This window comes from Calypte anna, chromosome Z (assembly GCF_003957555.1).
Source record: "Calypte anna isolate BGI_N300 chromosome Z, bCalAnn1_v1.p, whole genome shotgun sequence".
NCBI lineage: Eukaryota > Metazoa > Chordata > Aves > Apodiformes > Trochilidae > Calypte > Calypte anna.
In genome coordinates, this window is record NC_044274.1 from 38,370,208 (window position 1) to 38,442,296 (window position 72,089).

Sequence of the window (72,089 nt, forward strand, 5' to 3'; positions counted from 1 at the left end):
CCACTTCTCTCTCATCTCCCCAAAAAGGGATCATATTTTATTTGATATATTTACAGCTAAATGTCCTTCCTGTGAGATACTATACAACTAAATTGAGGTGGTCCTAATACCTGCCTTGGAAAGCTCGCAGCTCTACAATTAAATTTCAGGATGTGAACTGCACATCAACTTAGATGACAGAGATTGCTGATGGGTATGACAAAAGGCACAAGATGTGAGTGGCTCCCATATGTCTCATGGGTGCTAATCCTGAAGTACAGTAATCACATTTTAAAAGAAAATATTAGTGGTTAGTGTAGTCCTAATTGGACGAAAATAATAATAATATGACTGATATCTCCCTATCACTGTTGGTTAGAGTCATATTCCAATCCAAGCCTGGAGTGGAACAGATTATTGCTATCTAGAATTACTTGCCTGGAGAATGAGCTCTCTTCCTCCTTTTAAAAGAATTTCAATTCCATTCTGGAATACAGCTAGTATGTTTCACTAGCCAAATTTTCAAATATCTTCTCGATAAGATAGGCAGATAGATACAGGCTTTCTCTTATCTACTTCGTAATAAAACGCTGACTTTTTTTTCATATGCAGCTGACAACACCTGACACTTCACAGGACACCTGTTCCTTTCCTTAGACTACAGTTTAGCTAGAACTTAAGTTAGACAAGTATTAAAGGTCTGAACAGAAGTCTCAGGTGAAGTTAATCTTGTTTTGCTTGGGCTTGAGCAATGGCCAAGGAATAAGAAAGACCTGGAAAAGATGATAATGATGATTCATAGACTTTACAGAGGAACTAGAAGAACAGAAGCTTAGGACAAAGTTCCTCATGGTTTAAAGCTCTTCTAAATATCCAGATAATGCTAGCAACAGAAAAGCTGTATCTTACTATGGATAAGGCAAATCTAAAGTGCTAGAGAACAACATTTGACATCTGGCTGACAACTAACAGCATACTTCACTTTCTATTTGCAGCACTGCAATATCCTCTGGTTACAAATGGCCTAGACTCAAAGTTATGGAATTACAGAGGCCATAGCTCTGACCTCCTCAGTCGCATAAGCCCAGGTCACCATCAGTTATGAACTCATGCACCTCTCCTTCCTTCATCCTTCAAGCCCTGGCATGCAGAATCTCAGAACCAGTCTTGCTAGTAGCAGCACATAAGGAAAAGTGCAAACTCAAGTACAATGTGGTGTTGTCAGCTCCCATGCATCTTTCGTTTGCTTGAAGTTCAATTAAGAGTTTGCCTTACTGTTTCTAGACTCTCTACTCTCTCTAGAATGCTATGGTTACATCACAATCAAGGCTTTCTTTTTAAAAATTAAGTATTTTGTATTCTGTTTTGAAGCTGGAGTTTGGCAATGTAATTTGTGTGTCCTTTGCAGGTTCAAAACACCAGAGGTGAATCAATAGGACCAGACATAAAGTCAGCATTTATTGTGGTCCAACATATGTTTTTAATATACTGGATTGGGCTGGGTTTGACTTTCCTACTTCTTCCTTGTTGAAAAGACCCATAAACATCCTCAGGGAAACAGATCTCTTATAAAACTTTACCAAATGCCTTCTGCTTGGAATGACGTTCTAGATACACAATCTATACACAGCTCTACAGTAAAGTGGGTTTTTTTGGGGGGTTGTTTGTAGTTTTTTTGTTTGGTTGGCTGGTTTGTTTGGGTTTTTTTTATTATCTCATTTATAATATAATTTCTATTTCACAATACAATATTGTCTTCCTGTCATTCTGCCAGTATTGTCTCACAAACAGTAAAGTCACTAAATACTGCTTTAAGGGTAAGAGCTAACAGGATACAGACGCTTTTATCTTTAAGTTAACTTCAGCCAGTATGTTAGTAGATTGAAAAAATGATGGATTTGTGTTTATAAAGAGAGTTAAAAACAGAGCACATACCAAAGAAGCATGCTGAAGACAAGCAATCTCCTCTGTCCAATTCTATGCAAACTGATGCCTGTTTTGTAACAGCTACTTACTTTTTTGATATTCTCAGCAGAAAGGTCAAGCCTAGGAAGATTAAACACATATTTTAAAGATCTACTCATTACGGTTCTTAAGTCATTAGCAAGGACAGTCAATAGCATTGATGGACTTTTCCAAGAAAACCTGTAAGATGACAAGGAAGTCTGGAAGGCCCCCTAAATTGCAAGTATGTATTTGAAATATAAGCATTAATTCCTCTAAAGATTATAATGTAATTTGCCAATTTTTCTGCTTGCATAAATCCCTATATTCCTACATTACTCAGACATAGAGCCTTTTGAAGACAGGTCCAGCTAATATGCCTGTAACAAATATTCTGTAGCACAGCATGTTAAATGTATTAACGTCTGGTAATACAGGCACAGGTCAGCAGAGGGCATAAAAGAAGTTAGAAAGCTTTTGGTTGTAATCTAATCTAAAAATAATTTAAAATAATTCTTTGTTTCAGCATGCTTGTGTTTCACTATCAACACTTGCCTTTTGCTACTGCTTGCAATTGCTGCTTCTAGGAATAAGAAAACTAATACTGTAAACATTAAATGTAAATATTGTAAAACATAAATAAACAAATATACTTTAAAATAAATCTATGCTTATCTTCTTAGAGCTGTTACCTTCCCATAGCCTTTTATATGAATTTCCGCAGAAAAGCATATGAGAAGATGACAAAACAAAGGCAGGTGTCTGCAAACTCCAGAGAGCCCACTGTGACTTATTACTGCGTTTTTGAAAGTCACATTAATGTGTTACATTAAATACATTTGAAAATTAAAGAGTCAACACATGTAAGTAGTTATTTATGGAGCAGTTAGAGTAATTTTACCTGTGCAACTGAAAGCACGATTGTAGGTCCAATATAAAGGACTTACATACTTCAATTTACTGATCCTACTTTGCAAAGAACCTTAGAAAAATCAAAAATACCTTAAATAGAATAGTTTAAGTGAACACTTAAAGAGAACACTTTTAGGTCTAATATGGCTGTAGAAGGACTAGAAACTTCTGAAGTCATGGTCACTGCCTTCAGTTAGACGTAAACTTTTGTGCAGTTTTGGGAACACTGAGATTTCAGTGCCTCAAAGATGAATAAAATACAATGTTTTAAAAATACTTTTTGTTTCATCCTTTTCTTATACATTTTTAGAATTTATTTTTGTATACTTTTTATAATATGCACAATATGTCAGTATAAGAGTACATGTATATAATTTGTAAATAAATAAATAAATAAATAAACTTCTACTAGGGGGGTGTGCTCAAAATGTTCTAATGATAGAGATGCATGGTCAGAAATGTTTGGAGACCACTGGCATAGCCCCAGTACAGTAATGGTATCAATGAATAAAAGTAGAAGATATGCTATCATCACATTTAGATTCTTTTATGAGAATAAACTGGATCCAAGGACATGTGGCAAAACACAGGAACTGCAAAAACCAGGTAAATTTGTAGGTATTTCCTCCCTCCTCTCCTTTCCGCTTCCTTTTGTTTCCATTTCCCTTCTTTCCCTCTGTTTTTCTTTATATTTGGCACTTCTCCATCTATTAATTCTCCACTTGGACTAGCTATACTTTTTCTTTGGCAAATGTTTTTCACTCCTATCTCCTTTTGTCTTTTCCCGCTCATTTTTAACTCTTTTCTTTTGCTCAGTTATGTCATAGTCTCTCCATAGTCTCAGTATCTCCCCTTTTTCTGTCTCATTCTACATTTTAACCCTCCTCTGCCCCTGCAAGCCCCTTTATCTCATTTGCAGACCCATCTTTAGGCCTCCCCATTGTTCATTTCCTCCCATTCTCCCTCAGCTTAACCTTTTTTTTTCTTTTTCTCTCCTGTGGGACATTTTATTTTCCACATCCTCTCTTTCCTGTTATTTTCTTTCCCCATAACAAGATGGAAGAGAAAAACTCATGAGTAGAGACATGCTTTTGCAGTGTTGTTTCCTCTAGCCTCCTGGCTGCCCCTTCCCCTAGCAACAAACCTGACCTTATGGAAGCAGCAGGAGCTGAGCATTTGCAGCAGCAGCAAGTCCCTTCCTGCCTCAGCTCAGCCAGCAAAGCCTCATCCAGTTCTGGCAGGAGGCTGGAAGCCCTTTCTGAGTGGATGTAGCACCGTGTGAAACACTGAGACTAGCACAGGGACAGCTAGGCAGAGTCCCAAGGTGAAAAAAGGCAGCAGGTAGGAATCTGCTGGGAGAAAGGGGTGTGTGTGCATCCGAGAACTGTAGCTAAAGAACCTCACAAGCTAAACTTAAGGGAAGACTTTGCTGTATTGGCAGGCAGCAATTACATGCCAGAGCACATTACCTTTATTCAATTATTGCTACAGCTGATACTTCAATACCATAACCAGGCTAGCCATATGTAACTTAGTGGTTAAAAGCCTCTGAAGTCTGAGATTATTTATTTAGTTGTTTCCCTGATGCTGCCATTTTCAAAAAGTCATTACCCTATGTGTTTTGAAATGAACAGTGGCATAAGGCATTATCAGTTGTACTGAAGTGTTAGCAAAAAATAATAATGTTGCTACTAAGACACTTAATTTTTAATCTTTTTCTTAGAAATATTTCTAGGCTCAAAGGAAAAAGTAATTACAGGAATTACCACATCAAAGTATGATGTTATATCAGATTACTGACGATTAAAAATTATTATTTAAATTAATTCTCAAAATACTTGCTGATATTTTTACTGCTTTAACTGTGTTAAGAAAAATCGAAGTGATTTGGAAAGAAAGTTTTCCTTTTTTGACCTGCTTCTTTCTGACAACGTTTTTTCCTAAGCATAAATAATATCAACACACACATTCCATAAATCTCTCTTGAAAGCATGTGCATATATCTTCTGTAATTCAGCTGCTTTACAAAGAAAAAATGAGTAAAATCTTACAGGGGTAAGAAGTGCAAAATGATGGCAGAACTGTTCACCAAATCCTGCAAACTCAAAATGAAGGACAGTTATTTAAGAGTGCAATTTTTAGGAGATGGATTTAGAACAAAGAATGTGTTTATTTTAGAGTTGGTAATAAAACTTTTGTTTTTGCAGCCATGGAACAACAGTATCAAGAAGTTAAAAAAGGGGATAAACTCATATAGAAAAGATAAACATACATCAAAGGACATGTTTGAATGTACACTTTATTATTTCTAGTTCAGTAATTCAGGACGCCAGTGGAGCATGAGAAGACCTTAAAATTAAGAGTAGTCAGCTCTTCCTAAATAGCATCTTGGACTATTACTGTTGCAAGAAGTATACTGGGATAGACAGACTAATTTGACACTAAAAAAAAAAAAAATTACTGCAAGGAAAAAACTTCTGTGCCTTAGTTACTAATCTGTTTGTATGTTCTGACCCATATGTAAGTGTGATACAATTAAAGGAATGAAGCATAAGTAATTCTGCATTTATCCTTAAGGTCACAGAGTTACTTAAGAAAAACTGACAAACAAGAAATTCATCCTTTTGCTCAAGTCAAAACTTTATTGTGCACCCATATCCTGTTGCTCTACATGCACTCTACATAGTGAAGAAAGCTGCAATAATACAAAATTTGGATGTGGAAACAGATGTCTGTATGTCTCCTGGAAGCCTAATGGAGTGGGTCAGGTCCCATAACCGAATTGCTTCTTTAATTAGACGTATGTCAGAGGAAAAAAACCCTATGAACCACAGAAGGGAAGCACAGAAAAACACTGCAGCCAGTTAAATAATTCACAATTCGTAAGATTCAAATACTTGATAAGAAGTTGCAGACTGACTCCAGTGAAACCATACAACAATACAACAGCTCTGTATCATACAGCTTTCTGTGCACTGACACGTATATATGGAAACCTGTCTATTTAAAAATATTAATTTAATACGTAAACAAACACACCCGTACCTTAGTGATTCCTGGTTATTCAGAAAATCCAATTGTTCACACAAGTCATACAGTACTAATTACAATTCAGAAAAAACAATAAAGTTTGAATGAAATAAGAACTAACTTACTATTAAACACATCCACTACAGAGAAAGCCACATAAAATGTAGCCTACATATCATCTTAACTTTTAGAATTATTTAATTATTTTTGTTTAAGAATCATAAATGGGAGAATGGAAGTTTATCTATTACACATCTGCTGTGACAGGCAAACTGAGAGCATGATAGGTTCTATGACTACAGCAGAACAGGAACTCATACACATATTCAAGACTGTATTCTTTATCTATCCTCCTCCTGGGGCTTCAAGGGTCTCTGTCACACTACAGGAGTGGCCACAACAGCTCAGACACATGGTGGTTTTTACTCAAGCTTGTTGCCAGCTATAAATGATACTCCAACACAAAAAGAGTTCTAGGAAGTAAACCATGCAATACTTTGCCCTTTTCAGTGGCATGCTACAAAAGAGTTGGACAAATACTACATAAAGAAGTAAATGATATATTTAGCACCATCACAAGCCACCATGGGTAGCAGAAAGGTCTGAAAACCAAAATGCCTGTCATCAGCATTCAGGATTTATTACCCAAATATTCTATGAATGCGTTTCTGATGAACTAAAACATTGCTAAACAGCACCAACCTGGGAGGTTGTTTCAAAGCAGTAACCAGCACAGGTCCACTCCTGTTCTGAGCAGCGTGCAGAACCTACCAAATGAATGTAGCAAATTTATTTTAATCAAGATTTGGGGCAAAATCACAACATACCATGTGTGCCTCCAAACTTCTAATGCACTGACAAGGCTGCTTGTGATGTTTAGTCCACACTCTCCCTTGGATGGGCTTAAAATCATTTACATTTAGTACATTTGGTACTTAAGAGTGTGTGATCTTTAAAAGAAGATGACTTGCCCCACTAAGGATCTTCGCAATGCTTCAGATGTTTGAGAAAGACTTGCACTACTATTACTTGTCTTACAGGTACCAGACATATTACTGATCAAATGTCTTAGAAACCTGCTCTGGCTTACCACTCAGTTAGATCTTTGGTATAATTCTGGTTTAGAACAATATAACAAACTCACTATTAACCTGACTCCAGAAGCAGAGTTTTCCAGGCAAAAACATTTGTGGTTTGTGGCTTTAGAAGAAAAAAATCTCCCAGTCTGAGCCTGAATCCATTCATATGGATATACTCTAAGCCTTAGGAGGAGACATGGCACAGCTACCTACTTGAAATGAGCACAGCTTCTAGAATAATAGGTAAATTGTCTGCCTCATATTCAGTTGTCTTCCATGTCTTCTCTTTAGTGCTGAAGGTTAGAAAACTATTTGCCCTCTGCAAGCAAAAACTTGAAAAGAAAACATTAAAATTACAACCATTTGCATGATGCCTCACTTAACAACCACAAAACTAGTTCTAGGCAACAAAATTGTTTTGAGGTTTTCTAATTATTTTGGAATAGATTTTTAGATATGTTAAGTTTGGCAGAATAACCAGTTTTTAAAAACATTTCTTTTCCGTTACTCTTTCTAAAGCATTTTTCTTGTAATTTTAAGAGAAATTTGCTACAGTTACAGTGTAGGTTTTATCATTATCAAAATACAATGGAATTGACTCACAGGGAAACAAGGGGTTTTTTTTCCTATGGAAGTTTTACAATTAATATTCTCTCAATGCAAATTGATTTAAAAGTTTCACATGTGAAGAGCTATAAGGGTATTTCATCATGAAATTTCAGTTGAGTGCTACTTAAGACCAGTGGGTTTTCACTCTAATTTTTAAAGACCAGAAAGTCAGATGTTATCTGAACTATAGAAGTGAAGGGAAGCAAGCCTAATGCACAGAAAGTATCTCATTAAATTATCTTTTTTCCCTCAATGAGAAGGCTAACTTTTCTTTTTTGTTTTACAAATAGTATTTAAGTGAAATAGAATTACTTGTGATTAAAAATTTTATTAAAACAATCCTCATTCAGACTCTTCTGCTGCTTGCCAAGCACATGGTATAACAGTAGTTGTGAATCTTTTGAGAATATTTAGACCTCCTTCAAGCACTTCCTCTTTTTTTCAGGATACATTAGATCTAGCTTTTTGTTTTTTCTTGTATAGCAGGGTAGCAATATGATTTCTGATGACAGTACCCGGACCATAAATTTTGATAGTGGAGTCAGTCTTAGCAACAGTACATCAAACAGTGATGGTTTTGAGACTGAGAGATAAAGGGGCTTTTCCCATAGCAGTCTTTTCATCGCCTTCCGTTACTGTTACTGAAAAATAAACCATCAAAAGTAGGGAGCACTAAATGAAGGTAATTCATGCAACAAAAGAAGTCTCCACAGGTGATGATGGCACACAAATATGTGTAGTGCAAATCATCTAAAGGATGTGCATGCCCTACTTCTGAAAACGACAGAAATGCTGAGGTTGAAAGGGGACCCTTTGAGATCAAGACCAAATCTGTGTTCAACGCAAGGTCAGCTGCAGAAGGTTGCTGAGGGCTGTGATCATCTGATTTGGTATTCCTGTAAAAACTCATGCTTGCTACAGTGCTTGACCACCCTCACGGAAGAAAAAGGTTTTTTGGTACTCAGATCAGCTTTCCTGTTTTTCAGCATGTGCTCAATGCCTCTTTTAACCTCAGTGGGCAGTAATGGATGAAGTCTAGCCTTCTCTCCTTCTCAGCTAATTCACCCACTCAGTAAAGATCCTCCCAAAACTTTTTTTCTCAAGGCTCAACTTCATCAGCTCTCTCAGCCTCTCCTAAGACAGATGCTCACATCCTTGTGGTTGTGCACTGGACTTGCACCAGTGCATCCATATCTTCCACCTAGCACTCCAGATGTCTCTGTGGACAGTGCAGAGTGGAGGGGAATGATCACCTTCTGGCAAGTCTCTGTCTAATGCAGCCCAGGCTGCTGCTTTTTGGGTGCACTGCCGGCTCATGGTCAGCTTGTTGTCTACTAGGGCCCCAATTACCGTTCTGCAAAGCTGTTTTTATGTGATCAGCTCTGCTTTTTTCTCTGGGCCAAAACCACTGTTTTCCTTACTTTTAAGATATTTATAATGCCTACTGTACAGCGAGAAAAATTTGTATCTGTAGAATGTGGATGATTCCATAGTGAGGGGTACCAAGTAGCTAGCTCCGCTGCGAAATGCCATCCAATGAAAGTCAACCAAAAGGAACTTACACTTCAGTCTGAAGTCTGAAAAGGAAAGTTTGAAAGCAGTCAATAAGAGTAGATGAGTATATAGTAGAATTCTTCGCTGTCACAAGCAGACAAACAGCAAAACATGTTTCAAAGACCCCACCTTTAAAACGTAATCTCATATTCTAAATAAATGGAGTTGGTTTGCCAAGGTTTCCAGAAATGAAAGACAGTTTACTGTTAAATATTTGTCTCAAGAAAAAAAAAAAAAGGAACAAGAGCATGGTTCACAAAATGCTCTTTTTTTTTCTTCTCTAAAATAAAGACATTGTTTAGCTAATGAATGCTGAATCAATTCTTATTTATCGTAAGACAATTGCATTTATAACATAAAACAACAGCCCATTTCACTAGCACGATGCTGTAAGGACAAGAGGATGACCATGTCAAATGTTTTCCTCCTAGCTACAGTAGCTCAATTCCTTTCTGTCAATAACAATTTTGTTGCCATAGGATTCTCAATACAGGCTAGCCTGAGGCTAAAAGCAATTCTAATTCCTTCAATAAACAACCTGTTTGAAAAATCTAGGTGTAAAATACAAACCAGAACAAGCTGCTAATAATTAGCCATGCATTAAGTGGTCCCAAAGAGACCAGAATCTTCACTCACCCAAGTAATCCAGCACAGCTACATCTACTGAAGACAAAAAGACTTGGTCAAAACTTTAGTTCTGCTTCAATGAATCACAGAAACATAAGCTGCAAAACTGCTGTGCCACCTGTCTTTTCAGTTAAGAGTGCCATAATATTCTCCAGCATAATCAAATAGTTCTTGTGGTGACACCCTGTCATTTCCCTGCAATTTCCAGTACTACCAGACAATGTGTTTTACATTTTTGCTATCACTGCAGTTTCATATTTTTCATTTACACATTTCTGAAGATGGCTCTCAAAAATTATTTCATTCATAAAAAACAAAGCAACTAGACATTTCATGGCAATGATTTCCATCAAAATCAGAGCTAGTGGCTGGAAGGTAGTACAAAAATTAAAATTAAACTGTATACGGTATGATGTAATAAAGCTGAGTCACATAACTATTTAGACACACTTAAAACTACAAAACCTAGGATTAGGATGACAATCTTAAAGGCTAGTATTATTGTACCTGAATACTAATCTCTAGTTGAGAACACACTGAAGCCTACTTGACCAAAACGAAACAAGAACCCAGATGCTTGAGAACAAATTAAAATTTCTTTCTATTCAATTAGCAAACCAGAGAGCACAAGACAAGAATTCACTGATTATTTCAGAGAAATCCAAATTTTAAATTATTTCCAGAAGAATCCTTTTAAGTAGCTCCGTGGCAGAAAACCTGTATGCTGAATTGCAGAAAGAAGTGGGATGAGGCATGGGGATGCAAGATGGTGGAACAGTAGATGGTGACAAAAAAAATGTGATGACAATAGCTTACTGCTTTAGTTCTCAAAGCAGCTTCAAAGCGTAAATGCGGAGTTATTTATTATCTTGATATCACAAGCAACAGTTGATATTTCTTTTAAAAAAAAAAAAAAAGAAAGAACAGCAGGTGTGTGGAATACCATTTACTGTTAATCACCACATCTTAACCAATGTTTTCACAATACTTGAAGCAACATTTAAGTATACAATAGTCTCAATCACAGAAACAAAGCAGAACAATTAAACTATGTAAGGCCTTCAAATTAGAAGCACAGTGTGTATTGTTGGAATATCACTTTGTTTACAAATAGGCTACATATAATCAGGTTTATTTTTCATAGTTTTATTAAAACAAAATGCATTCAAGGGAAAGGCAACTTACAAAGTTTATTTTACTATGAGTTAATAGAAAAACGTCAACGTCCTCTTCTATCCCCTCCTCCCACCCCATTCATGAGTGATTAGTAAAATTTTCATGTAATACTCAAAAAACTATAAGCTTTTACACTAAACATCAAAAAGTAAGACTGATCAGACAACTGCAAACTTGTAAGTGGTCTATTACAAAATTGGATAAAGTTCCCCATTCTTTCCAATGAAATATTGCAACTCTACACAATCAATATTTAAACTCTGTTGTCCACAAAGCCTTTTCGGCTCACAGAATCTTACTGTTTTCAATAAAGTACTTAGTGGCTTCAGTAGCAGTCATGTGAATTACATTTACATTACAACAAAGATAACTTGTGGCATTATTTTGGCAAGCTTAGGGCTGCTGAGAATATGAAGTGGGTAAATTTGTTTGACCTGAAAGGTAAGGGACAAGACAAGAACCAAGCAACTAAAGTAAAACTTATCTCAAAAGATATGAGAAACATGGAAAGAGATCTCTTTTGACCCTTTCCCCCTATAACAGGGCATGGGTCATTTCCAGTGACTGTCTATTTTTATTACATACATTAGTATTTTCTCAAATTTCATGGCTTTTGTAATTTTACAGAACTGCCTAGAACTCTGTCTTTTAATTTACAGCTGTGCAACAGAATAAGTCACAGTACATTTTGAGATGTTTAAAAAATACTTATAAACTTGTTTTTGATATGCTAAAGCATTTGGCAACACTCTTACAGCATTTGATTTTATATACTTAAAATTTCATACAGTACTTGTGATTTTAAATTTTTTTTTCTAAGAAGAAAAAAAAGAAATCTCACACAACATAACATGAACTGCCAAGCTTGACTGCATGATTAAGCAATTCCAGTTTATAATACTGGTATTAAAACCTTCATTAATTACGTTGACAAATCATTACCTGTACATTTAATGAAGGCAACCAAGATGATCTGAAAATACAACCTTCTGTTTTTTTGTTACGTATTTATCAAGGCATGCAGTTTCGCAGTGAAATGAAGAAGCATGTAAATATACAAACAAATTTACAAGTTCACCAGTTCCTGTGACACAAACTTTTTCAATCTTTCAAGGTATTGTCCATAGAGTTCCACATCGTTATGGCCTGCTCCTTCTACCCACAGTGGCTCTACAGGTCTCTGGCAACGCTCAAATAATGTTAGGCCATGTGAAAAGTCAATTACTTCATCTTCGGTCCCATGGATTATTAACACAGGAGATGTTATTTTAGAAATTTTGTCAATGCTGTAAGAAAAACATTGTATCTATGAATAGTGAGCTTTATTAAATCTTTTTGAAGCACCAGACTCCTAATTTTACAAACTCAGTTTTAACTACAAACAGCTAGTGAAGTTGTTTAATTATTAGAAAATTCGATCTGATCAACACACTGGAAGCTATTACAGTAACACATGTAAAGCTACATAGATTGAAAACACTACTGGAAACTATTAGAATCAAATAGCAGAACAATCTGTCAAAAAGTGGTACGAAAAAGTACCTGTCAGAAATGGAAGAATTATGGCACTTAATTTTTTGCCATTTATAGGGGAAAAAAGTATTTGAAGCTAGGTGTTTAAAATAAAAGTAATGCTTTGAGACAAGTGTACCAGTTTGTAATGGCCAACTAGTGGCATAGTTCTGAGATATTTACAGGCGTTTTCTTCAGCTAAGGTCTACTTAATTATCCAGCCTTTGCTATGCACAGAAACATATGCAAAAGACTTTGTTCACTGCTACTCAGATGAACAATTCACTGGAGTAGAACTGCTTGTTAGCATTAGTAAATTAGGGGTTACATGTAGGAAAACTAACAACTTCTTTAACAAAGACCCACTGAAATTAGTACAGATGTGAAAAACAAATTTTTAAAGTTCTGTAAATTTCAAATCAAACATTCTTCATAATTACACTGATTTTTTTCCAACTCTCTTTTTAAACCTTTGAAAGAAATTTCAGATAAGTTGCAATATTACTTGTTTCCCTAGTCTAAAATTTGTGTAAAATTCTGAAAAATGTATGCAGAATAAAAAACCCTACAACTTACTTTGGGAATGCATCAAAGCAATAGGTCTTCTTCGTATCAGGAAAAGCTACTCTCATTCCTGAGGTCAATGGAGAATGAAGAATTACAGCAGCACTTTCATACCTAGCAGCAAGATCCACAGATGGTACTGTTCCTATGCTCTGGCCATATATAATCACATTTTCAGGGCGGATTGCGTACCTAGAAAATTAAAAGTGTTAATAAAAGTGGTATATAAAATGAAACAAACAAAACGGCAGCTAGACAGCAAGGCAAAAAAAGCATTTCTGAAGAAGAAAATTTCCCAATTTCCCTATGAAACAGGAGCTGTTAGAAGACTAGGCAAGTATAACCTATAACATTCCTCACTTTAAGGAACAATTGTTTACTCTGTATTTTCAGTAATTTTTTTGCCTTATGTCTGAATGATACTGAAACGTGGGTTTATTTTTTAAAACATGGATTTGAGAATGCAACTGACCTTCTATACTAGTTGAAAGCCTTCACTGGTAACTCTATTGGACCTGATTAGAGCCTTATTAGGCCTATGGTTATCAGCAAGTGGAGCATAGTCTAATCTGCAAAAATTTGGTTTGTTTTACTCTTCTGATACCTTATAAAAACTGCAAGCTAGTAACACTGCTCAACAAAGTGGAACCATAACATTCATGATAAAGCGTGAGCATTCAGACAGTGGTCAGGATATTGCACAATAGCTGAGATGCTCCTTTGTTATCACAGTTGATTTGACATGCAAGCTAACCCTCAACTAAGAGCACCCAAAAAGGACCACAAAATTAAAGTCAAAGCCTTCCTCCTCAAAGACAAAACCGCACTGCATTACAAAAGAAACCCAAAACCAACCAACCCTGAAACAACAGCACGAACCTCCTAACATTGTTCTCATGTATTATTAGGAGTTTGTTCACCTTTCTGATTTAGAGCAGACTGCCCTAACACCACTGTGGAACAGCATGAGGTGAGTTTAATATTTGCCAGCTGACCACAATCATAAACCAGCTAACAATCAACTGCTTTCAGTTCAAGTCAAAGCGCAATCAATGCCTCTTCTACAATGCATTCATAGATCTTTTCTGCCAAAGCTAGGTAATAATCCCATATTCACAAAGGAGTTATCAAATGAGTACATTTTGCATACTTCCAATAAAGCCAGAGAAATCAAGGTAATGAAAAATGGGCCAGAAACTTATAAACATGGCACAAGAAGTGCATGGTAATTGCATAAGTCAAGAAACATTGAAATTAGTGAAGCCTAAAAGCCTCAAAACAAGGCTCAAAAATTAGGAAAATGATGTTTTACATCTATTAAGACATTTGAATTACCAAGCAACAGAGAAAAAAAAATTGACAAATACTTTTCAATAAGCCAGAAAATCTGTCCTGTGCTTTATGTCAGTATATAATAAACAATTTTAAAAAGCCAAGACAATCTAGAAAGAATTGAAGAAAAACAGAATCACATTTAAGTATTACTAAAATGTAAGTATCCCTAGCAGAACTCATAAGGCACCACAACAAGCTTTCTAAAATGGGACTAAAATCCACTTTTGACAGCTACCGTTGTCTATTTAACTAATCATCTATTTATTTAAATTGTGCTCTGCTTGAGTGAAATATAAAAGTTGTAAAAGAACTTTCATAGCATCTATCTATATCATGATTACCTAATTACTATCAGCAGTCTTGAGAAAGTTTCTGGGATCATAATCAATTTAAGACTTCCTGAGACATAAAGACTCGATCAACAGTCTGGAACTACAGGGAAGTCCTACACCACACAACAGTTCTTAGAGAGCAAAAAAAGTGAAATATTTTGATTAACAAACATTTTCAACATGTCAACACACAAAACTACAATCAACTAGAGCTCTGAAGACAAAACAACTGTAAATTCCTCACTATTTCTTTATCTCTCATGAATGACCAGAACAGTTAAGAACCTATCCTTTCAAAATTTGCTTTCCAATTGAAGATAATTCAAATCACATTTGCCTATTCTGAAAGCAGAGAGTGACCTTCTATCCCTTTCACAAAATCTGAATAAAACTCACATTAAAACCAGACTGTTTACATCATTAGCATGTCATAAAGTTTGCACAGCACAGTGTGATGTAACAGTTCTTAAATAACAAGTTATAAACCATCATATTCATATTTCCTCAGGTACTGAGGCCATTCCAAAGAAATTTAAAACAAAACCTTAAAAATAGATTTCGAAGCCTATATTCTCCTTTTTCTGATCATTCTTCTATTTTTGGATCCAAATCCTTCAGCCTAAAGATAGCTAAATTAGTAACAAAAAGTAATCCAAGAACAGCATTTACTATTTTTGGACTAAAGTAATCCTTTCTTCATCAAAGCCAAACAGATTGCCCTCACAACACACACCAGAAACTACTTGTTTTGCAGTCTGAACACTAAAATAGTGCACTGAATCAGAGAAGCAGTGGTTCAAAGTAGTCAGACTTCTGAATATTCTAGCTCGGAAAAAAACCCCAACAAAACAAACCAAGAAGAGTGCAACAACTGCTGTGGCTGCCTGCAGTCTTCCCTCTTCTCTTGCATAAGCTTTTGAAAAGTTTGGGGAAAAAGGAACTTAGCTGTCCCTCAGTGTTCCTCTTTCTCTAAAGTATCAGGTTCTAATATAAAACCGAAGGGTTATTTAAAATACAGTTGTTGGTAAATTCCCTAATTTGCCCTAATAAAATTAGTCTACTCCTATTTTAATAGTCCTGTAGAATCCAAGAAGTTGGATAATAGATAATTATTAGTTTGGGAGGCATACCTCCCAAATGTGGCAGTGTAAAAACAAGAGAAAAAGTGGCAGGAACACTGTTGTCTTAACAGTGCTTTGGAATTATGGGCCATCCAGAGAAAGGACAATGAGACAACTAGAGAGCCCTAAGCTATAAGCAGATGCTCTGGTGACAAGAGCTCAGAGACATCCTGTAAAAAGTGTTGATATCTTTCAAAGCTAATTATGTTGATCATAAGAGTAATGTAAACACAACTGTCTACCCAAGTAAACTTAGATAACTTCTGTTGGAACAGGTAGCTTGGTGGTTGTGGTAACAATGTTTGGTTGTGGTTTGTTTTGTTTGTGATTTTTTTTGTCTGCTTGGACTTTTTAAAACCACAATCATCTGAAAGGACCTTGGAACACAACCTTTAAAGTAGCTGTGCACAGATGTACCTTCTCAGAAAATGCACTGTTCCTCAGGGACAAGTTATTCTAGACTGAGACTGGCATAAAATGTGGACACATGTTTTCTGCAATTTAAAGTCTGCTCCTTTTTCTTTCCCACAGCAACTGAGACTTCTATTCCATTCAAGACATGATTTGTCCTTTATGTTCATGTACTTAAGGCCTACCTGCCTGGAAAGCATATAGAATTTGAAGAGGAATTTTTACATAGAACTAAATGTACCTCAACTGACAGATGCTTGCTAGCACAAAGTTCTCACAGACTTCTGTCCTGTCATCACTTTAAAGGTACAGGTTACTGTCACTACAAAGCTAAGCTATTGCCAAAGAAGAAGAGAATCAGTTTCCTATTAGCATCTTCAGCCACATGTGGCTCCTCACTGGGTTTCACCAACTTGTTAAGGAAACAGTTTTGTTAACTCCTTTTTGAGTATGGGAGTGTTATCTAATTCACTTCTCCGGAAGTATGGCAGTAACTATTTTTCTGCTCCTTTGTGATAGCTGTCTTCAGGACAAGAAATTACATACCACTGGTGGGCTAAAGGAAGGAGCAAGTCAATAAATCATTGTAACTGTACCATCAGACGACTCCCTAGAACTTGGGCCAAATCTAACACAGGCTGACTAACAAATTCAGGATCCTCTTCTGTGAGTCTACATATGCTCATCAACTACAGGTGGGGTCTTGTAAAAGAGTAAACCCTGAACAGTCCTGCCTTATCTTTTCATCTTCTGTCAGGAAACAACTGCTGAATAGCAAAGAAACAATCTTTTTTTAAAGCTTGAAACAAACATCATAAACTGCTGCAGCTGAAACTCTTCCAACGAGTCCTTTATGTTCCCATCCCTGTAATGAGATCTCTTCTGCACTCCACTAACATCTTAGAGGAAATTCACCTCTTCTTTTGATAGAATCTTAAAACAGTTTAGCTTGGAAGATGATCTAGTTCAGCTATCTGCCATAGGCAGAAATACCTTTCACTAAATCAAATTGCTTGAAGCCCCATAAGACATTACTTTGAACACATCAACTGAGTATGTATCATTCATCAAATATTATCCATATATATCATATATAACCACTTTCATTGGTTATAAAGCACATTACTACGATGTGCAATATGCAAACTACAAGATACATGTCTGGCAGCAATGAATTTTTTGTTGGTTTTTTTTTTCCTAACTTCAGTTATCTGAAGTTATATACCAGCCAAAATTAGTTATACTGCTATACTTGCAGGCTCTTAAAAGCCAAAACCTGCCATTTTTCCCTTGATATACCTAGAGGAGACAAAGCAATTTATCTTTATTTTTTAAAAATTAAATTTATTTCTGAACTATTGCTGTTAATCTAGAAGACTCACTCACTTTACAATTATAAAGTATCAGTAAAAGCAACCTTAGCAGGGTACATCTCCAACAGTTCATCTCAGGCCCACAATAACAAAGAGGTGTCATAGATGCTCTAAGAGAGGCAACTGTGAAGCTATTGCATCCCATGCATTTTAACAACTGGCAGCAGTGCTTGGGGTGCAAGGAACACGGGAGAAACATCCTCAGGGAATTTTCAGTGCACATTTCAGAACCTTTTTGTCATCATGCACGTAACACACAAAATTACAGCTGCGAACTGAGAACATGAAGGACATGAACATCCTCCACACCTTTTAACTATCAACATTCCAGGCCATGAATAAAATTTATGAGCATACAGCTCTTCCTCAGCTGAGATGCACATTCCTCCTCTTGTGTACCCAACATGTAACATTGCCAAAAGACAAAGGGAACTGTTCTGTCAGAGGCAAGACCACTGACCATGCATATAGTAATAAAAAACTGCATCTCCTGTCTCTCATGGTGGTTTTGCCTTTTCTAAACCTTACAATGACACTGGTACAATTTTTTATGGTCAATATTTCTCAAAACGATAAATTCAGCTACTTTTCCCTAGCAAGTTAAATAAAAGCTAAAATTAACTCCAAATATTCAAAGTTAAGATGCTTCATCTTCCAGTCATCTCCCTCCTCCACTTTTGAAATAAATAAATAAACTGACCTAATTTGTCAAATTACTTTCAAAAACTTTCAGCCAACATCCAAAAGGATTTTAAATTATTCTTATAATTGGCTGATCAAATTATGGGTATTCTGTCCACTCTGACACATCAGTCTGATGCAAGATTTACCCTTCAGTTTTTCAATTAGTATACAGTCCATGACAAACAATAATGGAAAGGCTCTTTGGTCATGAGGCATCTCCACCAAGTCTTCAGGTTTCTGAATGAACGCCACTTGCCCTGCATTTGCCTGGGGCTGGTTAAACCTTCCTTCCTTGCTAGGGTGTCATCAAAGGCCTTCAGAGACCAGGGCAGCAGAAAATAGGCGTATCCCAAAATGACTCCTGGCATTTCAACACTTTGTAGCTATGACAGTACGAAAAAGAATGTCCTCACTTGCATGCACTTGAATATGCAGGAGCAAGTAACTTTCCCAAACACGACAATAATGACTAATCTTCCTTTCTTCCACAGTCAGCAGCCACATGGATAGCTACTGCATCCTATTAAAATACTCAGAGCAGGTAAAGAATAGGGACACTATTCAGAATCTCTATCTTCTGTTTACCTCTTCTGATCTGCTGCCAAATTAACTTTCTGTACTCATCAACATGAAAGATAACATTCACATACCCTTAAAGTAACCACTTTTAAGAAAATGGTGCTGGGCCAATCTCACCATCACCCTCTATAATAGGTTCCAGACTACTTATTTCAGTGTAGGTGTCCTGCTGTCATGGGCAGTTGTGCTAATATACAGGTGACCATCTAGACTGTCCTTCCAAGATAACAGCTTAACACAGAAACATCTCCAACTCAACCAGCTGTGTTGACTGGAGAAGGAAGTCCACATCAACATTTCAGCTACTACTCAAAACCCCTTTAATGCTGGACTTTATGATACCATTCTCAGAACAGAGAATGCAGCGAGCTGTGGCTGGATGTGATCAACCTCCAAAATAGGTTATTTCTCCATTCTTTTCTTTTTCCAATCACAATCAGTGAGGCACTGTTTAAAAGTCTAGGATTCCTTTCTTCTCTCATCCCACCAACATGACTTTCAAAGGAGTTACAGCTATACTTAAATCTATCCTGCAAACAACCCACTGAATTAATTTGTTTTTGCAGAATGCTTAAATTATGGAATGTTAAAGATGGTGACTGTAACACCGACAGAACAGGACATACTAGAAAAGTGAATCAATGCTGCAGCAAATGCTCAAAGGATCCATTTTGGTCCAGATACTCATCAAGTATAAAAACACAGCCATGTACTGTCTCAGGGCTCAAGAGAATACCATGGATTAGTAACCTGTGAAAACTATGAGCCAGTATATTCAGTCCTGTGCTGAACTCCTCCCTGTTGCATCCCACATTCACACACAAGGACAAGACTATCTCTGCAGATTGTAAAGTTGATGAAAGTGTCACAGAGGAAACTAGTAGTACCAACCACTTCTTAAGCAATGGAAAAAATATCCATTCCTGTTCATGAAATCCACAAAGGAGGCAGAACAATCCAATCTCTTTACACTCTACAGAATGTCATATTTCTAAAGGAGGTTTTGACATAAAAAATAAATGAAGACAACAAATGGGACTGAGATGAGGTCATTTCTGGAAGGAATGAGAGAAAAGCAGATAGATGGGAGTATGCATTTGGAGTTCCCCCTAGCAATGTATTTTCAACAAAGGGTATGCTCAGGTGGGGTGTTGTAATGAACAATCTTATTTGACTAGGGAAGGTACATTTATGAATGAAGGTGAGAATTCACGTTGCAATCACATTTCCTTTTAGGTTTTCAATAAGAAGTTTGTCTGTGTGAGGACAAGACAATAATTACAAACTAGTTCACAAAAGAGAATCCATAAGCAAATATAAACAAACAGTTTTCACCATATGGTTCTCTTCCATCTTCTGATACATGTAAACAATTCGTTTCTAAATTGGTCACAAACCATATTATGGTTTTGGTCAGTATCAGTAGGTACTTCACGAAGTGGCTATCTTCCATATCACCTGTTCACAGTCACCAGTGAACCTGCTACAGCTCTTGGCTTACAGAATGGTTAACTAGTTATATATCAACTTTCCACTGTCATAAAAATAAATGCCAAAACCTAATCTAACAACTCAGTAAAGATTTTTTTTAATACATGAGGCTGAATACCTGTATCCTGTGGTTGTATGAGGTTTGATAATAAGCATTTTCCCCATTTCAACATAAATAAAAGATGCTTCTGTTAAAAGTACCAGACTGTTGTTAAATGTGAAAGAAATGAATAATATGTGCATTTAAAACACTAAAAAGAGATAATCTGCTACAAAGCATTAGGCACATATTTAATATGACATTGATTAAGTTCTATGTTCACTGCAACACCCAGCAGACTCCAGGCTTTAAAGAGTCTTTACACATGCCCTCCTCCTAAATCACATCCCTGATATCATGTTATTAAACAGTACAATGATGAAACCGTAAAATTACATTACATTCAGGTTTTCACAGCTTTTTGGTGCAAAAACACACAGTATGACAGATATTTTTGGTTAGCACATATTCTTACGACTGCATAATATTTAAAAAAAATAATGGTTTTGGAGTTTGGGTACATATAATACAGGAAGAATATAGCTCTAAATAGAAAAAAAACATGGTGAAAATTGCTCTTACACGTAAGTATTCAGTGCTGCAGCTATTTAGTGTCTGGGATTCTTATTTGTATCAGAGAATACATCCAGAGTCTTTCATCTTAGTATTTTATTTCCCTAAAACCAGAATCTTGGAACACTGAAATTGCTGAAAGACCATCCTTCCAGTTTCCATTTTTCCTTGTCCAGTTTTAATCTATTTGAGCTAACACCACTCCTGTTTTTTTGTTTCCACCAAAATGTATTAACAACAATCAGTTACAACCTCTCTCATGCATCAGATTTTGTTATGTTAAAAGCAATGTTTTTGTTTCATAGAGAAAGCAGTCATTGACAATGCTGTAGCTGCTAGTCCGAATTCTGAAACAAGGGGTCTGTATTGGGACCAGTGCTGTTAAACATCTTTGTCTGTGACATGGGCAGTGGGACTGAGTGCATCCTCAGCAAGTCTGACAACACACAGCTGTGTGCTGTGGTCAACGCGCTGGAGGGAAGGGAGGTCATCGAGAGGGACACTGACAGGCCAGTGCAAACTGCATGAAGTTCAAGCAGGCCAAGTGGAAGGTCCTGCAGACACGATAGGCACAACTGCAGGCTAGACAGAGACAGGACTGAGATCAGCCCTCAGGAGAAGGACTTGATGGTGCTGGTCAATGAGAAGTTCAACATGAGCTGGCAGCATTGTCCTGGGGTGCATCAAAAGCAGCGTGGCCAGCAGGTTGAGGGAGGTGATTCTCCCCTTTTGCTGCACACCCTTGTGAGACCCCACCTGTGTTCAGCTCTAGAGCCTCAAACACAAGAACATGGACCTACAAGATTGAGTCCAGAGGAAGATCTCTCAGATGATCAGAGGGCTGGAGCAACAATCCTACAAAGACAGGCTAAGAGAGCTGGGGTTGTTGAGCCTGGAGAAGGCTCCAGGGAGACCTTATAGTGGCCTTCCAGTACCTGGAAGAGGCCTACAGGAAAGCTGCGGAGGGACTTTTGACAAGGGCATGGAGTGACAGGACAAGGAGCAAAGGTTTAAAAATAGAAGAGGGTAGGATTTAGGCTAGACATAGGGAAGAAATTCTTCACTGTGATGGTAGTGAGACATTGGCACATGTTATTTAGGGAGGTTGTGTCTGTCTCATCTGTAGAAGTGTTCAAGGGCAGGCTGGGTGGGGCTTTGGGAAACCTGGTCCAGTGGGAGGTATCCCTTCATGTGTCAGGGGGGTTGGAAGCAGATAATAGAAGTGAAAGTCCCTTCTGGCTCCAAATATTCTCTGATTCTATGAACACCATACAGAAATCCAAACAGACTTAGTTCGGTTTGTAACACATTTTCCACTGTCCCTCCCTACAAAAAAACATAGGTGGTGGAATTATCTGAAAAAACAACCCACATTTTCTCTAACACATGTGATAGCAATGGCTCAGTTACTGGGCAATCAATTATTATAGCTTGTTGCTATCACCTGAGATTTCCAGACTGAAACACATCTGGATATCATGTCACCCCACTTCAATTTTTCTAGTATATCACTACTATATACTGATTGTGCTCAATACTGACAATGCCTTCAGCATCAGGAACGACAAATCAGCTGGGATACAAATCCATTAGGCTTAAAATACAGTATTTCCATTTAAAATACCAATGTAGGTTAAGTACAACCATTTGAAAAGCATGCTGTAGAAGAAAAATGGCAACTGATGTCTTACCTCGTCCTAAGAGCGACCCAAGCAGCATCAATGTCGGCATACAGGTTCTTTTCTGTTGGCTTCCCAGAACTTGCACCATATCCAGAATAATCATATGAGAATATGTTGCAATTAATCCGTGAACCCAGTCCTATGTAAAAGCTGCTCATCTGACCTAGGTCAACAGCATTTCCATGCGAGAAGAGCAAGGTATACTTGGCGTTAGGTGAGCAGCGCACAAACATACAGGCAATCCTGTTACCTTTACTTGTTCTAGTCATAAAGCACTCAATGGCATCTTTTTCTCTAGAAGAATACTGCCAGTCTGCTCGCTCTGAGAGATGTAAAGTCCAGTGACTACCACTCTCATCACACATCAGTGTGTAGGTGGGATCAGGCGGTAAGAATGCCAGTTTGGAGGCAATTTTCCCTGGGCATGGTGGACAACAGAACAGGCAACACAGTTCACTAAAGGAAAGATTATTCATCTTCTAGTCTGAAACAGGAAGAAAAAATGGTATCAGTTTCTAGAAACAATCATGGATAATGTAAACTTTACCACTCTAGAATATATGCAATTCTAGTGGAAACATTTAACAAAGTGTATTTTAAATATACATGTAAATTTCTATTTAATACCTTATTTGATATTATTAGCTACTTTATAATTAGCATATTATTAAAGAAGAGTAATAACTTTAAAGTCCTGCTATTAAAACTAAAATATCATTTAGAAACCACAATCACAGGTTTTGGAATTTCTTTGGAGTAAATGAAGGCTTCCATCTTAAGTCATTAAGAGAAGTGTTCATTATATTGGAAAATACATGTTATAATGAGCAAATAAAATATATTGCATAGTTTGCAGAATACCAAGACTATGGAGACCTCTGCAGCCAAAAAGCACTACAATATATTTCCCAGATACATAGAATACATATTGCAGTCATGAGCTATAGGCTCCTGCAAGCAGCTTCATCAGTATGAAAGGTAAATGAAATTTAAACTTAGGAGGCAAAACAAGATGCTTCTGCTGGCTTAACGAACACTGTACTTCAGTACTCTAAAATCCTTCCATAAATCCTTCTTTGCTCCACATATTGGTTGACATGTTTCCAAACCCTTCAAATATATTATTAGCTAGGCACACAGGAATTGATACTACATTAATGATAGGAATATTTTAATTTAATTAAAAATAATTATACTTAAGAGGGGGGGAAAAAAAACAACTTTGTGGTGGCAATACTGTTTTTTAAAGCTATGAAAACAGATGCAATCTACCAACAGCCATGCTGGAAACTATCACATGTAAGACTGGGATTTGCACTATTTTCCTTGAATTTAAGCTCCTTACACTTCAACATTTCCATCCAAAATCTATGAGCAGGTCTCAAATTCAGTTCTTGCCAGGTCACTGTGAACAGAAACACTCTTTAATTGCTTAGACTACTAGATCTAAGCTTAGAAATGGGAACAAAAGAAACTGATTTCTGATATCCACAGTTCCATGTAATTCTAGAAATATTTGGATGATCTGACAATAGTCTTACTGTTGACAATAAAACTTGGAGATATCTAGATCCCATTTCAAAGTTTGTCCTCTATCTTGAATAAAAACATAATTTTCAGGCCTGAATAAATTACTCTTTAGGAAAGCTTCGGAGACTGTAAGAACTGTCAAATATCAATGACACAACTACCCATACTATGGATGGGTGAACAGTCTCTTCCTTGTTGTAGAGTACAAATGCATACTGTATACAATGTTTGTACATAGAGTGTACTTAGACAGTAGTAAACACAGGCACAGCAAGACAGTCCAGTAAATGGCATCAGCATTCTTGGAATACTTCTCTTTGTAGGGTACAAAACCTGTTATTTTTGCCAAGACTGATACAGCTAAGTTCTTTCACAAAAGGTTTCTTCAAAATCCAGGAAAATCACAGATTTTTCGATATGGGTGACCCACACTAACTCAGAGGAGATGAAAGGAACAGTACACTGATTATCTCCAATAAAAAAAGCAGTTCGTGTCTTAAATGAAGATCCTGAACCATATTTCTGCCAGCTATTGAAACAAACTCATATTTATGTAAATAGCACAAGTAGCCACTCAAATTCGAAGTAGCTCATCTGTTCCCTATGATGTGAGGTTACAGAGACATTAAGTTTAATTTTAACCTGGAAATCAGTATAAGAGGCAGAAGAGGTCTATGGATTGGCAAAATTCTTGCAGTCTCATGCACAGGAAGAAAAATCAACACCTTTCCTTCCTCCTTCTCTTGCAGCTGTGAGCACCAAAGTAGCCAATTACACTGCTATACTGAGTTATACTGAGGTATGAATGACCTGGAATAGCAGACTGCTATCTATTCCATCATACATTAGCTACAGAATTTCTTGCTTGCTTCCCAATCCATTTGTAAGAAAGAATTAAGCCAGTACCTTACATTATTTATAACAACAAACAGCCCAGAAAGACTACAAGTATCATTTCACTCAGAAAATCTTTGCTATTTGTCAAAGTCACTTGAGAAGACGACTGTGGAATTCACACACAGCACAGTATTGCAGTAACCACAGTTAATCAGCTGAGGTGGTGCTGTGCCCCAAGATATCTTAAATGTCCCAAAAATGGGATCTTGCCACATACAGCAAGTGACCGATGCTGAAGATCATGGCTAAAGTATTATATCTCCCCTATACCAAACCAAAACATAGATTTTACATAATGTCCATTTAATCCAGCAGGAATGTTGCCTACTAAAACTAAGTAACTGCTCTCCATCTAAATCATGGCTAGCAACAACTCTTTTTTTAAAAACAAACACAACAAATACTTGCTACTTTCTTCACTCAGAAGACCCAAGAAAAAACAGCAGATCTTTAGCATCACTAATTGAACAATTCCAACACAAACACCAAATGAACCTGCTCAAGAGGATACCTTGAACTAAATGCAAACAGTGTTCCTATTATACTAGAACTGGTTTGTCATTCATTGTATTCATGAGCTTATTCTTAACCTCCAGATCTGGAATGGAACCAGGATGTGGGCAAGTCCCCAGGGTGTATAGAATAATTGTGATATCACTCGTTAAAAGTTAAACTGCATCAGCAGTTCCACCTAGTAGTTACCCACCAGATTATCATAATTTCACTTCAATTAAGCAGGCATTATCTTTTCTTAAAATGTAAGCTGCTCAGATAGTTCAATGAGGGATTAAACATAAGGTTACCCCCCCAGTAGTGGTTTTTTTTAATGTTAGGAAACATGATTTCCTAATGATTCATCCAACTAGAAATTATTACAGCAAAAATTAAAAGAAAGTAAAAAAAATCCACCCTTCACTTAGCATCACCTCATCTTGGTAAACACTTTTAAGGTCAACAGTCTTAAAAGAACAATCATTTTGTGAAGCCTAAAATGTAAATTATAGAAAATGAACAAGATATCACAAATGAAGTTGCATTAAAAATCGCTTTAATAACAACTGGGCTTGAAGTATGGCTATCTAGACTCAAAGCAGAACTGACTACAGATTACCTTAAGAATTGTGAACCTTAAGTTTGACAAGTATAGATGAATAACTTCAATGGGGCTTATTTGCCTAAAATCCATTACGAATACCTAAGCTATAGTTTAACACCTTCTAAGCACTATGATGTAAATTTCTGCACTCATTACAGTAGCATTGTCAAACACTGAGATTAACACATTCCAGCAACTGGAGAGGGAATGAGTGAACATCAAGAAAAAATTCTTTACTGTGAGAGTAGTGAGACACTGGAACAGGCTGCCCAGGGCAGCCCTCGCCCTGGGAGTGTTCAAGGCCAGGCTGGATGGGGCTTTGAGCAACCTGGTCCAGTGGGAGGTGTCCACTCTTTAAGGTTCCTTCCAACCCAAACCACACTACGATACTATCTATTTCAATAATATTTTTCACTTAGGTACTAACAAAGAAGTCAGTGCATTTTTGCAAAAACTGTTCCTGGGTAAAACTATATATTTTAAAATTATACTTCATTTTTCATATAAATTAAGTAGGAAAATTATGTTTAAGAAACTACTACTGCATGAAGAAGGGCTAAGAAATAACCCTATTCTTCTAGGATAGATTTTAAGAGTAATGTAGGATCACATCATCAAAATTATCTCTTTAAGTGTCTTATGAATAAAAAAGTAACAGAAAATGATAAACATATAACTGCCCAAAGGCAGAGATTTCAATTAATTTTTTTGCAATTAAGGCTGGTGGAAGGGGGGAGGGCAGCGTATGTCTATTTATCTTGTGATTCCTAGGATAACACAAACATAGTTCTTTCATATAAGCAATTACTCCTGTCCTCCACCCTCTGCAAATTGTTATGAGTGGCACATATTATTCACATCCTTGAGTACTTAACTACGTATTAGCCTCAAAAGCCCAACCTTTGCAAATGCTTATCTAGAAATCTTGTATTTACATTAAATACAAATAATACTTATTTTACATTTAAAATAAATTACCTATTTCATAGGGAACTATTTACAAGAATAAAAACTTGTAAAGGCAGCTTCTGGTTAGTAAATTTTAGTGGTGCTCTAACAGGCAAGGTATTAAAAATGTTAGGATTTTTTATTTCTTGTTTGGGTGTTTGGGTTTTTTTGTTTGCTTGTTTGTAGGGTGTTTTTGATTTTGTTTTTCTTCCCGTTTAGTTTCAGTTTTTTTTTGTTTGTTTTGGTTTTGTAATAATCCTTTTTCATTATATACTGCTGAAATAAGAAACTCTTAAACTCTCACCCTTTCATTAAACACAATGCAATGAAAGCTTGAGTTCAAGTCACTACTGAAGTACTCTTATTAATTTCAACATCTGCATTATAGTAAAAATGGGACAGAAGGTTATGAACATCCTCTAAATACTTAAAACAGTTAAAACAACAAAATATTTAGTGGGGGGGAAAAAAAGGAAAAAACCAACCAAACAAGCAAACAACTAAAACCAAAAACCATCCAGCATCTAATTTAACCATTATATAAAATTATTAATCTAATGAAATAATTTTGAGGCAATACATAGTAGGTCTGGAAAAGCACACGGAGGAAGTCTATTCAATAATGAAAAAGCCATAGGAAGAAATACCATGAGGTAACTCTTTAAGGTAGGTTTTGAAGAGCAAAACAACCTACACAAAAGCACAGAAGCCTGACTGGTCCAAAACTTCATTTTGGTTCGTCTGCTTTTAAAAAAAAAGCTTTATTATTTTCACAAGTTCCAGCAGTACTGTAAAGCTTAACTTGTATGTGAAGACTATGTCTTTTTCTTCTGCTGCTTCCTTTGTACACTTCAAAACCTAGTGGCACCGTTGAGAAAAGACAGACAGGAAACAAGAAGCGAGAAACCTAGCCCTTCTTTCTCACCTAAGGAAGGCACCAGCCCTCTGATGATCCCAGACAGGCAGCCGTGGCTTTAGGTCGGGTTACGTAATGTTCAGTGTGCTCCCAGCAAGACTGCACCACGGAACTGCTCAGCTAAAGCCACCTGCACGCTGACAGGCGCTCGAGTTACTATGTTCCAGACACATCAGCCTGGCGCTTCACTGCGCCACTCGGTCAATCTCTAATAAAAAGCTATACTTTTAAAAAAGGCCTACGCTCACATGGTCAGACTATCGCGGTTTCTGCGTCCATGTATTCTTCTCGATACCTTCTGGCCAAGTACTTTACACTTCTACATTAATAATAACTGAAAGCAATCGTAAGGTCAGCGTCCTTCCACCAGCAACAGCAGAAGCTGAAGAAATACACTGAGCCAGGCTGACGAAAATCAAGTGAACTCTTCAGGTGCCTTTAACTAAAAAAAAGGACTTCCCAAGAGTCAACACTGACGCGGAAGCACCATTTAGACCCGCTAAAAGACACCATTTAAACAAGCGCTTAAGAAGTCAGCGCGCCCGTTTCCCGAACAAAGGCGTTCACGGTAACACGACAGAGACGGGAGCCGCGGGACAGCCACCCCGAGCAGCCCAGGCCCCCCCCGAAGCAGACGACATCCCCTTCCGCGGCGCCGGACAGCAGGACAAAGGCCTCCCAGTCCGCCGGGAGTCGCCGGTTCGGATCGTAGGGCTGGACTGAGGAATGCCTGCCATGGCCCTTCCTCCTGCCCCACGCCAGAGCGCCAGGGGAAGAGGAGGCGGTGAGGGGGGGTTGGGGGGGGGTGCCACACTCCTGTCCCCAGGCGGAGGAGGAGGTTGGCGTATCGGTGAGGAGAGAAAGAGCCGGACCTGCCGAGGGGCCAACCGGCCCCCACATCTCGGAAGCGGATCCTCTACCGCAACCCTGCCGCCAGCGCCGAGCCGGGGCCGCACTTGCTGATCCACACCCTCCTCCCCCTTCCCGCCACTCGCCCGTCGCTGCACCCCCCGTCTGAGGGAAGCCCCTACCTGCGGCTGGCGCACGCTCGGCGGCGGCGCGCACGACCCCGTACCTTCCCAGTGGAGTGCCGGGCCGGCGGGGGAGGGGTGCCGGTTCTGCTGAGTAACGGCGCGGTGGCTGTCGGCGCGCCGGCCCCGGGCAGCGCCCGCAGCTCCGCAGCCGCTCTCGGCGGCAGAGAATGGCGCGGTTCCTGGAGAGCGGCTCTCGGCGCGGCCTACGGGAGCTACACCAGCCGCGTCCGGCCGAGAGACTGCATCGGTTTGAACGGTGGCCCCAGCGGCCAAGGGGGCGGTGGGAAGGGGCGGGGCGGGGCCGGGCGCCGGCTGCAACGCACCCAATGGGGGCGCAGCCCATGGGGCCGCTCTGGCCACTGAGGCTCCGCCTGAAGGCGGATGGGAGGGAAGCAGCCAAGAGGCAGCGAACCGTGGTGGGCGGGGCGGGTCATAGAGGCGCCAGCTCCGGGCCAATAGGAAAGGCGGCGGGGCGGGGTAGGGCCGGGACGGCACGGGCCGGACCGGGCCGGGACTCGGAGCGGTTCCGGGTCAGGTGAGGTTGCCCAGGAGATGAGTTCGGAGAAGGGGAATGTGTCGCGCACGCGGCCCCAGCGCTACCAGAACGCGCGCGCCTTCAAGAACGACAAATACGATACCAGCGCCCGGCGCAAGGTAGGCCCGGCCCGGCCCGGCCCGGCTGAGCGCTGCTCAACTGAGAGTCTGGTCTCGCTGCTGTCAGAGCCTCCCCCCGGTGGGCCAGGGTATGCCTGGGCAGGGAGGTCGGGGGCGGAGCGGAGCGGCGGAGGGGGGGTGTGGTCCCGGCAGAGAGAGCTGCGGCCTGCTGGGTGCGCATGTGCAGTTGAAGTGGGTCTTTGGTGTGCGGCCTAGTGCCGCCGGGTTTTGGGAGGGTTGCCAACGAAGTCAAACAGCGGTGGATGCCGAAAAAGCCTCTTGGTTTTAGTGATGGAGAAACCTTTGGCCCAGGTCTGTCCGAAAGGTTCTCTGCAGTGAAGCTTTTTTACGAAAAGAGAAAGAGACATGGACAGGCTGAAGAGCATCTGGAGCATCGAAGATGACCAGATGACTGATATGACTGAGCAGGACGAGGAAAGGCTGAAAGAACTGGTTGTATTCAGGCTGGAGAAGAGAAGGCTTAGGGGAAACCTTATCACTGTGTTCCAGTGCTTAAAGGGCATGTATAAAGAAGTTGGAGATTCATTTTTTACAAGGAGTTATGTGGAAAAGACGTGGGGTAATGGGTACAAGTTACTCCTGAAGTGATTCTGATAGACACAAGAGGAAAATTTTTCACAGAACTATCAGCCACTGGAATGATCTCCCAAGGGTGTATTCCCCAACATAGAACACTTGAGATTCATTTGGGCAGGGTGCTGAGCTGTCCTGTCCAGACCATGCCTGGAAAGGTTGTACTGTTTGATCCTTGAGGTCGCTTACAACCTGGTGTAATATGATTCTGTAGTTTCAGTCAGCTGTCACACGGCCTCGTGTCTTAGGCTGTTGTGTAAGGATATATATACATTGTATGATACTTGAATCATACTTATGTCATAAAAGGCCCTTGTCAAGCCGAAGGGTTACTCAGAAGACTGAAGCTGAAGCATTTACTTTCGTGCAGTGAGTGCAGGAAGTAAACCTTCTCTGTACCCATGCAACTTCTTGAAAGGTGCTTAACCTTCTTAAAGTTTGTTACTGTGTGGTCTTCAAACTTTTTCACATTTTGAGAATCTATTTTGAACAACTTAGTATCAAGTCTCACTTTGCATACTTAAGATAAAACTTGGGAAGGAGTCCTGTTTAAGGCTTTAGAAAACACTTTCAGGGGATCTTTCTAAGTGGTTACAAAAAAAAAAAAAAAAAAGAGTACCCTGTTTTATCAGTTCTTTTGCTGTGCACATTGTCATGGCTTGATATTTTCACACGACCATTGTTGCCTTTTGTTTGTTTCTAAGCAAGGAAAATGTAATGGTTTACCATATTCTTGGAACATGCTCTGTAATTGTAGTTGTGGTAACATAATAGCAGTGCTGGAGAGGAGAAAGACCAAACATTATGCCTCAGCAGTAACAACACAAAAGTGAATGTTTTGTCTTACAAACTAAACTGAAAGGGATCAATAAAACAAAACAGAAGGTGAGCATTGTAGAAGAGTCTAAGTGGTGCTTTTGCTGTTACTTATCTCCCTAACTGAAGCTGATTGGGTTGTCAAAAAGAACTGAGCAAAGGGGGAGAAAGTTGGGGGGGTTTTGGTGGGTTTTGTTTTTGTGGTTTTGTTGTTGTTGTGAGACTGGTCCTGCAAGTTGAGCAGGCTGCTTTCCTGGGGCTCTTAGCAGCAACAGTGTTATTTATTGTGTGAGTCACTGCATGATGCTGAGAGTATTTTCCTGTCTGACCTCTACACACATACAAACACGAAAATATCCTAGAGAGTTGGTATATCTAACGAAGCTTCAAGAAGTTACTTCATCAGTTTTGTAACTAAAGCAATGCCTTTAATACCTACATACAGGTGGTTTTCTTTCCTTTTAAAATGTTTTATATCATACAGAACTGGCTACATAGTACCATATACTCAAAAATACAAAATTTAAAAAAAATATTTTTAACACAGCGAAGATACACTGTGGGCATTAACTGTGATATGTTTCTGTGTCTTTTTTTCTTTATTTTCAATTGACTGAATTCTTTTTTCTGCGTGCCAGTTCATGAAGATGACTGAACATAGGGAAGAAGCTTCTTGAGGGAAGGTCTTCCTCTTACAGGATCAGTGTGTGGTAATGGGAGAAGGTTAATTTTTCTTTTGGTATATCATCATCGGTTCTCAGGAATACACTTTATAATGATAACTATTCCTGATTCAGCTATTTGAGAAATTTGAAAAGGAGTTAGGCTAACAAAGTTTAAGTGGTGATTAATGTCATAGTTCAGATACAGATTGTGCTGAATTATGACAGTTTAGCATCTGTGTCTTGTGTAGTTCTGAATGATAAGATATGCCACAGGCATTCAAGGTGTGGTTGAAGGAAAGGAAGAAATAGCAGTTTGATCACAGGGAGTGATACAAGAGTGGGGCATTGTTCTTTCCACCTCTTACTTGCTCAGTAGGTCAGATCAGCTGCTGAAAGATGGTGCATCTTCTCTAAATCACTGCTAAAGTACTTTTTTTTGTCTGTGTGGTGTTTGGCCTGTGACCACTGTTACATACTGTCCAATAGTACCTTGAAAGGCTACAGTATGGTTTTTAGTTTAAAATTTTTAACTTGCTGCATTTGTGCACTGCATTAGCAGTGTTGGATTATTAAATACAGTAGCTTCAGTTTGTATTGTAGATGAAGCCGAGGTAGTTACTTGCAGTGTTGTACCTGCTTCCCTCAGTGAAAGAGTATCTGCAGAGGAAATGTATCTAATATTATTTTGATTTTCCTCTGCTGACAGTCATCATCAGGTTGTTTTGGTTTTTTTTTTTGAAAGGTTTTGTGCTCTGACACTGACCTTGGCATCCATTTTCCATAGAAAGCTGTAGACCATAGGTCTGATTACTTGCAGAACATGCTCCAAGTTCCATCTGTCTTTCCTCTAATGATCAGTCTTTAGTCCACCATTACTCTGGAATAGTATAGTTGAGATGAAACACCCTTTCAGCAAAACACTGTCTCTCTACTGTATCTGGGTAACAGCCCTTCAATGCTGCAGGGAAGACTTGCACCCTAGGATGAACTGAGGAAGGAAGAGTTTGAGCAGGGTAGGACAGACTGTGTTGTTAGGTTTTGAATCTTGGAATTTGTTTATGAGTGCTTGTTTTACACAGGCTACTACAGAATAGCTGTTTTGATCACTGAGCTGAGATATATACATTATCTAATATGAATATACATTTTATGTAAAATACATTAGTTAGCATAGAAGCTGGAGTAATTCTAGAGATGAAAGCAAATCGCACTCAATGAGATCATTTAGAAATCCGTAGTAATAAGACAGTGAACCACAAAGTGATTCATATTTACACCCAATGACTGATCTATTTCTCCACTTCTTTATTTTCATTAAGTACATCCCAGATGATAATCCATATTTCCTTAAATTTCAGAGGTTATTAACTCTGAACCTCAGCTTTACCATAGTGTTGATGTTGGCTCCTTCGTCATTTCTCTGTGTTGATAAATGATTCGTTTCAGTGGAGGCACTAGTCAGGACTGTGGGAAGACAGAACAGGTGAATACGGAGCTTAAATGCTGAGTAGTGATTGTGACTTGAAGCTTAGAGCAGAGATACAGATAAAGCAGTAGCCAAATGGAATTGTCATGTAACAGCATTGGAGACTGGTTGGTTTCTGTTCTTGCTGCAATGTAGCTTGGTATGCTAAAGTCTGGTCTCTAGCTGCTTGTGTTAATCTGAGTTCAGAAGTGCATTTTGGCACATGTATTACAACCTTTTGTGTAGGAAGATGAGGAGCAAGCATCACATCAATTCCAGACTCTAAACAGCTCAGGGGGCTGAGGGTCAGGGCAGGGAGAGAGGCAGGTCTTACGTGTGTTCATCTCTTCGTGGGGAAGAGGCTGGGAGCTGACTATTAGTCCTTTCAACTATGTACAGTTCTCTTGCTGGTCACTTGCATGTTTTCAGATCATGGCCACTAATATGAAAAACACTAAACACCTTAATCTCCAAGATGGCCCTTTGGAATTGAGTCTAGAGAAAGCCTTTGATCTTGGGTGTTTTAAAGTCCATAGAAATAAGACATTAAAAGGGCTTAAATGCTAGCTATATAGCCATGCATATGTAACAAAAACTTTAAGGCATTGGTTGAAATTTTAAATGTGCCTCTCTTTAGGCAGCCAACCTGTGTAGAAAATAAACCTTAAACCTTAAATAAACCTTAAAACCTTAAAAATAAATAAACCTTAAAAATGACACTCTCAGCAAATGAAGCTCTTTGGGGGACTTGATTTCAGCTTGTGAAATGTGTATTAGAAACCTACTAAAGGTACTGTCTTGTATCACAGTTTCATGTTAGTCCGCACTATAACTGCTTTATAGTCATGTGCTGGAGATCCTGGGGAGTTTTGGTATTCTGAGAAGTGTGGTTATTCAGAAATGTTGCATTCAACCTTGTTTATTAAAGCAGCAACACTCATGCTTCAGACAAGGACGTTTATGGATGGCCATTGACATTGCATTAACTCACAGCAGAACAGACCACTGATGTGTGTGTGCACTTTAGTAGAAGACTGTCTTCTACAGAGTAGATAAAAATACCCATAGATTCACACATAATTAGAAAATTCCGAACAGGCAGCAAGGCTTCTTTGAAACCCCATCATTACCTCTTGCTTGTGAGCACTTTATTGCCATCTTAAATTATGCATCATGTTATGTGCCAAGTTAGTAGGTGTAGGTCCATGTGTTTAATACATTCTGAACTGCTTTCGGCAGGTTGTTAAATGATTTAATACTGGGTTATGTGAGCGTATATAGAGAGGATGCTGTTTTGTTAATGCAGTTGACCTGACTGTGTATATAGTATGCACATGAAATATTTTGTGACTGAATACATTATGGCTGTTTATGTATGTCTGTATTGCATAACTGTAATTTCTTTGGAGAGTGCATACACTATAAGGGCTGGATGATTTGCACTTGTCCTTGGAGACAAGTATGTCAAAAGAAAAGAGGAAAGAGCTGTTGACTAAAAAAGGGAAATGAGTGTAAAAAAAAATAAATTACTGTGGCATAAACAGAATCTAACCTGTCAAGAGTTGTTGTTACCAAGAAACTCATTTCAAACCATCAGCTCTGCAACTTCTTTGTATATGATAGCTAACTACCTGCATAAAAGCTGGGTATAAAAGCTGGAAGGAAATAATGAAGTTGACCAACCTTATTAAGGTCACTGTGTGGGTTGCTGATTTTTATACCTTTAAAGGAGAGAAAGCTATTAAATAGGCAAAAGAAATAAAATGAGTATATGAAAGTTAATACAATTCACAGTATATATTAAAAAGTTAATATTAGTAGGAAAGGTAAGCAGGTAAGCAGCAGAGCCATTTTTTAGATTTCTTTAACAACTTTCTTGTTTTGACTAGAAACTGAGATACCAGGAAATTTGGTAGCAGAACTAACTCTCCAATGCTCCACAATGGTTAAAAAAATCTGAAAAAACAGCTTATCCAAATCTTTAATTAGTGGCAGCTTTCTTTGCTTTCTAAAGTCTGTGTTGCTTTTGAAACTGATACTTTTTTTGTCAAAGTAAATGTTGAATTTAGTGTAGAAAACCATACTAAATTATAAACTTTTTAAAGCAATTGAAACATGTAAATACCAGGCATTTTTTCTGAGCAAAATAAACTTAAAAGGCAAACACAAACCAAGGTTTAAATCTGTAAATCCCCCCTCTGCTTGCTTTACATCAGTCTGTCATTTGCTATTGACTTTCTAAATCAACACTGTGGTAGAAGGATTGTAGAGTCATAGTATCTCTCATAGTCAGATGTAATGAGACAATGATTAACTACACCACCCCATACCTGCAGTGTCAACATGGAGTGAAAAATACAGGAAATTACTGAAGGGAAGGAAGAGACTGTGCTGTTAAGTGTGCCTATTAAAAGGAGGAAATGAGAATCAAAAAACTGTTGTCTAGCTTCCAGCTGTTACTTTCTGAGAAGACAGCGTGTGGTTCCTTTGGCTGGTTAGGATTTGTGGTCCTACAGATTACCAGGTTGAAAAGTCCAGGCATCTTGAATGCCCAAATCAGGATCTATAGTTACCTATGGATGTGATCTTCATAGCTGCAACCTGATTTTCTGTCAAAAGACTTTTAGGTAGCATTTACGTCAATGTTCTTAATCTGAATCTTTGTACAGCATATTTGAAGTGTTGTTGGTAATACCAAGGAAACTGAACAATTCAAATGTAGCTGTATAGAAGTAATACAAATACAGACCAGCTAACAGATATTAATTGCCTTTATGTGGATAATTGTTACTATTCAATTGAATTACATTATCTTTATTTTACTTCACTTTCAAGCTTCTTACCTCTTTCTTCTAAAGACCATTTTTAGTGGTGAAACAATGTGCAAATAGGGAGGGAGGACTAATGGATGTGGGCATAAGATGCAGGGCTTGTTGTTTGAAGCAGAGACATGTGACTAGTCTCTTTGCCTTGCTATGAGGTAGTATTTTCATGCAAAGATATACACTACGAGTAACATGAAACGGCATCTTCAGAATTTGGGATGGCCTGATAATAAAAAAAACCCACAAAAAAATTGATCACCATAAGATTGTTTTGCATGCTGGAGCCAGATGATAGGCATACTGGCAGGGATGAGAGCTTTATAAGGCTCCATTAATAATAATTATGCATATTTGATTGTCCTGTATCAAATGTTTGTTACAGACTTTGTAACAGGTTGCCTGTTTGACAAATTCTGGACTTCTTTCAGATCACAGGTGAAAGCAGTACCTGTTTTCTTCTTCTGCACTGTTTATGCTGCATGCACTCCTGAGTAGCCTCTTACATTCCCAGAGTATTATGCATTGATGAGCCTAACTTTTCATTACTTACTAACAGGGCTCTCATCCCTAACTGTGATACCAGGATACGCATTGGAAATGAGGGGATTTTCAGCAAGCTAACTCCCTTGGAAAGACAAGTAGTTTTCTTCAGCTTAAACTGGTGTAATGTTTTGACGTTTATTAGGTTCTGTGTTAGCAATACTAAAAATATTGATCACAGTAAAGAATATCTGGTGATACAAATTACAGACTGTTTTTCTCCCCTTCTTCATTAGTATTTAATGCAAATCCAGAGGGGAGCAGGGAGAACCAGGAAATCAGGCTGATTTGCAGGTAATTAGCAACTTACTCAGGCTGTACTACTTGGAGCCTTACTTTATGCTAGTCAAGCACTGAAAAGTAAGCTTATTTTCAAATTGCTTGAATTTTGTAAGAATGAACACCAGCAGCATCCTAAAGTGCCAGCCCTTTGACAAGACCTCAACAATTATTTTCTTCTCTTAGAAGGTTTCCACATTAGTCAAATGTTTGTTCCTTGGAAAATTTAATTCATAATGCACGGCTGACAACAGAACCGCAGCTTTCTGTATGCAACATTCAAGCGTTGTGCAAAAACTCATTATTTTTTTTTTCTTGTTTCGTGCCAAATCTATATCCAATCATTTGGGGAAGAAAAAGAAAGTATTTTAAGTGAACCGGGCAAAAAGTACCACATCTTCAGGTAACAGCACCATACTGATTAGTTGAAGAAATCAAGTCCTATTGTATAGTCTCATTTCACAAGTAGCATTTCTTCTGCCACATACATGTTTTGGAATAGAGTAAGCTACCGTGGTTTTAAAGTCAGGATTATTCTTTTGTGTATTGAAGTAGAACTTTGTGGAGTAATAAGCACTTGTTGGTCATAAAAATGGGAACTTGCTTCAGAAGCTATTATGTGAATAGAGTAGCTTTTCAGTTTATTTGTGAAAGAATAGCATAAACTCTAACCCTATTAATGCCAAATCTCTTCCAGTGAACTTTTTGATGTTCTATGAACTTTTAGAAGTTCTAAAAATATATAGTAGTTTTAGACCATGTAATTTTGGTATGGTAGCCATTTTTAAGCTGTCCTTTAAAAGGCGTAATAGATTTTTTTTTCTGATATGCATTTTTAAACTGTTAAATTTGTATTTTTGAAGTTCTGAATGAACACACACATAACCCTATGACAGATAAAGTTGCTGTTGGCATTTTTTAGATAGAGAAGAAAAAAAGAGGGTTGAATGTACAAGTCTTTGTTGTTAGTTGTGTAAGATAATGGTGTGGTTTGGTACTATTCCCATCTCAGAATAATGTCTCTTGTGCAAATAGTACCGGCCAGTTGGCATTTTGTGTTTCTGAGCAAAGTGAACACAATGTTTTGGAAGATGTTATGCATTGTCTTGAAAATATACTGTAGTTTAAATGGCCATTTTGAGAACATTATTTTAGAAACTTGAGAGCCTAAATAGACTTTCTTTGTCACAAAGATGATGATGATGAAAGACACATTGAATTATTTGATTGCAAATAATGTGTAGATTCTAATTTATTGTGATATAAGAAAAAACCTGAGACTACCTACTTATAATATGCAGTACAATGGTAGATTGAGCAACAACAGGAAGTTAAATGCTAAGTCTTGCAAGTTGTATTCTTTGGCTAAAAACTGTGTATTTCAGGGTACATTTCTGTTTAAATATGTTTTGCAAAATCTCCAGAGATGGGAAAAAAAAAAGTCAGTAATACTAATATACATTATCAAGATTGTAGTGACATAGGTGCTACTATGAACAATATTAAAATAATTAACACAGTAATAATGAAGACTACCTTGAGGTAAAAGACTACTTCAGCATCTTTCCTCCTGAAGAGAACTACTAGCAGTAAATGTAGATGAAATGCCTATGTTAATATCAAACAAACATCTTCATAAGTACTGTTTTAAGCACACGATGGGTGCAAATCCTTTCTAAGGAAATTATCCTTCTAGAAGTAAGAAATCTCCAATGTGAAGTAAGATATCCACAATGTACTTTATTTTTTGTCTGTTCAGAAAATAAATGCTAAGCTTCATGATGGAGTGTGTCAGCATTGCAAAGGTATCTTGGAGTGGCGGGTAAAGTTCAGCAAGTACAAACTACTATCAAAACCTAAAAAATGGTGAGTTAAGATACATCTTGTTAATGACTGATGGTGTAGTCTGTGAGCTTTTTTCCAAAATTTTCTAGTCTTGGGAACTCATGGGTAATAACTGCTACTAAATGACATTCCTCAAATTTGGAGACTACAATGACCATATATATGCAGTGTTCATTTTCTAATTCATTAGTCTTTTATCTTAAACTTTTGAAAAGAAAACAGAGTGGAAAAGCAACTTTTCTCTTCGCTGTGTCAGTGCTTGGACTGTGGACCTGTAAGTTTCCAAAACCCCACAAGCCCCGAAGAAAGTAAAACCTGTACCACCTGTAACATGGTTTTCTAAAGCTATATTACCAGTCCATACTAGAGGAATCAGCATGTATCTGAACTTTTTTAGATAACAAAGACTATCTAATAGAGAGGAAATCTGTAATTTTGTGTCATGTCAAAACTCACAAAACACTCTTCTCAGCATTACTGATGCCTGCATTCCTACAAAATGTTTCCAGCACACACATTGCATTACCTCTTAGCATGTTCTTTATTTTTGTATGTGAAACTATAATCCTGAATACTAAATACTTATTATTATATACATTCAGTTCTGCTTTAGGTGATTTTGGATAAGTACATAACAAGGGTAATAAACATCTTAAAATAATTTGAGGTTTTTGATACTCTCATTTTCTGAAGTGAACACTCTCTGCTTCCTTCTTACTTGGTGAGTTGCAGAGGTGGACTGAAAAGGTTTCTTTTGTTACTTTAAATACAGAAATTCTTGATCTTATGTTTCTTCATCCATTCTTGTTTTAATAATGCTTTCTGAAAAAGTTAAAGGAGAAGAAGGACACGCAGTAATGTTGATAGTGCTGGTTGTTAAAACACCAATTGTTTAATGTGAAACCGGACTACATATTCCTCTTTTGAAGATTGTGCATATATTATCTTTAAACACAAAACGTTTAATAAATAACCACAAGTTTTTTAAATCATGTTTTTCTTCACAGTGTGAAGTGCCTCCAGAAGGCTGTAAAAGATCCTTACCATATTATTTGTCGACCATGTGCTGGTAAACTAGAAGTTTGTGCTAAATGTGGAAAAGAAGAAGACATAGCGATTCCGTAAGTAGCTTACGGGATACATAGTTTTACTACTGCTCTGTTTCTTTCTCTTTTAATAAAGCTTCGAAGCTGCGAAGAAGTCGTTGTACTTCATACAATATTCTGGATAATTCTGACAGGAATCAGTAGGAGTCATTACCCTCATTTTCTTCTGCTGAAGCTAGGAGTGAAATGCCAATTGATATTAGTGGGGCTGGGCCAAAGAAAGTCTTACTTGCATAAGACATTATTTTAATACTAAAGGGTAAATTGCACATCTTCCTTAGAAGCAAAGCACTTCAAAATGGATTTTGATATAGAGCACTATAAAAAATATGCATAAGCCAATTTACTTTGTATTTTGTCTGTCATTTCATTGATGATTGAGTTACTAATGAACAGAAAAACTAAACAAAGGTTAGCATTGAGCACGCATACTTCAATGTAGTTAGCAGACTTTTTTTTTAACACCTTTGCTAGACTTCTTTCTTTATTGAGTATCCTGTATTGATTTACTAGTTTATGACATGGGTCAGCAGTTCCTTAGTTGGTCAAACTGTTCATATATACATTTTGGTACACATACTCTTTTTCCTTTTTTATCTTTTTTATTCAATTGAAAGTAAGATTATTGACCCTCTCCTCTTCTTCCCCACCTCTTGCCCCCTTCCATCCCAGGTAGGGTATTCTATCCTCTATTTTAAAAGAAAAAAGAAATTCCAAAAGTAGGTGGTGATGACATCTTCTTACTTTCTGCAGGATTGATAAAGGACAAGACAGAACTGAGAGTCTAAGTACTGAAAATGTCCAAGAGAGCAGTGGATTAGAGGATGAGCTGGAATCTGATACAAACTTCAGTAGTGATGAAGATTCTGTTGTGCTTGAAGAACGATTTAAAAGCATGAATTTTGAAAGGACAGAAAATTAAAAGGTTGTTTTTATATGGCAGAATATATGCTATCCAAACTGGTAAACCAATGTTTTCCTTAAACTGCTCTGAAAACATGATCTGACACTTAAGGTCCTTGCATATAAATGTTGACACCGTGTATTATGATGCTTGTTGGAGGTTTTGTATATTTTTTTTTTTTTATTAATAGGGGAATTTCTTGTGGAAAGACTCGGAAATTGAATCTTTGAACATAATTATTTCTTGCACACAGGTAACAGCATTCTGTTTCTGTGGTATAAAGCCCCTTTGTCTTCTAAATTTGCTGCTAATGCAACGGTCGCATTGCCACTTGGAGAACTATATGAAAGTCTAGAGTGAGTAGTCTTGTCATAAAAAGGAAGGGCTAAATCATCTGTGATAGCTTGGTGAAGGAAGAACTTGTGACTTCTGTCAGTGCACTTCCAAACAGGGAAGGCCTTAGGAATAAAATTTTTTTGCCTTTTATTTGTTTAAATTTGACTTTTGCTTTTGTCTTGTACGTTAAAACACCTTTTTATGTTTCTTAAACTTAGGATAAGTATTGTATCTTAGAATCTAAGACATGTTTTTCTAAATAAAAAACCTGCCTGGTTTCTTGTATTTATTTTTAATTTTCAGTCCCATTTAATTTTTTTGCACAGGTGGATTTTTGGTATTTTATGATAATCACTAGCAGTAAACTATTGAAAAACATTCCATTAGCCTCTGTTCCTATGATGCCTCTTTTGTGTCTTTTCACTGAGACAAAGTCTAAAATTTACTAACTTTTTGTGTGGTATTGTTTCCTTCCAGGTTTGCTTATTATGTAATTGGCTGCAGTCATAAAGGGCTGATGATCCAAGCAACCCATCTCCTTTCTCCACCCTCTCTATAAACATATTGTTTATAAGCTAAGAAACTACTTTTGTGATTAAATTTCTTTTCACTTAACCACAACTAGTAAAATCAAAGAAATTAAGAAGATTAAAATTTGTAGAAGGGCAGTGGTTTGTTCTGGAAGAGTCAGTGAAGCTGTAAAGCACCAAGAGTTGCTTAGTGGCAGAAAAAGTTGTCTGGTGTGCCTGGAAATTGGTCTGACGGTCACATTGCATTGACAGATAAGTCTTCCCAACAAGACAGTAGAGGCATCTGACTTGGTGTGACATCACCTCTTGTCCTGCCAGTTGATAGGCAGTTACAGACACTCAATAATGGTAATAAAGACAAAGTGAACAGGGAATATGTATGATGGTGTTTGTGAGTCAATTTTCAAAGTTGCTAACTTGGAGTTTGCATAACTTTGCTATTATAAGAAAAATGAGTTTGTTTTGATGAAGGCACCTCTTAAAGCAATACGAAGAATAAAAGGAGCTATTTTAGTTTTCTTGTTTAATTTTAAAATTTGGGCATTTTTAAAATTACAGTTAAGATACCATTTTTCTAAGACTTTTAAGTAATAGTTAAGGGAGGGTTTTTGCCAGGAACTTGTTGAAAAGGATTAATGAGGGACACAACCCTTTTAAACCCTGATCTTCAGTAAAATCATACGTAGATGAAAAAATAGGAAAAAGGCAGGAGATGAACTCATCAAAGAGAATTTTGGGATGACCTTTAGGGTAGATGCATATTTAGACTTCTGATATTTTGAAAGTTTTCTGCCTCTTTCACAATAGTGAGTTTGTGTTTGTAAACTTCAAAAGAGGGGAAATAATAACACCACCATGCCTGCAGGATATTGAGATGCAATTTAAATTACCTGCCAGGATGACTGGGGTATTCAGGAATTTAAGTGAACTTTGTAGGTCCTTACCAAATGAATTGCTGAAGAAGATCATGATAGATATTAATAATTATTCACCTGAAGAATAAAGAGATGCAGTGATGCTGCTGACAGAGCTGGATGCTTGTTAACTGATTGTCCTTTGGAGCGTTCCCAATTCTCATTTAGTGTGACTCAGTGCTGACAGTAATTAATTACATAATGGTCTGTCTTCAGGCATGCAAGATGATTCTCACTTTACAAAAGGAAATGCTTATCATAGGCTTGATATGTCTGAACTTGTAATTGTTGACTTGTAGAGGTTTCCTGCAATATGAAATTCTCATATTTAAAAAAATTTCTTGGGACAGTATGGCTTCATTGTAGTCAGTGTGCATTGCAGTACTGCCTCCCCTTCTTAAAAATCTTCTCTGTCAAAGTTTGCAGACATCTCTGAGACATCCTGTCATCAAATGTTTTGATGTATCGGGCAATACAGAAAAGCATTGCCCAATGATTTACTTCTAGTTTTGCATGGGCTGGGCTCTGTTCTTGTCTTGGCTACTGGTTACTCTTTATTCTTCTGAAGTACTAAAATGATAACTAGCCTCTTAAGGTTTATAGGTCTGCTGGTTAAAAGTATGGCTTGTGTTTTCCCCATAATGGACACGTACTTGGATGCTGAGATGCAAATCATAGCATTAGCAAGGAAAATAGAGGAAAATGTAGCAGGCAGTCAAATATGAGCCACCTTGTAGCCCTCTAGCCCTACAATTACCTGTGTTTTCCTTGTTCAGGAGTTCTCTTAAATGGATGCTGGTAGAAAATGCAAAACTACCTTTGCCTATAGGAAGCATCAGTCTGACTTAAAGAGTTAATGATGGAAGGTTTGTAAGTAGCATGGAGAGACATTCTTCATGTTTAGGGAGCTGGTCAGGCACACTGTGAGCATGTTTCACTTTAATTCTTCCGCCTATCTGAAAGCGGTTATAAAACAAAATTACACATGAAAAACAAAGCATTTGCTCTGCATGCTTGCTCTTGTCCCGTACAGTGAGTATGTGGAGTTCCCAAATTTCAAAGCTATTTAAAGTACACTAGTATGTAAAGTGAGGTAGATTGATCTGGGGACTGGTAATGTTTCCTCTGTAATCCTGTAACAGACTGGAAGTGAAATATTTACCATGTTTCAGATAGTAGATTTTCCTGTGGAGCCTCTAAAATAGTTGAGATGAAATCACACAGTTGTCTTTTTTACTGCTGAAGTCATTGAGAATGTAACTATTTTTAGTAATAGGAATGGTACTTAAAATTCAGTAAGATTAATAAGCTTTGAAATTGAGGATCTGAAAACAGACTGTGGACCACATCCAACAGATTTCTGAATCTCAAGTTTATCTCAGTTTTGCTCATTGCACTTAGTTTGCTGTTTCCTAAATCCTGTGTGATCAAGTGTTACATAATGAGTAAAAAGAATCTGTAAAGAGTTACACATAATTCGCATAATAGTCTTATGTAGCAGCAGCGAAACCTACAGATTTATTAAATTATTGGTAGCAAGCTACATATGTAACAGTTGTACTTATTTTAATTTTATTCTCTTAGACCTTACCTTGTCTCCTGACTATCTGGTTCCTGCTGGGGTTATTTTCTCTTTTTGTCTCACAGTGTGGTTCTGCACTGTAGAATTATAAGTTGCTAGCTTGAATGAGAGCTCATACAACCTCTGACTGACAGCAGCAATAACCTGTGGGTTATTGTCAGTAACAGCAACAGGCTCGATGCCAGAACCATTTAACAAACTGCCTGATTCAAAGTAGTGATGTTTGTGAGCTGTACATGAAATAAAAAGCTGCAGGTCTTGCGGAAAAGGATAAATGGGCCTTCTAGTATTTTTTGTTTTAGTACAGAATAACCCCAAGCTTCAAGTTCCAAGGAAAAATAAACCCCACAAAGTCAGGCTACGTCTGTTCTTTAAGCAGCAGCAGATTTACTATTGATTACATAACAAGGGTTTAAAAAGTCTTTCTCTGGGAATGGCTAATAAAGGATAAATCTTGGGTAGTGTCTCAGTTTTTCTTTTAATCTTTTCTTTAATCTTTTCTTTTTTCTTTTTAAAAACAAGCTTGTACCTGCATTATTTGGAGAAAAGATATAATATATTCTTTATATTGTAAAACTGTATATCTGTGCTCTGAAAAAAAAAAAACCACAAAACAAAACCAGAAGGAATGTCTAGCAAGACAGATGCCATGTCTTGAATTAATGTGGTGCTGGTTTTGGTAGTAGGGTAGAGGCCCCAGGCTTGGCTCCTGAATGCTTGACCCCCACCCTTGCTCCACCTGTGGTAATGCTGAGTCCATCAGTGAGAGGGGATGTGCTTCTGGGATTAACATATTGAAGAAGGGGAAACAGGAGGAGAAGAGAGCAATACCAGATGTGAGGGCAATGCCATAGCAGAGATACCAAAGTCAGTGCAGAAGCAGAGGAGACCTGGGAGTCTGGATTGACAGGAAGCTGAACATGAGCCAGCAGTGTGCCCAGGTGGCCAAGAAGGCCAATGGCATCCTGGCCTGTATCAGGAACAGTGTGGCCAGCAGGTACAAGGAAGTGATTCTGCCCCTGTACTCAGCCCTGGTGAGGCCACACCTTGAGTCCTGTGTCCAGTTCTGGGCCCCTCAGTTCAGGAAGGAGATTGAGATCCTGGAGCAGGTCCAAAGGAGGGCAACCAGGCTGGTGAAGGGACTCGAGCACAGACCCTATGAGGAGAGGCTGATGGAGCTGGGGCTGTTCAGCCTAAAGAAGAGGCGGCTCAGGGGAGACCTCATCGCTCTCTACAACTCCCTGAAAGGAGGTTGTAGCCAGGTGGGGGTTGGTCTCTTTTCCCAGACGACTTTCAACAAGACAAGAGGGCACGGTCTTAAGTTGTGCCAGGGGAAGTTTAGGTTGGATATTAGAAAGAATGTCTTTACGGAGAGAGTGATCCGGCATTGGAATGGGCTGCCCAGGGAAGTAGTGGATTCTCCATCTTTGGAGATATTTAAAAAGAGACTGGATGTGGCACTCAGTGCCATAGTCTAGCAACTGCAACGGTTCAAGGGTTGGACTCGATGATCTCTGAGGTCCCTTCCAACCCAGCCAATTTGATGATTCTATGAGAAGGTGCCTGAGCCCATGGTGAGGGCAGCCCATAGGAGCAGCACGGTGGAGCAGAAGTTGCCCTGCAGCTGTGGAGGGCACTGTGCCAGAGGAGGTGACTTCCCAAAGCAGACCTTGACTCTTGAGCAGCCTGTTCCTGAGGGACTGCACCTCATGGGAGGGACTCATTCCAAAGGGGTTCATGAAGGACCCTCTCCCATGGGAGAGACCCCACCTTGGAGCAGGGGAAAACTATGAGGAATCCTTCTCCTAGAGAAGGAAGGAGCAACAGAGAACAGCCTGTGAGGAGCGCACCATAAGCTCCACTCCCTGCCCCTCTGTGCTGCTGGTGAGGAGGAGGTAGAGATGTTGTGAACAAAGTAATTTGGGTACAGGAAGAAGGGAGGGGTGGGGTAAGGTCTTTAAGTTCTGGGTTTTGTTCTCTCTTTGCCCTGTTTTGATTAGATTAATGATAATTTAAAATTTTTCCCTAAACTGAGTCAGTCTTGCCCAGGATCACAACTGGTGAGTGAAACCCTCCTAGTCCTTGTCTTGACCCACGAGGTTTTAGGTGGATTTTTCTCCTCACTATCTTGAGTGAGCAGCCCCTTGGATGGTAACGTTCTGGGCCTAATGCATAACATACTGCTATGCTAAAATCTTCCTATTTTAAGAAAGTGGTACATGAGGGACTTAGCCATGTCAGAATTATTACGTGACTGGAAGCTATCATTTGGAGCTATCATTTTTACTGTGTTTTAGCAGAAAAATTTCTATTGTTTACAGGTTGTATTAGCTTGCATTTGAATCACCACATTCAACTAGTTTCTCCTTTCACATCCTAATGGCTGGATTCTTTCTTAAGGTCTGTGGGGACCAAAGAAAGCTGGCTGTCTAAATTACATCTAGAAATCACATCAGGAGCTAACTGGCTGTGACAAAAAAGGTGACAAAAAAATGACAGCACACTTCAGAAATGCATCCCTTTGGGCATTCTTCTCCCCTGCCACTCTGAGCATGTGGTCTCTCTCTGCTACAGAGGCTGAACCAAAAGTGTTCATTGTTCCACCACTGAGCAGAGACATTTTGTTTGTCACTAATTAAAACACAGTGTGTGGCTCTAAAGGTGAACGTCTATTCTTTTAAGTGCAGAGGAGCGTCTCTGCCAAATATCTGACGGTGTCAGGCAGTACGCCAAAGCCAGGTCTGTCCAAAATGCCATTTAAAGGAGGGGAAAAAAAACAAAAAACCACCAAAAAACCAAAAAACATGCAGCTTGTGCGTATGGTAGTACTGACATTCACACACCCTGCAACTGCCTCACTTTGTCTTCACAGTCTCCAGCTGTCACCACAGTGTGCATGGAAATTAATCCAAATAATAAACTTACAGCTTTGCCATAATTAGCCTGGTAACAAGTTAGAGTTTGTTGCCCCCTAGCAAGTTAAATGGGAGTTGCAAGGGAGCTCCGGGAAATAAAATACTTCGTTGCTGAATTTTCTTAATTTTAGGTGAAATGAAAGAAACTGAAATGAAACTTCGTAATGGACAGTAACTCTTCTGTAATGTACTTGTTCTCCCGGGCTCTACATGGAAATTACCTAAAACTAATTCAGATGATGATTCCCGCTTCTGTCTCTGACCTTTACAGTGCCAAAATGCAGTTAAACACAGCTGTACCTCAGCTTTTTCATGACTTTTTTTATACCTCTGTGCTTTTTCATTACTTTTTTGTTCGTATAAAAACTATGTTTACCATTAGTTACATTATTGAGTGTAGCTGTGTTCTGCACAAAGCTACTACTTTAACATCACCCCAGAGTTGTGTTATTCTGCACCTGGGACCACTCTGCTCCTTCCTAAAGGTAAGAGAGCAAGGGAGCTTGCTTGATCTTGACTAAACTCTATTGGTGGTTAAATTTATCTTCCATAACTAATTTAGCATCAAGATAGTCCAGTAGGCTCCATGGTTAATTTATTTCTAACTGGGGGTTGGTTTTATTTTTATGTGTATGTTTTTATTTATAGGACTGCTTCGCTACTCTGTTATGGGTAAGGACCGTAAATCTCTGGGCAGTTGCTGCATGAATCTGTTTGGGTAAATGGATGAGGTCACGGGAACCATAAGGTCATCAAGAAACTAGCAACAGAACCCAAAACTTACACTCTGCTCCTGTGCTTTACTCATATGATTTTGCTGCCAACTAGGTGACCTCTACATAACAGGTACAAATGAGAGGTATGAAGACGAAGTTCTCTCTTTTTTCATTTAATGAATGTGGAACAATTAAAGCAGTGCTGAAAAAAATCTTTGTGTTCAAAAATCCCATACATTCGCTTGGCAGTGAACTATGGCAAATCGTTGAGGAGAGATGCGAGCCTTTCTTGTGCTGCCTTTACTGACTTCCTCGCCTATCTCTCGCGAAAGCTCCCTCACAACACAAGGTGTCACTGTAAGAAATTAAAATATCTGGGAGCTTGCTTCGCGCTGTCTGGTGAATAGCCTCAAAATACCACCAGAGGTCTCAGAGCCCCAGGCTGAGTATTTCGAAATTATTTTCATACCCCGCAGCTGGCTGGACAGATTTTATCTCATAGGGATGCAAGTATCGACAATCTGTGCAGCAGGCTCTGGCCCCGACAATCTGCACTTCTGTCAGTGTGCTCAAGAGAGGAAGTAGGATCAAAGGTGGACACCTGAACAGGGAATTCTGTTTTTAATTTGGACTCTGCTTTCAGGGAAAGTTGAAAAGGCTCTGCTTTCCCATCCTGTCCTCAAAATCTACAGCTGCAATACCACAAGTATGCAACTATTGAATTTCAAACTGCTGAAATTTCAAATGTCAGTGTTAACATGCAGGTGCAGCACTGTCATGCAAATTAAAAATCCATCACTGCACAAACTACATCCCAATCAGACCACAGAAAGGATATAAGGATAAGGATACAAGTATATTAAGCTCATTTGTGAATACCCTCATAAGTATTAAAAACTGAAGTGTCTGAGAAAGACAGCAGCCTGAAAATTAAAAAATGTTGCCAACAAATGACATTTCACCTGGAGCATTTCTTTTCAGCAGCAGTTTCCCTGGAGCAGCTCAGAGCTGCTAGTTAGCAGGGATTCAACGTAGGTGTGTCAGGGCCAACAGAATTTTTACACTTCTCTTCAGTTAGCTGAGAACAATAGCAGATTAAAAAGAGTTGGTTTGGCTTCCTGTGCAATGCTTGTTGAATGCAACCTCAACAAGCACTCACTCACTCACTTTACTGAGGGAGGGCAGCCTTGGCTAACAGTCAAATGCCCACACAGTTGCTTGCTCACTCCCCTCTCCTGCAGCATGCAAGAAAGGAAGGTGAGGAGGCGTGTGGATTGAGATAACGACAGCTTCATAGAAACAGCAAAAGCTGTGCATGAAAGCAAAGGAAAAAGAGAAGTTCACTCCCTGCTTCCTGTTGGCAGGCAGATGTTTTGCCACTCCCCTTCACCATGTCTCACAGTCACTTGAGAAGACAAACACCATTAAAACCATTAAACACGTGCCCCCTTCCTTCCTTTAGCTTTTATTGCTGAGCACAATGTTGTACTGTGTAGAAAATCCACGGAGGCTTAAGGACAACACGTAGTCACCAATATGGTTAAAGTCGTCCATTAACAATTCACACTCGCTTTATATAGAGCCCTTGTTCATACAACAGTATCTTGCAGGTGGCTATGTCTTGGCCACAAATCCTGTTCTCACAGAACTTCTGCTGGCTACATCATTATAGAATCATAGAATCATAGAATTGGCAGGGTTGGAAGGGACCTCAGAGATCATCAAGTCCAACCCTTGAACCACCGTTGCGGTTGCTAGACTATGGCACTAAGTGCCTTCTTCTTTTCTGTTGCCAGCTCCCTTATCTTCTTCCCATAGCTCATCTTTCAGTAACCTTGCAACTAGGCCTCAAGGCCCTTAGCTTACTCTAGCTAAAGCCAAATAGTCAGGACTGCTCACATGTCTGTTTTCTTCCAGACAGTTTCCCAACAGTACTGTATGGAATATCCCTTTTGCCGTTTCAGGCAGTTATCCCAGCTGTGTCCCTTCACTGCCTCCTTTACACCCCTGGTCTACTTGGTGGAGAGCAGGTTATGGAAGAGAGAGAGCCCCAAGTCTCCTTGAGCATTGTCCAGCAACAGACAAAATGCAGGTTGTAGTAACACTGTTTTGGTCACAAAGGCAAACTTCGGCACAATAGAGGCTGTTGTGGAGAAATTCAACATCATCCCAGCCAGATCCAGTATACTTGATGATTGAGTTTGCTGTCTGAGTTGTCTCAGTCTTACAGCAACCTCAGGTCTGAGTACAAAAAAAGGTAGATTATTGTAAAGTTGTTGATACAGACCTTTTTAGGTACAAACTGAAAACATCTGTAAGAAAATTTTAGGGCGTTCACATGGGGTTCCATATGCATCAATCTGATGAAATCTTTGTTTTTCATGTGTATTCACCAAGTGGTAAAATTCATGATAAGCAACTATTTTCTTAAAAGAAAGATCTAAACTTATATTTTAAAAAAACTCCAATATCTTCTTCATGAATTAGGTATTCGAAGAGTCCAGCAAGCAAGCAAACAAACAAACAACTATCCTGTGTTGGATGTTTAGGTAGATGGATTTGAATAAGGACAATTGAGTTTGTGGAGAGAGGCTGGCTTCTCTTTCTCTTCTGGATCTTTCTGGATCACTTTTATTCATGGATGTTTGTGTTCTGGAAAAGTTTGAATATGAGGGTGATCATAAGCAAGACAAGATATAAGTACGTGGGAATAGAAATCTGGAAACTATTTATTAGCTGCTGTTGGAAACAGAGTTTCTTTTTATTCTTTCCACAATTCATTTCATACTCTTACTTGTGACCTCTGGAAGCTATCCATAAAAGCACACATATCCACACCATCATGTTGTTTTACTTAGTATTAAAGGTTTGGATAGTACATCATAGAGTAGCACTGCATAAGATTTTTGTTCTTGAAGTACTGCAGTACTGAGAATTATGGAATTATTAATTTATCCTGAGTCAAGTCCAGGCTGTATAAAAATCAATGGGAGTTTCACTACTAAATCTAGTGGCCTCTGGAGCTGTTATTTTAAAGTTTGTGCTGCTCTAGAGGTGATTTTTACTATGAAACATTATGTAGTTGTAGACACTTGCAACACAACTTCTTCTACTAAGAAGGCCTGATGGGCAGGTGGAGTTTCACAACAGTGTGATGATTCACAAGGGTTATTTGCTCACAAATGGTATTGACCTTGTTTATCCAAACTAGTCACGCAGAAACTCTTTGAAAAGCTGTCAGATTAGTTCTATTTCTGATATGAGGTTTTTTGGCAGATAAGCTACTATTCAAGAGGATGTCTCAGCTCTGAATGAGGTAGGTTTTGGGGTAACAGTCTTGCCAACCCAACAAATAAATGCTATTTCTTTTCATCCCTGGAATTAATTCTCTGACCTAAATCTCAGGAAAGTTGAGCTACAGGATCCATCTTCCAACAGCTTAAGACTTGTGGACAAAGAGGAGCTGGATGACTACCAGGCACACTTGTGTTTTTCTGGCTCTTACTTGGCAAGTGGCAGCACCAAGTCTCTCCTACAGGGAGGACATCCCTTCTGTTGCTCACCAGGCTTCCCCACAGCTGTATGTGCTATCCAGCAGCCATGATATATGCAATTGTACATTGGAATAACACAATCCCTAAGTCACCTGTTAGGACACTTTTAATGATCTTTTTTGCCTCTTTGATTTTTTATTTTTATTTTTATTTTTTTTCTGCCTCTGGGGGTATTTTGTGCACTAAAAGCAAGGTAGATAAAATTCAACAGCAGAAGTTAAATATTCCCTAAATTCTCCAATATTTTTTGTTATGATCTGAAATTATTTCTATGGTAACAGCAGAACTGTATTTCTATATTTAAAGCATCACACTGGGGGTGGGCATCAATGCTTTTCTTTGTTGAAAGGTAATTGCAATTGAACCATTATAAAGTCTAAGACTTGCTTACAACAAATGCTACATTTTTAATTGTAGCATATTTTGCTTTGTAGACTTCATAGGGGAGATATGGCATGCAAAAAGTTAATTTTAAAATGAAATATTAACTCATTAGTCACATGTCTTGAATACAATAAATGTGGTGACTGGACTACCTACACCAGCAGTGTTCTTCTGTCAAGAGTTTTTCCTTTACATAATGGAAATCATAAAAGTGTCAAAATAAATATCTGGTGACAATCATAGCTGATAATGTCACCATGTTTGTACCATGAGCTATGATGAAAACACTTAAAATTAAAGAGCAAATCAACAGCATGAAATGAAAATGCACATGAAAACTACAGCTTTCACAATACAGTCTGATTTAGTACTAGAATCAGTTATTTACTGGCTGTAATTTAACACCAGAAATCTTATGCATGTGAATCACAGAAAGATAAATGCTCCCTTCTCTTTGCAAGTTGTATTTTCAAGTCTAGAAAGAATTTGTTCCTACTTCACTTTAAATTCCAATCCTTCCTGGGGAAAATCTTGCTTAGATGTAATCCCATCTTGAATTTAGTAAGGGCTCATGGAACTTTTATTGATAATTTGATCCAAAAACTTCCAGTTCGACATTTTTCAGCAAACTGATCTGTAATCTAAATGAAGAACCTGGTTTGCAAACAGTATTCCAAGTCATCCTTCTAAGACAACATAGGACAAAGACAGGCATGACAAAACAGCCACTCCCAAACTTGTGTGATTTTTGCTAACATCAGTATAATATATAGCATGAGCTTCCTGGCCAAGCTCGCTAATCCTTGGAGCTGTGAAGGCTCAGCAAGTTTCTCATCCCCAGTAGATCACACAGGTGCTCATTTACAGCTTATTTCTTTCCTATTCATATGCTGTTTTCATCTATATAATACAAAACACTGCATAATATTTAAATAGAATGCCATTAATGCAGTGGTACTTGGATGGTAAAGGCCTTTTGTTGTTTTCTGAACTATCATACCTTATGATTTCTTCTCTGTGTTATAGCAGGAACCACTTGATCCAATGGAGGACAAACTCCCCAGAAACCTTGGCAAGTGCACTGGTAACCCAAGCTGAGCTGTCTTTGGATGACAAAATACAACATGCTACCTCTCTTGTCCTGAGTGACCACATGAACAAGTGGAACACAAGCCACTGGCTGAATGAAGTCAATGGACATTTACGGACATGTGATGAGGGTGGTCCATAGTGTAAGGGAAGGATATAGGATTATATGTCAAAGAATGGGAAGGACAGTGGTGGCTGATGAGGATCTGCATGAGTCTCTTGGCTATTTTCTATTTTCTAACTATCCTACAGGACGAGGCTAAGTGAGTGCTTGGCTCCACATGTGCATAGCTGCTGGCCAGGCTCAACTAACAACATCCATAACATTTAGAATCTCAATGATACACTGCCGTGTGAGATCCAAGGAGGTCCTGAGGGAATAAAAACCAAGTGAACAATCTCAGAAAGGCCAACAACTTATTCTGTGCTCTAATGAGTTTTGCTGTGCTGCCCAGTAGGGTTTTCAGATGTATGGGCACCTGCAGGAGGTCAGTGGGAAATCCTGCTTCTGGATTTTTCAGGTCATATTTTTTCTCTAACCCCTCTGGCTGCCTAGATATTTTTCTCTAAAGGAGGTGGTGCATGAATTTTCCATTCTTTGCATTTGAGGAAGCTGTTTTACATGAGGTCTAAACATATGTTTTGAAGGTTCTGAAGAATGCATTTAGTCTTATTCAAGAAGGGCAAGGTAACAGAAAATTTTCATCCACAAAGAGATGTAGCATTCTCTGATGAAGCTTGTCATCCTAAGGCATGAAACTTGAACCTTCAAACTTTGGGCTTTGCCCAAAGGTAGTGGGTTTTGCATGGGTGCACTTAACTGGTAGGTGTAGTTAGACAAAAACATGTCTCATGAATCCCACAGCAGTGGGATTAAACATGTAGGATACCTGCACCGCACTGGACATTCACCATTCCATTCACTTTTGCACACTGTCAGGAATGTAAGATGGAGGTTTTCCTTTTCTGCCTGTCTGTGTCATTGTAAGTGCTGAAACAGCAAAAGTCCTTCTGGGGCCATCTAAAACAAAGATTAGAAAAAAACCCTGAAACTATCTTTGGCACCTGGACTTGGAAGGGTGTCAGATATCCCACTGTGGGCTAGGTCAGCAATGTTGGGCTTCATCCACTTCAAATCAAGCAACCTTCAAATCAAGCAACCTTCTCCTTTCTGCCCTGCCTGCACCAATTGTCATGATAGGTGGCATCCTGCTTGTAACCTCTTTTCCCTGCCATGTACTCCTGACATAATGACATAGCTGTCCTGAGGCACTTGGAAGGCCTTTGCAAACTACAGGGAAGTGCCCAAGAGATATTTGCATTCATTCCCAAAACAAAAATTTTCAAACTTTCTGTTTCCAAGCTGTCTGGCAAAGATCACACAGACAATGTTATTTCAGAGTATTATAGAAACCGAAGCCCAGTAAACAACACTTCTGAAATGCCAGGGCTGTGCATGAACACTTCAGTTTCTAGGAAAATTACTTATTCTAGGAACCGTATCAGAAGGCGTGAAAGAGTCTCAACAGTTTATTCACCAGTTCTGCTAACAAAACCAAATAATATTTCACAAAAAGACAACATTCATTTTTCCTAGAATCTGCTTCTCTTCACTGACTCAGGTTAAACAAATCAACCTTATTCCCACTCACTAGCTACCAGATACCTGAAACTCTGTCAGAGCAGTTCTACATACAGATACTAAGACACACTTTCACTATATAGAAAAGGGGGGAAAAAAGTGTTAAATTTATGACAAGAACTTAGAAATCTAAAAACACATTTCAGAGAAGCATAAGCTAGAGGCAACACACCCCATGTTCCTCAGGGAATGAATAAACACTTAAGCATACCTAGTAATCCTAAGAGGCTGTCCTCTGCTTCCATGTTCTGAGAAATGCCCCTTCCTACAGTAAGTACTTCAACTGCCATATTAGTGCAAAAGTCTCAATTTTCTCATAGAAGCAAAAGTACACAGTCTTGCAGGTAAGACTTGCCTACTTTTTCATCATTTGTCCAGATTTCCTCTTCCATTATCTTCAGTTTCAAATGACCAGCACAACAGTTAAAAAGAGGCATCCATGTTCATCTTGGGTCTGGCAAGGCTGATGCTTAGGTCAAAAGGATCACAGGCACCTGATGTAAGCAGCAGTGCCAATGGCATCAATCTGTATTTAAGGCAGCCAGGTGTAATAATTTAGTCTTAAAAAAAAAAAAAAAGTTTGGTGCAGAAGACTGAGCTGATTATTTCATGAAAAACTACTGCATGTGGAGGGCACAGCAAAGGTGAGGTACCATTGCAGACAGGGATGGGGCAGGTTTTGATGTTGGGCTTACACTGCAAATGTGCACGGCACAATTATTCCTCAAAAAGTATGAGCCTCAGACCACCCTGGAGATCCTGGTAGAAGGAGCAGTATGTAAGTCTACCCAGCATAAGGAAGTACCATGGGAGGAGGAAGCTGCCTCTACTGATTAATATGGGTCCAGCCATTACATTTATAAATCACAGAATCATAGAATAGTTTGAGTTGGTAGAGACCTTTAAAGGTCATCTAATTCAACCTCTCTGCAGTGAGCAGGGACATCTTTAACCAGATCAAGGTGCTCAAAGCCTCTTCAAGCCTTACTTTGAGTGTCTCCAGAGATGAGGCATTCACTGCCTCTCTGGGCAATCTGTTCCAGTGCTTCACCACCCTCATTGTAAGGAACGTCCTAATGTCTAAACTAAATCTATCCTGCTCTAGTTCAAGGCTGATGCCCCTCATACTATTGTTACATGCCCTTGTAAACAGTGCCTCCCCAGCACTCTTGGAGGCCCCCTTCAGGTACTGAAAGGCTGCTATAAGGTCTCCATGGGACCTTCTCCACTCCAGGCTGAACAATCCCAGCTCTCTCAGCCTGTCTTCACAAGAGAGGTGCTCCAGCCCTCTCATCATCTTTGTGGCCCTGCTCGGGACTCATCCCAGCAGGTCTAAGTCCTTCTTGTGTTGAAGGCTTCAGAACTGGACACAGTACTCCACGTGAGGTCTCATGAGAGCAGAGTAGCAGAGCAGAATGACCTCTCTCGATCTGCTCATCACCCAAATGATGAGCCCAAAATGAAGCTGGACCTCTGGTCTGTGAGTGTGCACTGTCCAGCTTTTTCATCCACCAAAGTAATTGTGGATAAAAGGGATTTCAACTCCATTCCCTGTGTTATCTCCTTTTCAGCTCCTTTTCCACTTCTTATTCAAGGACACTGTTAATGTGATGTGTAAATAAGAAAACTAAACTGCAAAAGTGTTTATTACAGACTGATAACCATTGCTAAGTATCAACAGGAGGGCCTTGCTGCCATGAACCTGAAAGTTATAAACTGCAAAGGAAGATTCCCATACAAGTCTTCAGGCCACAAGCTGTGTTTGAACTGATGAAATCCAAAATGGTCGATTTGTATATACCCTGGCAATGGGAATCTTTTGGGAGTGTTTGTAACTTTTCTTTAGGGGATATTTAGATACATGCTTGTGAGAACTATTTATTTAAATCTTACTAGTTAATCTCAATTTTATGCAGTCATCATTGCCATGGAAACACACTGCTGCTCAAACAACATACCATTATGTCTTCTCAGGTTCTTTGTTTCTTTGTTATGTTAGCAGTTGTAACTGTTTGTCTTTCTGGCTGTGAAACAAATAAAAGGAGTACCTGGCTATGTGCTTTTGGCCCCTGAATAAGCCAGAAGGAAAAACATATGAAAAGCTCAGTGCGCAGCTGCAGCTCCCAGCAGTGTGCCTCTGAGGCAGCAGCATATAAAAGATTCTTAAAATTCATTTAGTCTTAGAATAGTTATGATTGGAAAAGACTTTTAAGATGATCAGGTCCAACTGTTAACCCAGCACTGCCAAGTCCACCATTAAACCATGTCCTTAAGCACCCCATTTACATGTCTTTTAAATACATTAAATCAATAATAATGCTGTTAACTCCCAGGGCAGCCCGTTTCAATGCCTGACAACTCTTTTGGTGAAGAAATTCTTAATATCTAGTCTAAACCTCCTCTGACGCAAATTCATGTCAATTCCTCTAGTCCTGCCATTATTCACCTGGGAGAAGAAGCAAACACCCACCTTTCAGATATTTGTGGAGATCAATGAGGTCTCTACTCAGCCACCTCCAAACTAAACAATCCCAGTTTCCTCAGTCTCTCCTCACAGAGCTTGTTCTCTAGACCTGTCACCAGCTTGGTTGTGCTTCTCTGAACTCACTCCATCACCTCAATGTCTTTCTTTTAGTTAGGAGCCAGAACTGAATACAGCACTTGAGGTGTGGCCTCACCAGTGCTGAGCACTGGGGCACAATCACTTCCCTTCTCCTGCTGGACACACTACTGCTGATACAGGCCAGGATGCCATTGACCTTCATGGCCACCTGGACACACTGCTGGCTCATGTTCAGCTCGCTGTTGTCCAACACCCCCTGGTCTTTTTCTGTCTGGCAGCTTTCCAGCCACTCCTCCCCAAGCCTGCAGCATTGCATGGGTTTTTCTTGACCCTGCATTTGGCCTTATGACACCTTATTTTAATGACCTTGGCCCACTGGTCCAGCCTGTCCAGATGCCTCTGCAGATTCTTCCTACCCTCAAGCAGATCAATACTCCTACCTAATCCTGGTGGTGTCTGCGAACTTGCTGAGGAAGCACACAAGCCCCTCATCTAGATCATGGATAAAGACACTGAACAAGACCAGCTCCAAAACTGAGCCCTGGAGAATACCACTGGTGACAGGCTGACAAGTGCATTTAATTCTTCTGACTACAAGTCTTTGGGCTTGATCATACAGACAGTTTCTAATCCAGTGAAGAGTACCCCTGCAATGCCATGATTTGCCAGCTTCTGTAGGAGAATGCTGTAGGAGATGGTACCAAAGGCTTTACCAAAATCCAGGTAGACAATGTCCAGAATCATCATCAGTGTGGGTCACCTGGTCATAGAACAAGACCAGGCTGGTCAAGCATGACCTGCCTTTCCTGAACATGGCTGGGCCTGATCCTCTTGCTGCCCTTCACTTGCCATGTAAGGGCACTCAGTATGAATGCTCCATGATTTTTGCAGGCACTGAGGTCAGGCTGACAGGGCTGTAGTTCCCCAGATCCTCCTCCTTGCCCTTCTTGTAGATGGGCATCACATTCACAAGCCCCCGGTCATTTAGGATCTCCCATGTTAACCAAGACTGTTGATCAATGGTGGAGACAAGCTTGGTGTGCTCCTCTGCCAGCTCCCTTGGTACTCCTGGGTCGATCCCAACCGGCCCCATAGACTTGTGAGTGTCCAGGTGAATTACCAGGTTGTTAACTTCTTCCTTCTGGATTATGGAGGGGTAGTTCTGCTCTTCACCTTTATCTTCCAGCTCAGGAGGCTGAATATCCTGGTGGTAGCTGGTCTGGCTGCTGAGGACAGCAGTAATGAAGGCATTAAGTATCTCAGCATTTTCCTTGTCCAGCAGTGTTTCCCCCAACATCCAATGAAGGATGGAGATTCTCCCTGGCTCTCCTTTTAATGTTAATGTATTTGTAAAATCTTTTTTTATTGTCACTTATGATAGTGGCCAGCTTGAGCTTCAGCTGAGCTTTTACCTTTCCAGTTTTCTCCTTTCAAGACTTCACAAGATTCCTATACTCATCTTGAATTGCTTTCCCCTTCTTCCAAAGAAAGTAAGCTCCTTTTTTTTCCTGACTCCCAGCAAAAGCCTCCTGTTGCTCCCAGGCTGGTTGCTCCCCTGCCATTTCATCTTACGGTGCATAGTGACAGCCTGCTCCTACTTGATTTCCTTCTTGAAGAGTATCCAGCCTTCCTGGATCCATTTGTCTTTCAGGACTGTCTGCCATGGGATTCTCCTAACCAATGTCCTAAACAGCCTGAAGTCCACCCTCTGGAAGCCTAGGATGGAGATTTTGCTTATCTCCACTTACTTCACTAAGGATCAAGAGTTTTACCATTCCATGATCACCAAGCCCAGGATGGCCTCCAGCCACTATATTTCCCTCCAGTCCTTTCCTTTTTGTAAACAGCAGGTCTAGTGAGGTGCCTTCCCTGGTAGGCTCACTCACTAGCTGTGTGAGGAAGTTATCTTCCATACACTGAAGGAACCTCCTAGCCTGTCTCCTCTCTGTGATGCTGTATTTCCAGCAGATGTGTGGTAGGTTGAAGTCCTTCACCAGAACAAGGGCTACCAATTGTGAGACCTCTGACAGCCACTTGTCGAATGCTTTGTCTGCCTCTTTATCCTGATTGGGTGGTCTATAACAGACTCCTAACCAGGCATTCACCTTATTCACCTTCCCCCATCATTACTCATAAACATTTGACGTTCTTGTCATTATCATTATTATCATTATCATTATCATTAAGTTCTATACATTCAAAACACTCCCTAACATACAGAGCCACTCCACTGCTTCTCCTTTCTTGCCTATCTCTCCTGAAGAAACTGTAGACATTCATTGCAGCATTCCAGTCATGAGAGCCATCCCACCACATCTCTGTGATGGTGACTAAGTCATAGCTCTTCTCCCACACAATGGCTTCTACCTTGTTCTGTTTGTTGCCTTTGATGTCTGCATTCTTGTAGATGGATTTGAGCTGGGAATTTCATTTCCAACCTTGGCATGCCACCCTCAGGTTCATCTCTAGGGGGCCTGATTTTATCCCCTTCCTATTTCAAATCTAATTTAAAGCTCTTGTGATGAGCCCTGATACCTCCTGACTGAGAATACTATTCCCTTTGGTTATAGTTCTACATTGCCTTTTGTCAGCAGACCTGGTGCCCTGTAAACCTCCCGCTGGTCAAAGAAACCAAAATTCAACCCATGGCAGCAGCCTCTAAGCCATGTGTTGAGCAGGTGTGCTTTCCTGTTCATTTCAGCATGCCATGACACTGAGGGCACTGAGAAAAATACCACCTGCACTCCTGATCCCTCCACCATTCAGACCTGCAGGACCAGGACCAACAGCAATATAATTCCCCTACTCTGCCCTTTATTGCAGCCTCTTAAATGCTAACAGTATTTTGCAGCTATAAACATAGAGACTGAGGCCAAAAATCCCCTTCCTACCCTACACTATGCCTCCTTCAGAGACCAATACATGCTACCAAGAACCTAGGATTACAGGATTATTCTTCATCCTGATACCATGTTTGGAAGCATCCATATCTCTGCTACTGTTCCCTTCTTAGGTATTAAAGCAATTAACAAGTGTGTAAGTTTTGATTAAGATGTTTACATTTGGAAACTTATAGAAGGCTAGCAGTAATAAAAGCTGCAGTACATAACTACATTTTCAATGTAGTATTTCAATAGAAAGGCAGAAAAGCACAAATCGTTTATAATCTGCATCTGAAAAATTTTACTTCATCCGTAAACTAAAAGACCTTGCTCATATGACCTATGAGGTGTCCGTGAATATAATTAGTCTGCAAATCGGAATTAAAATCCTTTCCATTAGAGAAAGCAGGATCTGGAACAGCTGCCACTTCATAAGAGTCAGGACAGAAACCCTAGCTACCTTTAAGATGGGAATTGGTATCTCATGGACTGACAGGACTATATGAAGTGGCATCAGTTGGCTGATCTCAGTAACTGAGAAAGTCCTTCATATTACCATGAATATAATAGATCTTTAAAAGATTACTGAGTTCTATACGGGTTGACATTAATTGCAGATATATTATGAAGACTTGCTGTTTCTAGTTGACTATATATATAATATATTAATATTCAATATATGAATATGAACATATATAACTACAAAGCTACCCTAGGGTGTAACAGACAATGGAAAGTATCTGGTTTTAAGTGCTTCATTGAGATTTTTCACTGACTGTGCAGTATGACAGGCTCTTAATTTTATGAGGTAATGCTTCTGTCTTTTCCTTAATGATGACACAAATTACGTTACTTCAAACACAATGCAACAGGTGAAATGTGCCTTGGTGAAAGCAATGGTAGAAAGGGCAATAACTTTCACATATCAAATTCTACCAGCTTAAACAGTTACCAATATATGCCTAAGACAGCCCTGGAAGCACACAGCAGAGTTAGCTCTGCTTTTCAAAGTTATTCAGTGGGTGAAAAATTCAGCTAACAAATGGTGGTGTAGAACAGATTAATTCATAAGGGCTCTGATGCAACAAGGCAAACTCTTCATAATGTAAAATATCAGTGTTAATTCTTGGAGCTCTTCTGCCTGCAAGCCTCAGTACTAATGAAAGTAGCAGGCTCTGGAACTCTCTTTCTTGAAGGCTATTTCTTTGAAGCAAGTAATACTGTTAAATATGGGAAGGAGAGAAGAGTAAACCATTGGTATTAACTAGTCATGGTTCCACTGAAATGCCCACAGCCTAAGCACCATTTAACACCGCATGGAGCTGAATTCATACCAGAACCAACTGCATTATAGCATCTCACCTGGATTGTATTTATTGCTGCAGGAGAAAGATTCTCAGTAAAGCTCTTAAGCCAAGGAGTTTACATTGTGAAAAATAAGTGCAGCGTTCTACTGAAGTAAACACATATTGAGCTATATCATGTTTACCTCTGCTGTGAAAGGTTTACTCTTATATTGGAAGGTTGATGAGTGGAAAGTGTGAGGCAATGCTAAATTACTGTAACTCCAGAAACTAGAAAGATGATCACCTGGCTGGTTTATATTCAACAGAAATAGGTTTTTTTGGTTCTTTTTGTTATTTTGTATGAAGGCTGTGCTATGTGGGCTGCTGAAGTAATTGCACAATGTACGAATGCTTAGGGTTCATATTGCACAGAATGCCTCTTTTGCTACTTTCTGCCCAGTTTCCCTGGACACAATTAGTGATCATTCTATGAAATAGTCAATATGTGCCATCTTAGCAGTAGCACTAGCCACTTATTTCCATATAACTAAGGGAAGTAAAGGGCAAAATGCTTTCCCATTATGTCTTTATATTGAATAAGGCTTGAAAAGTCATGATTCAATAAGACACATTGGTTTGTTAAGGACAACAGAGAAAGAAAGAAACGTATTGGTATTTTAGAGTCTTGAACTGAACTGAACGCACATGCATCTTTTAGTGTTCAGAGTCTTCAGGATGACTGACTGGAAACACAAGGCCTCAATTTCAACAAGTGGTAGTCACTTCAGCTCTGCTAAGCACTGATCTATAAGGCAGGGTGGCCTGTGTCAGCCTAGTATATATGCACCACTGAGGTCTTTGGAAGGAAAATTCGGTATAACCAAGAAAATTATCTTTTTATGAGCTGATGTAAGACATAGGGTAAGGACTAACCTTCCTCATTATTAAGAACTGGAATTAAAATTTAATCCTACTTCCCAAATAGTTAACTAAATAAAAAACATACTGAATATTATTTTTCTGTTAAGTAGAAGAATTGCATGGAAACATACATGACATGCTCAGTAATTCTGGGGAAACTGACTCTTGCAAAAATCAGTCCTTAATCTTTCAAGAACTGTCTTTCATAAAATCAGCCAGTTGCTCAAATATCCGCCTATAGATCTATAGAAGTGAGATGGGGAAGAGAAAGAAGCAGCTGTATCCAGCATGCCAATTGAGAAAGAAGGGAATTACATGAAGGAAAACTTCCTTTCCCTTTCTTCAGGGACACTTGAGCTTGTTCCAGAAAAACACAGCTAATTTGATTATTTGGTCTTTTTCATTGTGCTATTTGTTGTCCTATTCACAAATCTTATAACTGCAGTCTTAATTAAACAACCCTTACTACTGCAGCTGCAGAGATTTATGACTTTTGTGCACAGAAGTGAGAGTTGCATTATGAAACTTGTGAGGAATAAGGCATTTAGTTTGCATAGGGAAGAGGTGAACAGCTTTTTCTGTTCTTGCTTACCTTCTTCTCCTCAATTTATTGAAGGCCAGAATCCAAACTTTGAGTAAATCCAACCAAAGATTGTTGTAAATGGGGTCTTGAAATGGCTCAGGGAATAGGCATATGACCAGAAGCCCTATCTTGACACAGCAGAAATTGCTGTAGCTTTTGAGTTCAAGATAGCAATGATTACAAAAAAACAACCTATTATCTGCAGGAACTAGGAAGAACAACTAATTGCAGAAACCACTCTATTTTAGGGCCAAGGTGACCTCACTTTTGTGTCCCTACACAAGAACTACATGGTCCTTGAACTCTTTTGCTGAGGTAAAGCTAAACTTTCAGCTTCTGAAGTAGAAATCCCATCAGTCTCTAACACTTTATTGGCAGGAGTCACAGCCATAGTAAGCTGTTTCACATCCTCCACATTGAAACCATGTCTCTGTAACCTTTTATACATCAACTGGTAGTCTGTTAACTAAAAAGCTATTAAAACACTTCCTGTTTTGAGAGTTGAAAACAAGCCCTCAGTAGAGACTGGACAGAGACAATAAAAATAATTGCTCCTAAGTGAAATGTGTAATTTCAGAAGTTTGAATCCGAAAAAAAGGAAAAAAACAGACCCCAAAGCAGGAATTGGACTTGCTTGTGCAAGCTTAGCCACACCCTCTGTGAAATGAGATACTTTGTTAGCAGACATTCACTGTGAAAGTCTATTGTGTGCTATTACTCTTAAAAAACCTTGACTATATTTAATGCTGTGCATTTAAGCATGGCTGAAAGGAACGAGCTATGAACAGAGTGGGTGGCTCCATGTGGGAAGTGAATGGAAGTATTTGTCAGTGAGGAGTTAACAAACACGTGTGGGTGTTGCTGTTTCTGTTTAAGGCATGTGAACTGTGGCTTCTGTTAATACAATACTCAACAGATTAGTTGCTTAATTGTTAACTATTGTGGGTTAATAAAAAAAAGATGTGTGCTCAGTCTCAAAAATAGTTAAATTAAGTTGCCTAGAAAGTGGAGTGCAAGCTGCCTTTTCTGGTTGACTCATTCACTGCACAAAGTTGTTTTACAATGTAAACATTCTATATGAATTTTCTCCTTGGAGAAACAAATGGGTCCCTATCGGTTTAAGAGGAAGGTTTAATACACACAAAAATCTTCTTTTTCTCCTCTGTTTTACTGTCAAATGCATACACAAAAGTAGCCCCCCGTTTGTAGTTTGTTGTTGGTTTTTTTTTTTTGTGAATGGAAAATATACTCAACTGACCACTTCTGTAGTTTGCCTGCTGCATTATAGCCTGGGTTTTTCAATTAAAAATTGACTGTTCAGAGACTATGCAGAGAATGATATGAATGAGGCTCCCTGTGCAGGTCAGCCTTCATTTCAAGTCACTACTTATTTTAAAATAAATTCTGTGGTTACGAAGCTAGGGTAAAATCAAGAAGTATAATAGTAATAATTAATATAATTAAATTAAAATAATTACCCATTATTCCAGTTCAGCCACCTCCAGCATGCATCAGGATTCCCTAATGTCTGTAGGACCTAGCTGCTGAAACAACAGAGAATACTTCGAAGTTGGAGTATGGACAGGATCACCATTTCTATCAAGAGATCAGTGGGGGTAGCTGAGAGGTTCATGAACCTCTCCAGCTAGAAACTTTCTTGAATATTTTACATTTCTGCACAATTCCTCTGGTGTGACACACCAAACCTAGCATTGCTGGAGCATGGTGATGCCTGTGTAAAGCACTCTAGGGTTTGCTAGCACATGGCTCTGGACACAGACACATCTAACTTCTTTAAACTTTCAGTTTTTCCCTGGCACACTGTGTTGTGCAAATGCCCCTGAAACATACTACGTGTTGCCTAGAAAACCAGAATTTACCAAGCATCTCTTCATCCCAGACCACCAGTTAGTTGGTCAGTTGCTGCTTGGGATTCTCCCTGGATATGGGCAATTGGCTTCTGCATTGTGAATATGTCCCTCCTTCTTGTGAATCATTGCTGCAACACTAAAGTGCAGTTATATTATAGTTCCAAAATCTCTCCAACTTTGTATCCTGTTGTCCATCCAGATAGAGCATCTAGACATAAAAAAGAGGCACACACACAACACCTGATCATCAAATCCTTGGGGCATTTCCTGGGAGGCATGTAGCTGCTGTAAGAACAGCTATGAGCTCTTTGTCTCACTCTCTTGCTTTTTAGCATCTAATGTTTCAACCTAAATCTCATTAAAAAGCAAAACAAAACAAAGCAGCAAGACAAAAACAAACAAACAAACAAAACAAAACACCAAAACCAAAACAAAAAAAACCCAAACAAACAAACAAAAAACCCCCAACAGTCAAAAACTAAAAATTAGAGTGAAGAATTTTCTGTAGCTTCTATTTTGAGAGCAAACTTATGAATTAGTACTGGTGGTAGTTACAGAGCTTCTCCTGAGAATTTAAAGGGTATTTCCTTTCTTCTTACTCAGCTCATCAGGTCTTTCTTTCAGAATCCGCCCTGGGGGTCTGTAGGGTAGGGACACACCTAAACTCTTGTGACTGTAGAGTCATAGTAGAAATCCTCTTCCTCAAATGACACAGCAGACATTCATTTTTCTTGCACTAACAAGGCATTAGGATAAAACTACTCTTCCTCCAGATGCAGAACTCACCAAGAATCCATTGTAGATACCTTTGCTGTTTTTCTGCAACTCTGGCTGTGTGAAGGACTGAGAACTGAGGAACAGAAGCTTGTTTGATTTCCATAAACTCATTGCCTTTTACAAAGGCTTAGGTGTCTGTTGTATCTAATCCAAAAAACTACCCAAAATGCAGCTGTTTAACACTTGAATTGTGTGAATGAGTGTGACTTACCAGAATCTCGAAGAAGACAAGCCACTTTGCCTGTTCTTTCTGTCACAGTGTACTATTTAAAGCATCGTACTTGCGTATCAGAGAAGGGCCTGTGAGTCACAACAGTGCTTCTGAATCACAAACCCAATCTTGCCTGTGCCATGGTTGAAAAAGTATCTTTGTTGTGAATAAATTGGTGGATAATTACATGCATGTGTGTGAGTAGATGTCTGAACTTAAACTTTTACACTCCCAAATGTAACTAGCTACTTGCTAGTTGGAACTGGGCTAGAGGAAAGCTGTAAATGTCAATAACACCTCCTCTAAATACAGGTGGCATGTCCTGAGTCCTCCAGTGGATGAAGAGTCCTGAGACATTACTTAGGAAACTGATCCTATATGCTGCCTCTGCATGCAGACTATTCAGGTGGGGAAAGCTTGGGCCTGGAAAGGAATAGGTGAAGATCCTGGCTGTAGGAAAGATCCTGAAGGTGTGAGAAGATCCAAGATCCTTGAAATTAGAGAGCTGAGTAGAGCTGAGTGCCAGGGGAAGCCCATCATCCTTTGTCAGGAGCAGGAGCATCCCAGAGAGGGAACTACCAGCAGTGTCACAGCAGGAGCCTGCTTGACTTTCTACCCAACTGTGCTAGATCAGCAGTGACATCCCTGCTGGGGATGGAGGTGGAGACCGAAGAAATCTAATGTTGGGGGATGCAAGGGAGTGTGTGGGGAAGAAGCATTAATCCTGTTGGATCTTGAACAAGGCTTAGGACTCAGAGCCTTGATGGCTGTCATTCAATCTACCTCATCTGTGACAGCTGAACAGGTTTTTCGTACGTTTTTTAACTCACTGTGAAAGCATTTCAGAATTGACATTTACTAATGTGTGCCAGCTGATGCATGCAGATGCTTAGGACTGGAGCTCTCACTACTCTTTTCCACAAGTATTCAAAGTGATGAAAAAAGCCCACAGAAAGCAGTTACCCCTGTGTATTTTATTGCCTTTTTTTTTCTTAAAATAAGAATTTCTTACTATGGTGAAGTGATAAAATGTGAAACAAAAAACCAACCATCCAACGAAAAATCAATTTTATATTCAAATTATTGGAAATTCAGAAAAAACTTCACACTGAATGTTCAGCAGATCTATTTTATCAGATAAAACACACAATGAGGTACCATCTACAGTCTGCTGTTAAGCACCCCACTGACTCATACAAAAAAGCAGACAGATATTTAGGCACATTATAAATGTAGAAGCACATTATGGTGTATCTCTGGTTCAATTGTGACAGTATCACTGCTTGTCTCTGTACTATTTTTACCAGTCATTTGGAAGAAAATACAAAATTGTCATTGGCAAAGTTGGCAAAAGACACGGAGGCAGGGAGAGTAGTAAATAATAGAGTCCAGATTTGTAGTCTGGACAGCTTGACCATATTGTCTCAAAGAAACAGAATGCATATAAGCCATAAAGAATTTAAGGTGAATTCCTAGGAATAAAGCATGTAGGGTGTGTTTATTTGGTAGCTAACTGTGCCATAGGGTTGACTGTGACTAATAATCAAGCAAATATGACTTCTCACTTCAGCAGCACAATTAAAATCACGAATATCCTGGTTTCAGATGTATGAATAGGGACATTACCTAACATTGGCATTTAGCATTAGTATGCTTCTGGCATAGTTCTCAAAATCCATGACGAACACTGAAATTAGAGAGGGTCCAGAAAGAGTCATAAGGAACATCTAAGGCTGGGAAAATAATCTGTCCATTAAAAGACAACAGACACAACCTATTTAACTTGTCAATGATGAAGTAAAGTGATCAGCTTGATTGCAATGAAAGAGCAATTATCATTAGGGTTTTTTCTACTCAGTATACAAATACTGAGTTCCTGGAAATTCCAGGTAAAAACTCAAATTATAAATAAGATGCCTTCTTTTCTTTTTTCCAGGAATGATAACGGTCAATAGAAGTAATTTGGCAGATCTTATTAAAGACCATAATGAGTTCTAGATTACTGACAAATTATATATCTTTTCAGAGACATTTTCAACCATGCACAACCTCAGGCATTGACAGTGGTGCATACTACATAGATTATCAGACTACAGGATCATAGTTTTCCCATCTTCTTTACATAAATTTGGATGCATGGATGAATGAATGTGGAGAGCCGCCTCAATAATTTGAGAGATCTGAGAGAATAGTGAAAAAATGGAAAAGCTTTGTAATGATACAGAACAAAGCCGACCAGAGATAGGGGCAAAGCAAGGGCTCTGCCAGAAAAATAAAGATGAGGCAAGGCTCATTGCCAGAAAAAATAATAAGGAATTTGGAGGACACCTTCTCTGAACAAATGTATTATGTATTCTATGAACTCTTGGCTTTACCCAGGATGTTCTATTGTGGTAAAGTGCTGTAAGTAACATCTGTAGCTAGCAAGACCATGGTCTCTGTTTATTGTATCTTGCTTATAAAACAACCCACCACATTACCACTGAGTATATGTCTCGCCCAGCCTCAAATTCTTTTCTCCTCTCCGATTTTTTCCTCACTGTGTTCACAAGAAGTGAAGGACACAGCTATGGAACACATCACAGCTTAATACAGTTAATGATAAACTACGGTGTTTCAGCTTAAAATCTGAATAAAAAAAGGAAATCTCTCAGTGTCACTAATGTGAAAAATTGAAGAGCATGGATTTTTACTTCAAGTTTAGGTGAAACATCCTTACATAAAACGTTTCCTTCTTATTTCCAGTGTCAATCTACCTTTGTTCTACTCCATGTGCTAACACTACAGGGTGTGGTAAGAAGTCTTTCTTACAACAAATAAATATATAAGATATATATAAGACAGAATATACATTGAAAGGCTGCAATAAAAATCTCCCTTGGAGCTTTCTATTCACCAGGCTTTGAAGAACAGCCACCTCAAAGCACTCAGCCTTTCTTCACAAGAGAGGTTCTCCAGCACTCTAACAATTTTTGTGACTGGACTCACTGAACTCAAGTCCATAACATTCTTGTGCTGGGTATGCCAGAGCTGCACACAGTACTCCAGATGGGGTCTCACCAGAGTGGATCAGAGGGGGATAATCACCTCCCTCGACTGGCTGGCCATGCTTTTTTTGATGAAGCCCAGGATACAGTCAGCTTTCATGGCTGCAAGTGCACACTTCTGATTAATATCTAATTTTTAATCTACCAGTGTCCCTAAGTCCTTCTCTACAAGGCTGCTTTCAGTGCATTCACCCCCTAGTCTCTACTGATTGTGGTGATTGCCCCAACCCAGGTGCAGAACCCTGAGCTTTGCTTTTCTAAACATATTGAGGCCTGTATTTGCTTACTCCTCTAGCTTGCCCAGGTCCCTTTGGGTAGTTTCCCTTCCCTTCAGCGTGTCAGTCACATCACAGAGCATGGTGCCATGCGCAAAGTTGCTGAGGGTGCACTAAATCCCTCTGTTAATGCAATTGATGAAGATGTTGAATAGTACCAGTCCCCATACAGACCTCTGAGGGACACCATTTTTTACTGATTTCCATGTGGACAGTGAGGAGTTGATTGCAAACTTTTCACAGCCAGTCATCCAGCCAGCTCCTTATCCATCTAATAGTCCATCTATCAAATACATATCTCTCTAATTTATCAACAAGGATGTTGTGTAGGACTGTGTCCTTAGTGGTTTAAGGATCCCTCCTTCCTTACTGACACGATTCAAAAGGACAGAGGCTTTATTTGATGCAATCTGTTGTTTTCCTAGGATCATATAACCAAGATGTGCTTACCAGCAACAGAATTCATGTTAGTTGTTGGCCTTTAGGTTGCACAATATGTCCACACCAAATAAGTAATTCTGAGATGAGTACGTCTATAGCTGATAAGTGAAACCAAATTTCTATAGAAAGATCTCAGACTGCCTAGTATGAGGCACATCGCAAGCACATTGCAAGCAGAGACCTCTATGTGGCTTTGTGCATGCAATGTCATTGTGGGTTCCCTCTGACCAGGACAGAAGCCATGCCAAGCACACAAATCACACAAGTCTGCACACAAGTGGACCCTGAATGATTCTGAATTCATGACAGATCTGCATGCCAACAGACAAACCAAACCAAAACAAAAAAACTGCCTAGGAAATTTGCAATATGTTTAGCACAGTAAATTGCTGACATGAACACGTTTTTGGTTGCCAATATGGCACATTCCTGTTTTGTTCATTTGTAGACTATGTAAGAGTCAGGAAGCAAAATAAAATAGTAATTATATGAGGAAGACTTCACACTACTGTGTGAAAAACACAAGAAGAATATAGAGAAAAACTAGGACTAAGTCAACGGATACAGAAAAGATTAAGGCCTGTCAACATTTATTGTTTTTCAGCCTTAGAAAATCATGTTTTCTAGTGTGTCCACATGGTTCCTAAAGAGGATACCAGTTAGTACTCTAGCTTCTTAGCCAGTAGGCAGTATCCTCTAAAAGCCTGTTGGGAAAGGAGTGAGTTTGGGAAGAATTTGTGAAACAATTAGTATTTTGATCAACCTTTAAGTGTCAAAAATTCCACTTCTTCACACTTGTATATATTTACCCTACTGGGAAGTCAGTGGGCTTTCATCAACTTCCCAGATGGAACTTGGGTAAAGGGTACTAATACACACACCTACATAACAATTATCATCAGTGGGTTCCTTCCCTTCTCTGCCCCCCTTTCCTGTTTCCCTCCCTTCCCTCTCCCTCTTCTTCTCCAAGAAGAACTATTGAGAAGTTGGAAATTTATAACTCAAATAAAAGACTGCCATTTTTAGAAGGATTAGAAACCCTGTTTTAGATGGAAGAGGGAAACTTTCCATCAAGAGCTCATAGAAAAAAATTCCTTTTCAATTCCACAGTTGGTGATCATCAAAATTATGTACCTGTGAATAAATAAGTTCGTGAATTTGGTTCATGCTCATCACTACTACCATCAAAATTCAGGAAGAGCTTGAACTTTTAAATTTATTTTATTTTATTTTATTTTTTTTTTATTTTTTTTAGAATTTTTCTGGTGAAGTTATCACTGACTGGAAAAGTGGAAACACTACGTCCATTTTCAAAAATGGAAAAAAGTAAGACCAGGGAACTACAGGCTCAGTCAGTCTCACCTCAGTGCTTGGCAAGACTGTGGAGCAGATCCTCCTGAAGGTTCTGCTAAGTCATGCAAATAACTAAGGAGTGGTTGGTGACAGCCAACAAAGTAGACTCAGGCAACTACACCAGGTCCTGGCTCAATTTGTTTCCCATCAACTACTGTTAATAACAGCAAACACCAAAGTTCTGTTCTTTTTTCTCTTAGAATGGTCTGAGGTAAGGTCTAGGAAGTGTATTGATTCATTCTGTGTCTTGTGGAAACCGGAATCAAATTTGCCAACAAAATATCTTGCCACTTTCATCTATCCATCCTTATATTTCTAGTGACAGATGAGTCTTACCGATAGCTCTGTAGTACTTCCTAGCTCTTCTTAAGAACATCTCTAGCTTAGTTACTGCAATTCTTGCTAGGAAGAAATCAGTAAACCAGAAAATCTTTATCAGTGTCAAAAGCAACATCAATCTACACTGCAGGTGATTATGTATCAATGAACAAGTAAGACATACTATCCTAAGTTCTAATAAGGGGATAATGTATGGCAGTACTATAGCACTACTGGCCCTTTCTGGAGACGAAAAACATCAGAAGGTAACTCCAGCTTCCCTCACAGGTGTCTAAGCCTTGCCATCCCAAACCTCTGTAGAATTAAAGGCTCAAAGCTCTGTGTACAGCAGCTGCAGAGTGACTGCCCATGCCAGTAAATAAAATGCAGCAGTTCTGCTCTTACTCTTTTCGGGTGGGGTAATTTTCAGTTTTAGATGGAGCTTCGAAAGCAAAGTATTGGAAACAGATGTTGATGAGACAAATATTTCAGTGAAAATTAGGTGCTTGAAATACCCTGCACTGGATTAACCCTAATTTGATTTCAAACTTCAGAGTAGATAATTATCATACTTCACTTTCTTTTTATGAATAATCCCAATTCTTTCTTTGCTGCATACTCAGCTGTCTCTTTCACAGACAAAATCAAAAACAACCTCAATAGAAGAGAAATAAACTATGTTTTTTCTCTTCACTGACTTATTTGCTATGTTCCAAATTATATATGAGATACATTTTGACCATAAAATGCAATAAGAACATTCACTTCTATATCTGAACAAAACTTATGGTAACCTAATGCTCAGGCTCTGCAGTCATTTACCTCAGCAGAGTCCTAATGATAGGACTTTCTGCTCGGCAATTTGTTCAGTGGCAATCAACCATTTTTTGAAAGTAGGGCAGAGGGAAAACAAGTTCCTTTTTCCTTATATTTCTCAGGTACTTTAAAATGTCCGCAAAGTGCTCTGAAACTTTGAAACAAGACATTGAATTCGTGTTTTGTAAAGTATAGCAAGTGAAACAAAAGAAAAACTGCTAATCATAGAATCATAGAATGGTTTGGGTTGGCAGGGGCTTAAAGATTACCTTGTTCCAACCACCTTGTCTGGGCAGGGACACATCCCACTAGAATGGGTTGCTCAAAGTCCCATCCAGCCTGGCCTTGAACACTTCCAGCAA

At 39.0% G+C, this 72,089-nt stretch overlaps 2 protein-coding genes across 5 annotated transcripts; one reads left to right on the plus strand and one right to left on the minus strand.

The window, feature by feature from the left end:
- Positions 1-10,665: 10,665 nt before the first annotated feature.
- On the minus strand, positions 10,666-29,407 carry ABHD17B (abhydrolase domain containing 17B). Of its 3 annotated transcripts, none has more exons than XM_030467799.1 (4): positions 29,026-29,407; positions 22,617-23,091; positions 12,999-13,178; positions 10,666-12,196 (listed from the first exon to the last, which is right to left on the minus strand). In XM_030467799.1, the coding sequence occupies exons 2-4, from the start codon at positions 23,081-23,083 to the stop codon at positions 11,977-11,979; spliced, it is 867 nt and encodes a 288-aa protein (XP_030323659.1). In that variant the 5' UTR covers positions 23,084-23,091; positions 29,026-29,407; the 3' UTR covers positions 10,666-11,976. The 3 variants fall into 3 exon arrangements, with proteins under 3 accessions (XP_030323659.1, XP_030323660.1, XP_030323661.1); XM_030467800.1 differs by having other exon boundaries at positions 29,070-29,324; XM_030467801.1 differs by having other exon boundaries at positions 13,101-13,178; positions 29,026-29,324.
- A 113-nt stretch (positions 29,408-29,520) lies between these two features.
- CZH9orf85 (chromosome Z C9orf85 homolog) lies at positions 29,521-41,736 on the plus strand. 2 transcript variants are annotated; one of them, XM_030467286.1, is made up of 5 exons: positions 29,521-29,682; positions 38,626-38,732; positions 39,719-39,832; positions 40,571-40,742; positions 41,535-41,736. In XM_030467286.1, the coding sequence occupies exons 1-4, from the start codon at positions 29,581-29,583 to the stop codon at positions 40,737-40,739; spliced, it is 492 nt and encodes a 163-aa protein (XP_030323146.1). In that variant the 5' UTR covers positions 29,521-29,580; the 3' UTR covers positions 40,740-40,742; positions 41,535-41,736. The 2 variants fall into 2 exon arrangements, with proteins under 2 accessions (XP_030323146.1, XP_030323145.1); XM_030467285.1 differs by lacking the exon at positions 41,535-41,736 and having other exon boundaries at positions 40,571-41,512.
- Positions 41,737-72,089: the final 30,353 nt, after the last annotated feature.

Coding starts and splice junctions, on each gene's coding strand:
- ABHD17B (XM_030467799.1), bottom strand. CDS start 23,083: ATGAATAATCTTTCCTTTAGTGAACTGTGTTGCCTGTTCTGTTGTCCA. Junction 13,179..22,616: donor TGGGTCGCTCTTAGGACGAG/GTAAGACATCAG, acceptor TTAATTTTCTAG/GTACGCAATCCGCCCTGAAA. Junction 12,197..12,998: donor TGCTTTGATGCATTCCCAAA/GTAAGTTGTAGG, acceptor TTTTTCTTACAG/CATTGACAAAATTTCTAAAA.
- CZH9orf85 (XM_030467286.1), top strand. CDS start 29,581: ATGAGTTCGGAGAAGGGGAATGTGTCGCGCACGCGGCCCCAGCGCTAC. Junction 29,683..38,625: donor ATACCAGCGCCCGGCGCAAG/GTAGGCCCGGCC, acceptor TTGTCTGTTCAG/AAAATAAATGCTAAGCTTCA. Junction 39,833..40,570: donor GAAGAAGACATAGCGATTCC/GTAAGTAGCTTA, acceptor TACTTTCTGCAG/GATTGATAAAGGACAAGACA.